The 52,296-nt window shown below is 36.6% G+C and overlaps 1 protein-coding gene across 1 annotated transcript; it reads right to left on the bottom strand.

Moving 5' to 3' along the window:
* Positions 1–7,193: 7,193 nt before the first annotated feature.
* On the bottom strand, positions 7,194–51,306 carry LOC144454056 (aldehyde dehydrogenase 1A1-like). Its single transcript, XM_021009573.2, has 13 exons — positions 51,141–51,306; positions 43,796–43,900; positions 35,387–35,527; positions 33,258–33,387; positions 30,602–30,663; positions 29,119–29,247; positions 27,477–27,590; positions 24,345–24,447; positions 21,886–22,070; positions 16,771–16,935; positions 14,390–14,547; positions 11,970–12,044; positions 7,194–7,735 (listed from the first exon to the last, which is right to left on the bottom strand). Exons 1-13 carry the CDS (start codon positions 51,186–51,188, stop codon positions 7,663–7,665), a joined length of 1,488 nt encoding a protein of 495 aa, XP_020865232.1. The 5' UTR covers positions 51,189–51,306; the 3' UTR covers positions 7,194–7,662.
* Between the last annotated feature and the right edge of the window lie 990 nt (positions 51,307–52,296).

Genomic DNA, 52,296 nt, shown 5'->3' with positions numbered 1-52,296 from the left:
GGCAAGGGGATAGGGTGAGGAAGAGGATAAGGGAGGGACTCTTATGGGGTGGAAGAAGGAATGATCCCATCTTTAAATGTGACACACCATGATGATGAAGAAGAGCCTCTGAATTTTGTTATCTAGTTCAGTATATAAGCTTAGGCAGAGCTTGAAAATTTGAAAGCCCACAGAACTAGAAAAGCTTTAAAACCAGACCACTCATAAAATCTGTACTTACTGTCCAAGAATCAGCCCAATTTTGGGTATGCTTATTACCTTGTTGGTGCAGAATTTCCTTTCCAGCCACAGAAATTCTCAAAGACCTTCAAATTATCTGTGTTGTGGTTATGATCTGAGTCATACACATCAAGAAGTACTGAAGAATAATAAAAATAGGGTCTGTTTGTCTGGAGGGATGTAAACATTGCAGGTTTTTCAAGATCACATGCAATCTTAACAAAGTGAAAGAAGTGTATGGTTAATATAAATATGATGCTGCCTGAATTATTTAAATAGTAAAATAAACAACACAAGGAATTTGAATGTATTTCTGAGACATTTAGGCATAGAAAACTTTGCTTCTGGCACTTACTTAAGCTGGGATACATTTATCTGGATTATCCGGAGTCAGGGTCAATGATTTCAATGTTGGTTTTTTTTTTTCATATTTGGGCACAGCCTATTGGCTAATTTGCAATTAAATGATATAGTGGTTTCATGTAATGTGAAGCAAGAAATCTGAATCAGTAGAAAGTTTCTTAATGATGGCAGTACTCCAGGTTTTCACTTAGAAGACTGATAGAGAACACATTGCAACTTGGCAAACTTAGCTCTTTAATTAATGATACTACATGAAGAACAGTGAGTCTGCTGGTTCCTTCTGCTCTGCAGATCCCCCTGGGGTCTGCTCTGGTGCTTTGACAACCACAATATTTACATAGCAAAGGGCAGGTTCAATTTTCCAAATAAATATAATCAAAGGGAAATCTCACTATAAAGCAATAGGTGAATATCAATTTCTTCATTAATACTGAATCATGTTCTCCAATAAACCCATAACCTAATGCCTCATGGTGGTGTGAGCTGACTCTGAACAGTGGAATGGAATTTCTAGATGGCTCTATCCAGCTAAAATGCTTTTAGTTTGGGGAGAGATAATGTTATATGTCATATGAAGACCAATATAGTTAAGTTTGGAGAAGCTAATCAGAGGGGTGGCCACTGACTGAAGATATTTTTCCTAAGCAAACAACTTAGGAAGTATTTCTACACAGAAAGATTATGATTGAGATCAAAGAAGAAAAAATCCATACTATTGAAACTATGGATTTGTGAAATATTAAGATGATGAACTGAATTTTATTCCCTAAGTTTCCGTCAATGGAGCTATCTGAATCCAGTGGCAAGATATAGATAAGTATGACTGGAGATGGCCCTGATGCAGTGGGAAACCTTGCCATTTTTAAGCTAAGAGCTTTCCAAGTTCTCGCTTTGACCAAGGCAATGCCCATTCAGTGATTAAGGCAAGTTAAGAATTGAGCCAAGGAATGGACCCTTATACCTAGTCTTCCTCCCCCCCCAAAAAAAATCAGTCTGGGAGAGGAAGATCCTCAGGGTTTCTGGCCAAAACAGAAATAATTACTATTTACTCTGAGCTATAAGTTTTTGGGGTTTTGTTTTTGGTTGGGTGATGGGGGTTAAATGACTTGCCCAGGGTCACACAGCTAGTAAGTGTTATGCCTCTGAGGCAGGATTTGAAATCAGGTACTCCTAAATCTAGGGCAGGTACTCTATCCACTGCCACCTAGCTGTCCCCTACTCTGAGCAATTAGGGCCCAAATAATAGCCACTAAGTGGTGCTTGGGCTAGGACCTATTCTTGGCCAATCAATGAGAGCCAGAGTGAATTGGGTTTAAGGCTGGTCTTTAAGAAAGAAATCTAGCCAGTAAACCCCCAACATACCTTGCTAGGTTTCAGCCATCAAAATTTACATTCCTTTGGACATTTACATTTCTTTGGTCCTACCCTGAACAAGTAGGAGATTGCAGAGATGAAAGACAGATAACTAAATTTGTGATTAAAATATAATTTCTTTACTGAAAACTTCTAAATTATGATTTGAATGTTTTGATGAGTATCTCTAACTGCTAAATCTCACTTATATAGCAAGAGTAGTCAGTTTTACTTTTCGATCAGCAGAATAATACCCAAATGGTTTCAGTTTGTCAGTCTCCAATGTGAAGTTGTTGGTTTTTGTTTTTTGTTGTTGTTTTGGGGTTTTTTTGGTAGAATTAATTTTAATTTTATTGTAAATTCTTTAAAAGTTATGATGAGGATGGCAGCTAAATCCCCAAAAGGAAAAAACCCTGGACTTTCCCACATGGCTAAATCTCTGGTGTTTGCCTGAGGCTATAATCCCATCAACTGGCCTTTCTTTGTGGCTATACTCAATCTCGAAATTCTGTTACCCTTAACCTATCCTAGCCCTCCCTATGACCTTCAGCCATTTCCCACACTTAATCCTAGCTAGGCTCCATTGTCCAGGTCCCAGGAGTCCTGTTCACCCTAGCTTACTGGCCACTCTCATTCAGATCTTTCTTAGACCCCTCCTCCAGTCACCCCAAACTACTTGGCCACTCCTAGATCCCTCCCACAGTCTTTCTGTATATAAGGTCCATCTCGTCTCCATTAAGGTGCTCAGATTCCTAAAATCTAGCCACTACCCAGATTCTTAGAATCTAGCCAATACTTGCAGACTCCTAGATTCCTCAAGGGTCTGGCAACATGGTGGATCTTTAATAAACCTTGTTTTTGGCAGAAGGAAGGCTTGGGTCAAATTCTTTTGGACAGGACCCAAATGTCATGATCTTGGGGTTCCAGCACTCTTACCTCTAGACTTCATCAGTTACTCTTAAAACTTGGACTTAAAGGGAATGACAAATGTATTGCAGAATGAATGTTAATTTTTCTGACTAAAAAGTACAATAGTAAAATTTTAGACCACCTTCAGTTTCCTCTCCCAAAAGAATAAAAATAAAGTTAGAATTTATTTACCCTTACATAGTTTACGCCTTTTAAACAACCAAGTAAATCCTTTCTTCTATTTGAGGAATGTGCAGACCTTCCAGTCTTCTTGAATGATAACAATATATTACATTCATGGAACACTTTCCTGGGATAAAATAGTTTGAAAATACAAGTTCATTTACAACTGGCATTCTTTTTTGACTACAAGATACTCAGAGCTAAGATAGATAAACTTGTGTTATACTCTCTCTCAAGCACAGAGGTAGTGGGTTGTGAACATTTTATTTTTTGTGAGAGTCACTGAGACCAATATTATTTGAATGAACATCATGAGTTGGAATTCTGAATACAGACTCCACTAACTGACTGCCAGATTAAAGAGACTTTCCCCTTTTAGATTCCTGATTATCATTATGTTTTGATTAGCATTATGCACAGGAAGCCTTTGAGATTCAGGAGAACTATCATTATTATTATTATTATTATTATTATTATCATCATCATTCCTTATACTATTATTATACCTTTTGTAATCCTGTGAATAGGATGGAGTAAGTAGTTGGTAGGAGTCATGAGTTAAGCTAAAGGAATACTTAAATTAAAAGATGCTTATTTTAGGGAAGAAAGGCTTAGAGTTTATATGCTATGTTTATTCAAGGATTAAGAAGGTTGCATTGTGGAAGAAGCATCTGATTTGATTTGGGAGAGTTAGGAGCTGTGGGTAGAAGTTGCAGATAGACAAGTTTTATCTCAATTTAGTGATTTCTTAATGATTAGAGCTATCCTAGAGTCAATGTAAGAATGAGTTACCTTGCAAGGAAGTGAGCTTCCCATTTGATGGAGATTTTCCAAGGGAAAGGTAAATAAAAACAAGCTGGTGATATAATAGTCTGAATTCCAAATCAGGTATGGATTATAACTAGATAATATGGTGCATAAAGCCTGGATGTGGAGTCATGAAGACCTGAAACTATTGTGCCCGTGTTTGCTGATCTGTGTAATGAAGATAATCATCCACCTACCTCCCAAGTTTTTGTGAGGCTAAAATTAGAATCTATAATTATTAATTATCCAACTATTTATTTTAATAATAATTTTATTAATTACATAATAATATAATGATAATGAAACTGCCATATGTGGTTTTGTTTAGAACTTTTGTAGAAGTTTAGCTATTCTGAGCAACAACACAACTTATTGGAGCCTTAGTTTCCTCATCTACAAATTGCAGATATCAAAATTTGCATTACTTACCTAATTTTTTTTGGTTGTTGTTGTCAAAGTCTTGAGGCCCCCAACTATGCTATATTTTATATTCGTATTCTTACTTCTTAACATGATGCCTTATATAAAGGCAGTGCCTGACAAATGTTGAATTTGTAGAATGAAATTATATAATTTATATGAAATGGTTTTGCCACCATAAAATATTTCATAAAGATTAGACATTATTATTATAATTAGGTTTTTATTTTCATTAGGTTTTTATTATTTTTTATCCCCTTCAATATATCTTTCTCCTTTCCTTCCCAGATGGGTGTTCCTTATAACAAAGAATAAATAAAGGGAGGGAAAAAAGGAGTTCAGAAAATCTAATCTCGGTAAAGAAGGGAATGAGGTCCATTTTCATACTGTATCTCTCTGGAGACAAATTTGCTCAGTATAATGAAACATTGTTTAGCTTTCATTATTGTTTTTGTAATGGTTTCATTTTTATTGGTGTAGTCACTGTGCATATTGTTTTCCTGGTTTTGCTGATGTTACTTTGCAAAAGTTCATGTAAGTCTATGCTTCCCTATTCATCAAATACATAGTGATATTTCATTATATTCATGTGCCAAATTTTTTAAGCCATTTCCCAATCAGTAGGCCTCTATTTTATTTCTAGTTTTTTGTTATTAAAAGAAATGTTGCTATTTTGATGTCCATGGGATCTTTCTTTCTATCTTTGTCTTCCATGTATGCAATAGGTTATGTGGGTCAAAGGATGAGGACATTGTAGTCACTTAGCATAAATACAAATTATTTTCCAGGGCTTTGCTGTGCCTGTCATTATATAATGCTTCTAAGACTATTCTCATTTCATTTTTTTTGGTCATCTTTACCAGTTTTCTAAGAGTAGCATGAAATCTCAAGATGGTTTTATTTTTCATTTCTTATCATTAGTAATTTGTAGCATTCTTTCACATAGTTATTGTAAATTACTAGTGTTAATATTAACCTAAATGAAAAGGATAAAATTAGGAGAGGCAGTGTGACTCAGCAGAATAAATTCAAATTTGGAGAGAGAGCACCTGAATTAAAATCCCATTTATATTTTTTATTGTCTGTGGGTAACCCTTGGATAAATCACTTAAACTCCTTGAGACTGTTTCATCATAGGCATAAGGAGATGGTGAGGCTATAGGACCTTGAAGGTCCCTTCAAAAACTAAATCTTTTATCCTAACATCTTATTTATTAGTAATATTGGCAGTGGGAAGAAGAAATATGGGTAGATTTGGACTATCATAAGAGATTCTTTCAGAATTTTTCTCTAAAGTTGGAAATTAAAATATCTGGAAACTACTAAATTCTAACTATTAGAACTGATTATAATTATAGTTGCAGATTTTGGCATCATTTGGCCAAAAGTATGTCTACAGGTTTAGTACAAGCAAATGGCAAACAGAAATTTTCTATATAATAATTTAATGTTTTACTCATACAATTAGGCCTTTATTTTTAAACGTTTAAAATGTTTTGTTTTTTGTCAGTCCTCTTGTTCTGTTATATTTTCTTAGGGGCAAAATTCTAGTTGAGTCTTATGACATTATCTTGTCTGGCTAGCAAGTCACCTAGTTTATACATCATTCAAGACATTTGCCATATGAATGGGACATGGTCTGGTCTGTGTGTGGTAACAGGAGTGAGGCAAACCTGAAATTTAAAAATCTGCACTTGAAGTTTTTCTTTTCAGTCTGTAAATTGTTAATATTATTTTTACTAAGTTTTGTTTGTTTGTTGAGGCTTATTCTCTTGACTTTCCACTTCCTCAGAGTCATTCAAAATGATTAGCTTAAAATTTTTGGTAAACAAACTTATTTCCAAAGTACTAATGAGTTCACATAAACCTCAGAAGTTTTTGCACAGGGAGCTTCATCTTCTCCCCCACCCCCACCCTTCTGCTTCCCTCCTCTTAGGACTAGACAACTATTAGTCTTCATTCTCGGTTTGTTCTGATGAAGCATTCATCCCAGGCACACAGGCTCTAAGTCAGGGGATCTGGGTTGTAACAATAGCTCTGACACTCACCACCTCTTTGACCCTGGGAAAATCACTTTGCCTCATTCTGAGTTATAGAATGAGGGGACTGGAGTAAATCATCTCTGATATTCTTTCACAGTTTTAAATATGTGATCCTATGAATTCAGCCTCTCTCAATATCCTTAGAGGACAAGACCTTGAGTTCCTCAAGGATAGAAACTTCATATGGGAAATTATAACAGTAGGAAAATGTAAGTGTTTGTGGGAAACCAAGGATGGGCAAGGGTGCTGATGTTAAGTAATAGAAACATTTATTATTATTGCTTAGACTAGAGTAGCTATGGGGAGACCCGCACCATCTTGATCTACAAGTCAACTTTGAAGACCTATCAGGGTTGGTATCTAAAGCAGCTGCCCACCACCTTCCCTCTTCCTCACAATTTGTAGGGGTGGTATAATGGGAATGAGTGCTAGGTTTGGAGCAAGAGGACATGAGTTCAAGTTGCAGCTTTGCTATTTGTCACACTTGTGACCTTAATAACTATTTAATTTATCTGCCCTGTTTCCTCAACTGTAAATGGATGAAGTAGATAACCTCTGAAATTCCTTTCAACTCTCTATCTATGATAATCCGGGTTCCCATAGAGAATGTAAATTTGATAACTCGAACTGTCAGCACCTCCCTTGACATTCTTCTATGTTTACCCTGCTCACCAATTCCCCTCCACAGTCTTCAATATGGCAATCATTAAGACTTAAGTGAAATTAAAAAAAAAAGAAACAACAAACTTCCTTCGTGAGGAAAAGTTTAGGTACCTGTGCCTTAGACTTGAAAATAAAATATATGACTAATTCAACATCAAATTATGTCCTACAATACATGAAATTGAAACTTCCACAATGGAGACCTGCTCTTAAAATATCCACATGTACACAGTGTTATGTAAGATTGTTTTAATTAAACTGATATTGAAGTTACAGTTAAGCAGAGTGGTTATTGCTTTATTGGACACATTGTTTTCCAAGGCAAAGAAATCTTAACAGCTTTGGTGATCAGAGTATGACTAATTGGTAAGTTAATGTGTACAGTAAATTTCAATTAACCATTAATAGAAAGAAAAAGTAAAAATACCAAACGTTTCTTTCAATGTTTTTTATGGCTTAAACTGCAAGAATCATTTACCAAGAAAAACTCATGACTGATCTTCAGTTAATTCCAACCCCCAAATTTCAGGTAGACTAGATTGACCATGTTTACATGAGAGCAAGAAGGCATATAGTATGTCCTAGATATAATTTTTTAATGCTGTTAATGTCAGGAGAAAGTAGCATATGTAATATCTTTCATGATTTAGGGTTAGAGATGCTCAGCCATCGAAGATATGGAACACCACCTCCTGTGGCATTCTTAGGAGTTCTTCTCAGAAATCTTGATTGTGACAGTCTTGACTTCAGTGTATTCATGGAGACCATATTCTCCCCTAGAGAGAAAAACAATCCAAAATTGCATTTGAGATCTCAGTATGAATTTGGACCTGTTCATTAGGGTAGGTGTAAGACAACATAGGGGAGTGGCTGAAGGGCAGTCCTGCTTCTGACTTGTGCTAGCTATGTGACCATGAGTAAGTCACTTAATCTCCAAGTGCTTCAAATCTCAAAGAATATAAATTCATGACGAATTGCTGATCTTTATCACTAGAAGGTATTTCTACATTGGGACTTACCCATATTCACAAAATCCCATCTATGGACCCTCCACAAATCCTTAGGATTAATGCCTTCAGAAGCATTCTATCTTCTCAGAAACATCAAGAAAAGAAGCAATAACTATTAGAGGCACCTTCTACACTAATAATTACTCTCCTGTAAAATCAAATAAAAAATTATGGCCTTTTGGATGCCCAGTTACATTGTTTTAGAAATTGGAAGTTTTAACACTGATGTTCATATTATAGTTAAGTAATACAGGCATAACTTCATCAGATACAGGGCTGAAATTCTAGGAAACATTTCCAAAATCAAGTGTAGGGGAATATCTAGCTACATAAGTAACTGGCAGGGGATGGAGGCTAAGGAGAGGAGTGAGATAGCAACATAGTGCAGAGGACAATTGGAGGGGACAGGGAGACAACATATAAATAGGACAGTTCAATTATATACAGTTTCAATGGGAAAATCAGTGGCCTGCCTCCCTGTTTGTCCTCGAAGAGTGCTATCTCCTAAAGCCCATATCCCATCTCCAAACTCCTGAAGAGGTGCAGGATGGCAGCCAGTGAGGAAGGCAGTATGGGGACATTTATAACATGGAGAGAGTAAATATGCCTTTCTTTCCTGATCAGCACCTGATGCAAAGTCCTGGCCACCCTTTCCTAGGTATATCTCTAGGTGAGTGGGATTCCAAAACACAAGTGAATATTGTTTAGGGAGCTTAAGCTTCATAGTACTCAAAAAGCATTTTATAGTTACTATTAAATTATCATGAGATCAAAGGTGACCATTCAATAGACAAATTTAACATTGAGAACTTCTAATACTCCTTCAAATAAACACCACAAACAGCAAAACTAGAAGAAATCAATACTTCTAAAAAAGCAAATATCATAAACATACTATAGAGGAATTAAAAGCTCAAGTATTTATTGCCAGACAACAATATTCCACATTATGTTTATCTTGTTGGCTGGCATGAAATGAAAAGACCTTTGCTTCTAAAATGTGGGTGTGTCTACACACATGCACACAAACATGTTTTGAAATCAAAGTTTAAAATCACCTTATTACATGTTCTGCAATAAGCTAAACAGCAGAAAACAAACAAAAATCTTTTTCTTTAGAAGATAATTCAGCCTCCCTCCCCAGCTACCTCTACCTCCCTCCAAAACACAATTAAACACACTTTATGTAGACACATCCTTAACTCCCCAGAAAATCATTAGAGTTGGTCTGAACCTTAATGGCTCACTACTGATACCGAAAGACTTTGTACCCATCCTAAGAACTTACTTGCCACGTTTAGATTAGTGAAAGAATAGGGATACTCCTATTGTGTACTTTGCAATCCCAACTTTGGTCTTTATAACTTTTCACTGGTTGTCCCATTTGCCTGGAATACAATCACTCCTTACTTATGCTTCCTAGCCCCTTTCTTCCCTTTAGATGCAACTCATATACCTTTTACATGGAACCCATCCTGATTCATCAAACAGCTTCTTAGATGTTCTCAACACACTTAATGCAAAGCCTGTTACTCTAAGTTTTTTTTCCCTTTTCTTAACAATGGAAGCTCATCTGGCTACAGCTCTGCTTGTATTTAGAGTCTTTTCATGCTATTCTTATGTCTTTTTTGATGAGACCTAAGATCAGGGGTGGGGAACCTGCAGCCTCGAGGCCACAGGTGGCCCTCTAGGTCCTCAAGTGCAGCCCTTTGACTGAATCCAAACTTCACAGAACAAATCCCCTTAATAAAAGCATTTGTTCTGTAAAATTTGGACTCAGTCAAAAGGCTGTATCCAAGGGCCTAGGAGGCCACATGTGGCCTTGAGGTCGTAGGTTCCCCACCCTAGGCCTGTATAATAATGTGAGTTGAAAGAGAGTGTTGTTTTTTTTAATAAAACTATGTGTGAATATTTGGGGTCTTAAATCTCAACTGAACAACTGTCATTTTTCAAATTTGAAAGTCATGAATATAACTTCTAGTATTTTCCAAAAAATAATGTGTCAGTTAAACATCACAAACTTGGCTCCTGTGGGAATTCAGCCAACAGTGGTATATGTAGTTTGAGCCAAAAATCTCAAAAGAGACTTCTTTCTTTCTCTCTGAGTTCTTATGGGCAACCTTATTGAAAGTTACTTTTTAGTTTATAAAGAGATGCCTATTATGGGTTGGAATGCTTTGTACTTTTTATCTGTGTTATTTGATTTCATTGTGCCTTGTCATTCTGAATTAGCTAAACAGTGCAACTGTGAATATTTCTGAAATGATTAGTCTATCATGTCCTAGTCTTTAGTTCCCTGGCCTTATTTACCATTTAATTTTCAGTGTTTCCAGACTTCTCATGTGTGATGAACTTAGAATCACATCATTTCAGAACTAGACTTACCTAGTCCAATACCTTCATTTGTTAAGATATAGAAACTAAAATTTACAGTATAAAAGCTATACCACTCTGTTATTTTATGACTACTCAATTAATTCAAAGGTCCAATTTGAAGAGTATACAGCAATGGCTTGGCAGTAACCCCTCAAAAGAAGAGTCAATACTTGAGGTAGATAATGTAAGAGAGAAAGTGGGAGAAGGAAAAATAGGGAAACAGAAGTAATTTTTACAAATGCATGTATTCTGAATGTCAGGAAAACTCTTCTTCTGATGGAGTATAGGTATTTATTTTAAGACAAGTCAAGTTGCATTGTTATAGTGAATGATCAAATCCTTCAGTGGATAATAGATAATAGAGTAGGTACAATATTTAAATTGCAATGGGGACCTGCAGCTTCTAAACCTTACTAAGTCTTCTCTGTGCTTTGCTGAAAGGGTACATCAAATGACAATTCACTGAGAATGGTTTGGGATTATTTTCATTTTTGATGCATGTGGCTAAGGTTATTAATGCCTGGTAAGATAGGAAGCCAATTTTCAGATTGCATTTTTAGCAATGTGTGAGCCGACATAATGAATTACAATAATAGCTAAGGTACAGTTTTACCTTTTTCTTTTTTTAATCTAAGTTCTACAAAGGCAGGGAGTGTTTTTCTTTTTGTCTATACATTTCCAACACCTAGCAACTAGTAATTGCTTCACAAATGCTTCTTGAATTTATTTGAATTAGAAAAGTATGCATTAACTGGGGATTTGACATGCACAAGTGAGTCCAATAAAACTGGCTTTCATTAAGTCATTTTGATTGAAAATTAAATATTTATTTAAGTCCAGAATAGTTATGTGACTTATATAAGGTCACATTGATTAGCAATAGACCTTGAAGTAGGGCCTACTTCCACTGCTCAATTTATTTTCCTTTACATCTCTATGTCTCTCTACTTTAATGTGCATATAGACTTTCTCTAAATTTTGGAAGTTTGTGCTATTCCTCATGAGGCATTAAAGACCAGTGAACAGAGTGCCAGCACTGGAATCAGGAAGTCCCGAGTTCAAATTCTGCCTTTAACATAGCCTCTCAATTACAAAGGAATAGCTAATCTGCTGCACAGAGTAATGTTTTGACTCCTGGAGTTCCATCCATTGCTAATGGTCTAACCCTTCCCACATCTCCAAATATTACTCTTTATTTTACTCCCTTTTAAACACACACACACACACACACATCCTTTCATCTCAACAAGTCTGTAATCTCCACAAAAGATGTGACATGTTTCATCATAATTTAGTCAGTGTTGTTATTGAGTTAACTTTTGTTATATATATATATATATATATATATATATACATATATATATATATGTATATATATATATATATATATATATATGTAAATGTATTTGCCTACTCTTTTTCATACTAATCTGTAGAATTTAAGATTCAATGAGCTATTTAGGCTAACAGGTTCCTAAGAAAGAGTAAGGCAGGCACATGATAAAATAGAGACTCTGAACTCATTCCCTAGCACACAGGTAACATCAACTAATATCATGAAAACAAGTCTTACATAACACATGTTGTAGATACGCCACATAAAATGCCAAAAGGCTTTACTTACAATTCTCGCCCATTTCCAGACATCTTGAATCCACCAAAAGGGGCTTGAGGAGAAATCACACCATAGCAATTCACCCTGCAAAGACAAGGGTTTTTTTACACTAACATTTTGATTCAGTTAGCAAGTGCTTAGTGCCTACTATGTATGAATAGGTTAATTTGATTTTTTTTGGAAGGGAAAAGAGGAAAGGAAAGGAAAGTGAATAAGAATTTATTAAGGGCTGACTGTGTCAGGCACTGTGTGCTAAGTGCTTTACAAATATTATCTCCTCTGATTTTTGGATCAGACCTATAATTTCACTGGGACACAGAACTCCCAGTGAAAAAAAAGTTTCTCTACCAAAGCAGACTTGCATCTGCTCTGCAACTTACAATCCTAAATGCCTCAGGATGCTAAGTGATTAAATGACTTATTCAGAGGTATGGACAATATGCGTTAGAGGCAGGCCTTGCACCAAGGTCTTCAAGATTCTGAGGTCATCTCTTTATCTACTAGGACAAACTGCCTCTCTACAAGGTTCATAGTAGATAATTAATGCAAAATTTTCTAGGTTTATATGAACTAAAAAGGTGAAAGCATTTAACTCTTTAGCTATTAACTCTAAAGTAATTTATATACGTACTTTACTAATTCAATGGCATTGTCATCTCATCAGTATGGGTACTCCTTCTACTGGAGGAGAACATATCCCATCCACTCATTTCACAGCCTATGTGACTCACAAGAAGCCAAGAGAACTTAGATCTTTATTACATTTTAAAGGATAGCATCACAAGAAAGTCTTCACTGCTTATAAGCTATGCCATGAATGATGTTATTAATATAGCAAGTAAATGTGGTAGTCATCCATAATTAATATCCCATACCTCTCACATGAGTATGTGGACACCTACTTATTCTCTGGACTATCTCATTCACTTTAACTTGCTCTTTTACTGAAGGGTCTAGGTTCTTACCAAAATGTGATTATATTAAAATTTTCTCAAGATCCTAGGGTTAACCATATTTAAGGAGATATATACTTTCTATATTCACCATGTTAGCTCTTGAGTCCCCACTGATGAGTTATCATTTAAACAAACCAGCCACCCTTACTGATGACACTTTTGAGTTTTAAATAAAACCATTTACTTAACAATAAGGCAAAAAAATAACAACAACATCATAGGGATTAATATATTAAAGCACATGCATGAAAAATAAAACATTACAATCTACAAATAATAATAATAACTAGCATTTATATAATACTATATGCCAGGTACTGTGCTAAGCACTTTACCATTATTATATCATTTGATCAATTTATTCAAAATGATCTGGGGGGGGTAAGTAAACTGAGGTAAAGAGAGTTTAAGTCATCTACCCAGGGTCACACAGCTAGTAAGTGTATGAGGCCATATTTGAACCTAGGTCTTTCAGACTTCATGCTCAGTACTCTATCCACTGAGCTACCTAGGTCAATACCCCACCAAAGTACTCAGTATCCATGGGGTAGAAAGGGCACATACTTAAAAAAACAAACTGTCAAGAGCATGTATGAGTCAGGAAAATCTATGTTTTTTAGGTAACTCATAATTCTGGGCCTGTAGTGTTCTTTCTGTGTCTCAGGAACCACCCAGAAAAGTTTCTAGAACATAACTTATATTTTTAATTCCAGAGTTTAGCAAGGGACACAGCATAAAGTAAATGCTATTACCTTGCCTTGCCTTACAATCTTTAGTTAGGGCCCTAACTACCATAGCATGAAAGAGTTGGCTGGAAAAGGCCAAAATAGCTAGCTATTCAAGGAAACATACATAATAAGACTATGCATGGTACCCTAAGTTTTTAGTACTATCAACTTATCTGATCAGGGACTCAGGAGGTAGGTACAGTTGATAATTCATGTCACATTGCTTCATCTGGAAGGCATACAACATGGCCTGTTATCATGGACGCTATCATTTTAAGTTTGTCATCACATTTGGCACAAGGAGGAAAAAAAAAGTTCAATTCTATATCTGTGCACAATGTTTAAGAGTCAAGTTAGTGCAGTCCAGAAACAAATGTTCAGTTGTAAGAAATGTAAAGGTGTTCAAAATTAAAAACATGCAGATGAGTTTTTCCTTAAGGATCTCCTTCTAAATACAGGAAACACACATCAACCTTTGCCAGAGTAATTATCCAAGAGATATTTGATAAGAGAATCATGGATGTTAGCACTTTAAAGGATCCTAGATTTCATCTAGTACAATTCCTTATTTTATAGATGAAGCAATTACAGCTCAGAAAACAAGCAGACAAGTCTACATCCCAGTAGCCTACCTAGTTTGAAAGGGGAAAAAATACTGTTTTCTCAATGTCCAAGTTTTTCTCTTAATGTGATTTGAGATATGATAGAATCTACCAAGAGGTGACATCAATAAAGTTTGACTTACCAGACTGTTCCAGATTGAAGAACAGAAGAAACTGTCAAGGCTTTATCAAGATCTTTGGTAAAAACTGCTCCTGATAAGCCATAGTGGGTATTGTTGGCCCTCTTGATCACTTCATCGATAGTTTTAAACTTCATGATTTGTTGAACTGGTCCAAAAATCTGCTCCATAGAAAGGAGAGAGAGAAAGAAGTGGAGGGAATGAAAGAGAGGGGGGAAAGCACATTAATAAGAATCAAATCAAGGTGAGTTTTTTTGTTGTTGTATGAACAGTTTGTTTTTTATTTGTTCATTTCATTTGGGGTATGAATTGAAGCTTGACAACTCTTTTATGAACGGATGTTTTCCTAAAATGACAGATGAAATCATTTCGGAGTAAATTGGACCCCATACTTATGTGTTAGAATTATATCTATGGCAAGTAATTCTTATCAGACAGACTATAAACACTTCAAGATCAGAGACTGGTTTTAGATTTGTGTTTGTTTTCCTAGTGACTAGCACAGTACCTTGCACATAGCAGGTATTTGATAAATACTTGTTGAATGAATGTCTTAACGGAAAACAGGTCAGGAGGCAGTATAGTAGAGAGAATGCCAGAATCAGAGGACATGGGCTCTCATGTTGGCTCTGCTACTTACTACCTGTTTGATATTGGTCAAATCACTTTGCCTTTTTTCAGTCTCAGTTTACTTATCTGTAAAATGAGGGGGTTAGAACAGATGACCTCCAATGCCCCTACAAAGCTTTAGATCTATGACTATACTTAAAATTTACTGCATTTGTATCAGAAGCCAGATTTCAGGTGATGACTTTTTAAACTTCCCATTCCTTCTTTTAATTTTTGATGAAAACTACAGAAATATCCCAAAAGTCTTGGGGTGATTTTAAGCTGCTATCAAAGCTTAAAACTGTACCAAGATTTTGGGGACACCCTATAGCAAAGAACAAGCCTCAGAAGATAACACTGGCCTTCTGGAAGAAGGTATTCATCAGGGTGTGAAGTGATTTAACTATAAATATTCCATCAGACTGAGCACATTTTATGATCTGGTCTCTAGCCTGTAATAGTACTTGTAGCCAGGAGTCACTTGATTAGGTTGTTTTTTTTTTTCAGTGAGGCAATTGGGGTTAAGTGACTTGCCCAGGGTCACACAGTTAGTAATAGTTACATTTCTGAGGCTGGATTTGAACTCAGGTTCTCCTGACTCCATTGCTGGAGCTCTATCTACTGTACCACCTAGCTGCCCCACTTGATTAGTTTTGAACTTAGGATGGAGGAAAGGATTTGGATAAAACCAAGGAGTGATTCGATTGCTCAGAAGTCAGCTCCACTCCTTCACCTCCTATGGTCTATGAGTGAATGCATGATCCAATCAGAAGGAATCATATCTTTTACTTATGAGCAGAGTGACCCTGGGCAAATCACATCATCTCTCTGGGCTTCCATTTTCTTCATCCTAAAATTAGGGAGTGTGACTAGATGATTTTTAAGGTAATTTCTAGCTCTAAATCCTGAGTACTATGATCCTACCCTAACCTGGGTATTCCTTCATCCTCTACTTGTGGTTTTAGAGTTGGGGAAGGGAGCTCAAAAACCATGTACTTAAAAAGTTTTTAAAAAATACAAATGTCAGTGGCAGCAAGGTGGTGCGGTGGATAGAGCACCAGCCCTGGAGTTAGGAGGACCTGAGTTCAAGTCTGGCTTCAGACACATAACTCTAACACCGACTCTGGGCAAGTCACTTAACCCCAATTGTCTCACCAAAAAAAAAAAAAGAGTGTCACTGACCCTTTCTGTTGGTAATATGTTAGCATTATTAATAAAATGATTAATTACACAGAAATTATGTCTCTCAGCTTTTTGAATGTCACTGTACTCTACATCTCTGTTAAATAATATATGTAAGGTGCTCTAATCCTTGGAGTGCTATATAAATGTTAGTGATTATCATCACTGTTGTTATTTGATGGGATAAGGGCTAAGAAAGAAAGGGAAGCCAAAACTTGAGTTGAATAGAAGTGAAGACTTCTTCACAGTCACAGTGATGACTACGAAGTCATTAACAGATGCTATGAAGTCTTCATCTCTCCAGATATTGTTACAGATTTGTTCTAGATGGCTTCATTATCTGTAAGATAATGGGTATAATTTGAAACTGCATATGATATTCAGTAATTACTGCCAGATGGTTGGGGAGTGCTCCATGTTTCTTAGCCTAGATGGCAACAGCTGCAATTCTATCAACAAATAAGACAAGTCAAAAAGAGGGGGAGATAAGGTTCTATTGGGAAAGTTATTCAACCAATTGTGTCTTGAAAATGGACATTTTGTGTACAAAAAAGAAAGTAACTGAAGGTACAGATTGGAACCAAGTCCTTTACCTCTTCTTTGGCGATGCGCATGTCATCAGTAACATTGGAGAAAACTGTGGGCTGGATGAAGTAACCTTTGTCTCCCCAAGGGCCTCCTCCACATTCCAATTTGGCTCCTTCCTTCTTGCCACTCTCAATGAGGTCAAGTATTTTATTGTACTGCTCTTTATCAATCTACGTGAAAATATGAGGGGTGGGGGAGGAAGGGATTAACAGAAAAGAAAGAAAAGAATCAACTTAAAGTGATGATAATTTTTTGAATTTGTGATTAAAACAATAACAAACAAGCAAACAAACCCAGAAAATGGTTAAATGTTACAAATGCCACATCTAAATAGCTTCCCTGGCCTGGAAGTAGTTGGATTTTTTTTAAACTCTGTATTTGTAAACCTTAAAATATTATATCAATATAAATTAAGATTATTTTTATTACTAAAAATGTTTGTGTTGAAGAATCTTATGGCTGGTTAATTTAAATGAATCTTTGACACACGGCTAAAATAAAGAGAAAAAGAAACACCTTCTTAAACCGTAATGTCTGGTCTTCAATTACTTTAGAATGTGTTTATATAAATAAAACAAATTCTAAAACATCTTGTGCTAAGAGCTTTGGAGATATCAAATATATTATTGTCCAATTGCAATTCAACCAAAATCCATTTTAATTTGCCTTAAAAAATTAAGAAAAAGCCTCCAATTAATCTTGATTTACTTTTACTTGGTTTAAAAAATAAAAGAGTCATCTAGAACTGGGCCTACAATTTAGAAGGATATTTGTTCCCAATGAGTTCACAACTCTCCCCTGAAATCAATAAAGCTTATGACAAAACTCATCCAGAGAAGTTTAAAATGGGAACTTAGACTGGGAGCCTAGTGTTTCCAGGACAATTACTCGGTAATAGCCAACACAATACAAACACAATTTTTGTCTATTAGCATTCTCTCACGGTAACTATCTCTTGACATTATTTTATGCCATTGAGATTATCCTAAGTAAAAATAATTTAGTAAATATTCAGTTTCTTTGTTAAGTATTTCAACATTTATTATTATGCAAAGAAAAAAAGAAAATTATCAAAGCAAAAGAGTTGTTTTTAAAAGTTCCCAATTATTCATATGCATGTTTTGGGAATAAGGCTGACAAAATAAAAGAAAGTATGGTATAGAAGAAACAGTACTGGATTTGGAGTCAGAAGACTCAGGTCAAATTCTAGCTCTACTACTTATTTGGCTATGTGAGTGTAAGGTATTCATTCCCTCAACCTTTATGAGTCTCAGTTTCCTCCTCCTTAAAATGGGATGACAACATGTGCACTGCCTGCCCTATCTCATAGGGCTGTTATAAGTGAATTGTTTTTAAGTTCTAAAATATTACATAAATGAGATACTGTTAGTTTTCAAGAGGGTCACCTTACCCAATCAATTAATCGAACCAACAACAGGCACTTATTGTATGTCACTAAGAGGAAGTGTGGCATAATAGATAATTTACTTTAAAGTCAAGAAGACCTGCTGATGGCTGAGTAAATCACTTAAAATATCAATGCTCCAGGTAACTCTCTAAGTTACAGAGAAAGCAATGACCTGCATTGATAAGAGGGAGTTTCCTCACCAGGGAATACTCTAGTGCAGCAAACTCAAATAGAAAGTGATCCCTGCAGGGCACATGCTGATTTAGGAAACCACAAATTATTGCACTGTGTTTTTTTTTTTTTATTTTGTTGTATTTTTATTTATTTATTTATTTATTTTGTTTATCTGGTTCTGCCCATACTTGGGAGTTTTGCAGGTTGCTTATGGCCTGCTGGCCAGGAGTTTGACACCTCTGCTTTACCCCAGTGAAATCCCAGGTTCAGTCCCTATGCCCTCTCTACTATGTTCTAAGCTTACGGTTAAAAATTAAAAATGAGAACAGTCCCTGTTCTATTTTCTTCATTGCAACTTAACAAGAAACAGATATTTATTTTTTTCATGAATCTTGCTTACTATATAAATAGGTTTTCAGTATTTAGCTCATGTCACTCTATTAGGGTACAAGTGAGTCAAGGATTACATGGTGACTTCCCAAAGCAGAACACTCATGGATCAGCTCCCATATCTCCTTTTGTACTCCCCTCCTCTGCTTTCAGTCTGATCTGCATTCATGGGGCTGGCTGGGAATGAGAATTCACTTACCTATGGGTCTGGAAACAGTTTTCCCCACTTTCTTTTGACAACCACACTATAATTATGTAAAAATGAACACTTTAAGTTCCACTGTCTTTAAGTTTCACATTTCCAACTTATAACTGTATAATCAATGAGCAGGACAATATGATCATAGATCCAGAGCTCGAGAGAACCTGAGATTTCACCTAGGCCTTGGAGTTAGCCACTAACTGTGTGACCCTGGGCAGGTCACTTAAACTTCATGGGCCTCAGCTTCCTCATCTGAGGCTGTACCCATGAATTTTAAGATCTTTTCCAATTCTGAATCTACGATTTTATGACAAATGAATAAAATTCTAGTCCTATGTGCTGATTTTGTAAATGAGGAATTGAGGCCCAGAGTTTAAATGACAGACCCAAGGTCATGCAGGTACCAAAGGGCAGAGACAGGAATCAAATCTAACACCTTTTCTAAACTGCCATCACCTTCTCTTCTTCCATTCTCTAGACTGGTTCTCCTTCCCAATTTCTTGCACTGGTATCATTATTCTTTTAAGCTTCCAGGCTGGAAAAAAATGTGACATCTTTGACTCTTCCCTCTTTTTTTCCCCCTACATATTCCATCTCATTCTGTGTTCTAAAATGTCTTTTCCTCTCCATTCTCCATAGTATGCAATGGCCTCTCTATGATCCCTCTGACTTTAGGCTCTCTCATCTCTAATCCATCCTGCATATAAGAAGCTGGTAAACCTAATCTTCATAAAATACCACTTTTGTCATTTTTAAAGCCTACTTTATCAAACTGAAACTCTTCGTCCTGACTTACAAATCCATTCCTAATCAGATCTTGACTTATCTACATGACTTTATTTCTCATCACTTTCCCTATATACACCCCCTCCTCCTCTTAGCCTAGTCTCTTTACTTACCCTTAAGTACAACAATCCATTTGCCACCTCTTTGTTAATATCTGTAATATTCCTCTTGCCTGAAATGGTCTCTCATGCTTCTGTGTCTATCTGAATGTAAAGGCTTAGTTCAAATAGCCTTAGAATATTTGAATAGAACTCTCACAGCCCAGGGTAACTAGGTGATGAAGTAGATAGAGTACTGGTCCTGAAGTCAGGAAGACTGACTACAAATTCATGAGTTCAAATTTGGCCTCAGACCCTAGCTGTATGACTCTAGGTAAGTTGCTTAATACCATTTGCCTCAGTTCCCCATCTGTAAAGATGAGCTAGGGAAGGAAATGGCAATGCCATCTGACTTTCCTATGGCCTTTATTCATCTTGAAGTATAAAAAGTGATTCTCCCATGTTTTGTGGGGGCATCTAACTTCATTTATGTCAGATACATGCTGCAAAACACCTCTAATGCATAGAAATCATTATTAAAAATCTCAATTTCACCAACTCTCAATGACTTAAATTTATTGTTCAATAAGCTCATAGTGAATTATCTGTGAAACATTTTAATTTGTCATTTCTTGTGGTCAAATTATAAAAAAGGCTATTAAACATTTATCTTTTGTCTACACATCACACAAAAAGAGACTTAAGGCCCAACCAATGGAGAAATGAAACAACAGGCCAAATATTCCAAACAAATTAAGAGGGTGGTCATCAGTTCTTTGCCTCAATAACAACAAAAGGTGTTTAAATTGTGTAGAAAGACTGGGGTATTTCTTTTTCTTTCTTTCTTTTTTTTTGTCTCAGTTTACTTCTTGGTTAAATGCATAACACAATCTTTTCATTTCATGATTTTTTAGGGATCGAGGTCTAAAAGCGTACTTCTCTTTAAGGGGTCAAGTCACTAGTTTATTAACAGGCACATTTTATTTCATAGAGGCCTATGTCTTCTTTCTTTTGGATGCAGTGTCAGAGAAGAGAAGGAAGTATATGGGAGAGATATTAGGTAGGTAAAATTAACAGGATTTAACAATAAATTGAATATGGGAGACGAGAGAGAGTAGCTGAGGATGTTGCCTAGGTTGTGACTGTGGGTGACTGGGAGGATTGTGCTACCCTAGAGAGTAACAGGAAAATTTGGAAAAGGAAGGATTGGTGAGGCATGGAAGATAATGAATTCAGCTTTGGACGTGGTGAGGAACAGCCAGTTTAAGATGTCTAATTGGCAGCTGGAGATGTGAGTCTGGCGGGAGGTTAGAACTGAAGAAGTAGAACTGAGAATCAACAGCATAGAGAAAATAAATAAATCCAAAGGGGCTGCTGAGATCTCCATGTGAAATAGTTTAGAGGAAAAGTTGTGCACGTGCATGCTGGCAATTCACACTCTGAGAGAATGGGAGAAATAATAATAATAATAATAACAACAGCATAGTATTTATACAGCACATTAAGGTTTGCCTAGTACTATTTGTATGTTTTCTCATTTGAACCCCTAAGAGGTAGGTGCTATTATTATTCCCATTTTACAGATGAGGAAACAGATTGAGAGCCTTATCCATGGTGACATAGTATCTGAGGGGAGATTTCAATTCAGGTCTTCCCAACTCCAGTCCACAGCTCTTAGTCACTTTGTCATCTATCTACAGGATATTTTGAGGAAGAACAGAGGATTTTGTACAGCTTCATTTTGTAAGAGAAATGAATGCAGGAGGCAAAAATTATGTGAAAGGTAAGAAGTAAGGGTGATTCACCCAGCAGGCTCAGTGTTTTGTTTTGTTTTGTTTTTTAACAAAAATGTTCTCATAGTCTTAATTCTAAATTTGTTCCCTTGTTTAGTTTCAGTCATTAGGCTTAAACAACAGGGGAAGAGGAAGTTTTGTTTCCTGCCCCAAGTTGGGAAATCCTGACTGTGCATATCTTTCCAATCTGTTCCAGTCTTGCCTAGGAAAACAAGCAAGGCCAGCATCATCCTCATTTCATTCTGGATCCAGAGAAAGGGAATAGAGACGAACACCTTTCTCTCTATTGAGTTTTGTTTTCTATTTTGTGCATTCCTTTATTTACCAACCTGAGGGCCTTGCTGCACTTCTGGGTTCAGAGGATTCCCCAGAGTGTATTTCTTGGCACGCTCTATGCTCCTCTTAACAAATTCATTGTAAATAGGCTCTTCCACAAAAAGCCTTGATGCAGCGGTGCAGCACTGGCCCTGGTGGAAGAATAATCCGAAGTGGGCGAATTCCACAGCATTATCCACTGTAAAGGAAACATCACACAGGTTAGTCAAAAAGGACACCTTTCCAAAGGATGATTTTTTTTTCCAAGAGAAAAGGAAGTGTCTTTTAAACAGTAGATAATCTATGTCTCCCTTTGGATCTCATTGTCACTGAATATTTGTTTTGGAGAGTGCATTAAAACTAGATGGTGGAGGGAAACCTGAATTGACTGTACAAGTCTCCAGCACTCAATAGCATCAAAATATCACTTTGAAAAGATCCGAGTAATTGCTCTCTGGCAACAGCAAAAGGAACAACTGGAGTAGAATCTAAAGTTCCCCTTTTCACTTGCAATCTTTTGATCTTGATCCCCAGAAAGAAACTTTCACAATGCTTCAAAAAGTAGGTCCACACTATGCCCAAGGCCTATAAAACTGTGCATATCCATTGACCTAGCAATACCACTACTAGAGCTATATCAAAAAAATAAAAAGAAAAGGGGTGGGGGGAGAGGAAAGGACATATTGGTACAAGGATATTTATATTAGCTCTTTTTGTGGTGGCAAAGAATCGGAAATTGAGGGGATGTCCATCAACTGGGGAATGGCTGAGCAAGTTGTGGTATATGATTGCAATGGAAAATAATTGTGCTATAAGAAATGACAAGCAGGATGATTTTAGAAAAACCTGGAAAGACTTACATGAACTGATGCAGAGTGAAGTGAGAAAAACCAGGAGAACATTGTACACAGTAACAGCAATATTATAGGATGAACAACTGTGAACAACTCAGTTATTCTCAGAAATATAATGATCTCTCTAAGACAATCCCAAAGGACTCATGATGAAAAATGCTGACTCCTGAGAAAGAACTGGCAGTCTGAACAAAGACCAAAGCACACTATTTATGTTCGTTCATTCGTTCTCTTTCTTTCTTTCTTTCCTCTGCTTAAAGTTTTCTTTCACAAAATCACTAATATGAAAAAGTGTTTTATATGATTGCACACATAAAACCTCTCTCAAATTGCTTACTGTCTCAGGGAGGAGAGGATGTTAGAGAATTTGGAACTCAAAGTGAAAAAAAAATAGAATGTTAAAGTTGTTTTTACATGTAATTGGAGAAAAATAAAATATTATTTTAAAAAGTGGGTCCACATTCTTAAAAAAAACAAACCCACCTTCTCATGAATTGTTGAGACAGTTGCATGCACATTAAAAAGTTGTATTTCTCTTAATTCTATACTAGAAGACAACATAGTCTTTTTTTAATATACTAATTTCCTGGAAGCTTAGCTTTGGAGATATGCATATTTTTTTAACCTTTGCATACTGCCAAGATTCACTTATTTCCTGGCTCAAAGGATGATGCTTTCTATTTAGTGTTCAGTTTGGGAGACTTCCCATGTTCCTCTCTAATAACTGAAAGGACACTAAATGTCATAGTGGAAAGGGTACTAAGCCTAAACTCAGGAAAACCTTAGTTCAAATTTAGCCTCTGACATTTACTAGCTGCGTGACCCTGGGCATGCCACTTAAATTCAGTTTCTTCAGGCATAAAATGGAGATAATAGTATCACCTACCTCCCACGGTTGTTATGACAACCAGATGAGATAATATTTGTAAGTCATTTTTCAGATCTTAAAGTGTCAAATAAATTCTGGTTGACATTATTATTGTTGTTATTGTCATCGTCGTCATCATCATCATCTTTTTAATAGCTTAAGTACTCAGTTTTCTTTAACTTGATGGAACTTTCTCATCGTCTTAAAGTTCCTCTGAATTAATTTTTGGGAAAAAGACTTTAAAAAGTGAGCATCTCTCAGGGTGGTACAGAGAATGCAATAGGGAAATGTCATCTAAAAAGTTATACAGGTAAAATAACAGGAAGCAGATGATACAGTTCCATGACTGAAAGAGCCGTGTGTCCGTTTATATACATGAAATTAAGCCTGCCTGCTGGTTTTACACGGTCTGTCACAGACAAGTGAAGCATAACTCTGCTTTTTGGTTTGGTTCAGTTGATTATGTTCCATAAATAAAGAATGTGGGATTTTTGTTTCTTTTATTCTTATAGAGACTCAAGTAGAATGTAAGCCCCTTGAAAGGAGAAAATGTTTTGGTTTTTGTTTGTATCCCCACCAAAGTGCTTTGCATACAGAAGGGGCTAAGGAGTGGAAACATGTATTGAGTTTAAAAAAAAAAGACTCATCCTAGTGAACTAGCTAGAAATAATTTAGCTCATTGCAGGATATTGGTCAAACATTGCTCTGAGACATGGTAAAAGTGAGAGAAAAAAGCATTAATCATACTAACAGTCAGCATCAGCAAATACAATGCAAGGACTCTTTCCTCCCAGCTCCAGTGAAACTCTCTTCAGGTTGCTCTTCCCAGCAGCCTGTTTAATTAGCAGGCCAACCTGAAAGAGAACAGAAAGAGGAAGTTATAACTTTATATGTTATAATATAACATCAAGGATTCTCCGATAAGGAGAATTAGTTGGTTCCCATCCATAGCTCTTGGATTTCTAAGTCCTGGATATCTCATGATGTTTCCTCATTTAAATTGTTTGTTCTTTTGTATTGACTCAGATGGGAAAGTGGACTAAATGATTTCCAACTTTTCCAACTGGAAAATTGTAAGATTCTATCATCTCCTTTATCCCCTGGGTTCACTATCACAATCTCCTTTTCACTAACACATAGTAGGATGCAAAATGGAAGGAAGCATTTGGAGGTGCCTTTTACTTGCAACCAAGTATCTCTGTATTTTATCTTGTTATATACCAATCATAAACAAACAGTTTATATTATAATGGTTAATATTTAGCAAGTTGTTTTCCAAACTCAACTTTAAACATAGAAAGCTCATACATGCCAATTGATGCTGTAAAAGTGTATTTTAATAACACTTTTCTATTTTAATTCAGCTAGCAGGAAAGTCCTAGTTTTTATTTTGTATAGTAATTGTCTAGCAATGTTGGAAAGCCAAAGTGTATGAAATATGTATGTTGCCCAAATTATGTCATACAGCTGAATGAGTAGCCTATCAAATAAGTCCACATGTACAACTTCAGCAATCACTGTAGATGGGCAGTAAATAAGGCCTAGAATTGCACTGAAGGAGATAAGGCTGGATTGCTTTTGAAAAAATGCATAGTGCTTTTAGCAATCCCAAATTTTTTCCTCCTGGAAAGGTCCCTCTCTTCAACATCAACATTCTCAAAAAGAATTATAATTTGAAACAGTCAAAAAAAAAAACAACAGAAAGACATGAGGCATATATAAGTGGGCTACAGAACATGACTAACAGTGATTCTCCTGGAGACATGAAAAATGAAATTGAGGTCATGTACGATCAGAAAAGGAAGTAGGTAGTAAGAATAAGAGACAGTAGCTGGAAAGTCCATTTGGTGTACGAGTACATAGGAGACACTAAAATAATAAATGGAAGTTCTCCAGTGCTTTTGTTAAAATGGTAAAAATGGTAAAATGGACAGGAATTAAACAGAATGAGATAGCATAGGGGTGTTGTGATTTGTACAAATTAAGGAACCACCCATAACAATTAGATAATGGATACATCAAGGCTTGTAACTTGACTGCTGCCATAAACTACAACGAAATACCTGAATCTGTTTTGTTTGCTTTTATTAGTTACATTAAAGCTAGTTTAATGTTTTAATTCAACTGGGTTCAAGCAAATCTAGAAATAGACTTCTCCTGGTGTGGAGCCAATCTGAAATGTCCCATCCCAACTCTCCTATCCTGTACATACATTTCTTACTTGAGAAGACAATGAATCTTCATTCCTCTAAATTACATCTTTCCTTCTTTCTCCTTCTATTCTTAATGGGTCGCAATGGACCCATTTTTGTAAACAGTGGTTGCTAAGCAGCAGCACCCTCTCATATTTCATAACATTTTAGTATGTGTAATTTAAACTAGAATTTACGGTACATTTCTGATCCTCAAAGATAGTAAATTGACTAGGCAATAGTTGTTGGAAGTGTGAATGAAAGAGTGAGTACAATTTTGTTTAATGTATACGATTCAGAAAACCTTCTCACTATTGGCCTCCATTCTAAATATTCAAATGTGTAACTGGGCCAAATATTAGATGTCCCCAAATGCTGCTGCATTAAGCTGGTCTTTGCCTACATTTCTATTATCTGAGGTAACAATATACTTAACTCTTCCAAGCCTCAGTTTTTCCCCTCCATAAAATGGGGGAAAATGCCTATAGCAGCTACCCCACAGGATTTTTGTGAGGATGAATTGAGATAATTTCAGTAAAGCATGGCTTTAACTTTACATATTATGCAAATATCATGTATTATTATTTTAGTGTCTAGTGGGTCTAACCTGAATAAATAGCATACAGCTTTGAAATTTAAAAAAAAAGCCTCTTACAAAACAACATAGGTAGAATGATGTTTTAAAGAAGCATAAGGGGAGATCTGAATTGCTATTATAATTAAAACTATTAAAATGGGCATGTTGCTGTATTGGATATAGATGGGTATTGCATATACTTGTGCTACCCAACTCACAGACTATTATAATAAGGGCCTTTAAAGTTTATCTAGTCCAGCCCTTTTATTATACAGAGGAGGAAACTGAGACACTCAGAGGTTGTGATTTGCTGAATATGTACGGTTACTTCATGACATAACCTAGACCTGACTCTAAAATTTCTGACTCCAGGGTCCATGCTATTCTTCACAGGGCTGTTGTAAGAAAAGTACTTTGTAATCTCTAAAGCACCATAGACATGTAAGACCTTATTAACCCTAGCATACCAGTCAGCACTGATCTGATGAAATAATACCCCAAATAGAAAGTAATCATTTTAAAACTGCCAAGGTTTGATTTGTATGTCCATCACAGTATCCATTGTTACATTACAGACCTATGCTTAAACACCCAGTTCACGACCGTGACCATGTCTTGCTTGCAAATACAGTCAGCTCTTATATATGTGTGACTCATTCACAACAACATATGGACCCCATCTTGGCCTTCCCCACCCTATCAGTTGCTGGGATAGAATTCAAGCTTATTTTGATCTATAACATATACAATAAAGGACAGTCTGGTCAGGGTTAGGAGGGGAAATAATGGTGCCTCCATCCATTAATCAATTAAGTAACATTTATTAAATGTCCACTTTCTGTCAATTTTTGTGCTAGATACTATACAAAAGCAAAGGAGAGAGAACCCTTCCTCTCAGGGGGCTTACATTCTCTCAGACTTACAATGCCTTGCAGATAGATGGTACTTAACTAATGCCTGTTGAATAAAACTGAAGACTGCTCTCTCTCTAAACTCCCTTTTTCCAAACCATATTTGTAAGTATCAGAAAAGAATGCAACTTAAACAGAACTTGACCCCAAAATGGCTACATACACTAGCCACTGGGAATGCCTTAGTATCTAATCTGACTTACCTCTGTGGACCCTGTGAAGGCCACTTTATCCACATCCATGTGAGAAGAAATGGCAGCTCCAGCTGTGGGCCCATAACCAGGCACAATATTCACTACTCCTGGTGGAAATCCTGCCTGAAAGAGTGACAGTCACAAATTAATTCTAGAGAAGAAAGATCTAAAACTACTATGAATAGAAAAATACCTTGCTTATAATCACCTCATTATCATCATTATCATCTTAATTTATAAAATACCTTAAATTTTGTAAAACACTTTACATATTATCTCATTAGATTCTCACAACAACTTTGCAAGCTATTAGCCATTATCATTCCTATTTTAGAGAGAAGGAAAGAGAGGCTGAGAAAGGCTAAATGACTTGACCAGGATCACACAACTAATACGTGTCTGAGTCAGAATTTGAACTCAGGCCTTCCTGGATCCAAGTCTAACACTCTCTCTTCCATGACACTTTGCTTCCTATCTTTAGTTCTTCCTCATGAAGAAAAAATGTCTTTATCATTCTTTTCTCCCATCCCCACCCCATATATTTTATTATTCATTATATTTGAAGGCTGCATTATTCAGAAGCAGCTTCCATTCCTAATTGTGGTAGTGTTCAGATTCCATGACACCTTCAAATGTTCATGAATTTCTAATTTCACAAGAGGAGATACATGTAAAAGTGCTTTGAAAATCATAAAGTGTTCCACATACGGTATGGAATTAGCATTATTATGCATAGATCTGGTTTGGAGAGTTCATATTTTTGCCCATTGGCTCATGTTCCCAAGTACCTTCATATTCCTTTTAAACTAGTGAAATATTCATCTGTGAGGGATATATCAAATGGATGGAAGAACAGAACCATGATACTTCACCCTAACAGTAGTGTTCCAAGTCTATTAGCTACCTCAGAAGTTGAATATACTTTCACCATGAACCCTCAAACTCAGGAAAGGAAATGTGAATTTGGTAACAGAAACAAGAGTTTCATAATCTAATTATAGAAAATAACTCTACCAAGTAGGAAAGCCTCATCCATTAGCTTTATTTTCATTATCTATTGCACTCTAGAGGAGTGAAATATCTTTATAAAGAAAATCAGACTAATCAAGGGATGATATGTTTTTTGGGGGATTAGTGCTTCTTAAAATAAAGGAAGAGAGGAGCAGGTAAAATTATTGTTTCCCCAATCCTGATTTCATTCATTCATTCATTCATTCATCCTGACAAAAATCCTTGGTGAGTTCTGAAGATAAAATGTTTTGTTTCTTCACGTTCTTCACTTTTCTTTACCAAAAAGGGATAGAGTAGAGATGGTAGTAACCATGCAGGGGAGTGACTGATCAACGGTATGTACATATTCCTTCCATCTATCTATCCATCTATCTATCATCTGTTGCTACCCTTGGTTCTTCTATTGCTTGATCATGATGTGACATTTATCTTGATTATCTGAAATCAGTGTCAATTATTTTAATGTTTCCTCACATTTGGGCAGAGCCCAATGGCCAATTTGCATATAGGTGAACTATTTGTTTCATGTAGTACAAATCAAGGACTGTGGATGATAGAAGAATGATTGTTAATGAGTTTAGTACTCTAGTTTTTCACATAGCAGATTGTTAGACAGCACACTGTGACTTAGCAAACTTACCTCTTTAATCAATGATGCTATATGAAGAGCAGTTAGTGGGGTCTGTTCTGCTGGTTTGAGGACCACGGTGTTTCCACAGCAAAGGGCAGGTCCAATTTTCCACATAAGCATAAGCAAAGGAAAATTCCACTACAAATCAAGAGATGAACATCAATTTTTCCTCATTAATGATGAATCACATTTCTATTAAACCCATAACTGATCCCTTGTGCTGGCATGGGGTGATTCTGAGCAGTGGAATGGAAGTTCTGGAAGGTCCTATCCAGCTAAAATGCTTTTCATTATAGGGCAGGTGATAATTTATATCTGAAGACCAACATAGTTATGTTTGGTGAGGATAATCAGAGGAGTAGCCATCAACTAAAGTTTTTTTTCTCCCAAGCAAACAATTTAGGAAGAATATCTACATAGACTGTTGAAATCATGACTCTATAAAATATTAAAACAATGAATGTAATTTTAGCCATAGTCACTATGTTTCCCACACATTCAACATTTCCCAAACATAATAATAATAATTATAATAGTATAAATTTAATTTATGACCTTATAGATTTTAAATGGATACAGATTCAGTGGGAACTCATATATATTTTTAAAGAACTTTCAGAAAAACCAATCACTTTGTGAGGGGTAGATCTGGAAGGGTAAGTTTGGTCCTTTAATTGAATGACTTCTCTGACCCAAAGAGCAGCATGTTCATGGAGAAGGAACCCAATTCTCAATGTGACACATAAATGATTAAGCATTGAAATATTTCTTGTCCTCTGGACTACTAATTATTGTTTTCAAATTTATTATATTGGATATCAAATATTTGAAATCACCCAGCAGATCAATTAGTTTGAGATACAAGGCTCAGTAAAGTTTATGTGGTGTTATATACACTTACATTTATTTATCAATTCATGTATTCATCTAATTATTTTCTCATCTATCTATTTATCTGTCTGAATGGCATACTGGGAAGTGTGAATGTTTAATCATCCAGATGACATTCCTTTGGCTTTAAAGGAAATCTCAGCAAGGATGGACTTTTACTTAAAGGAATCAAAAGAAAAATATGTTTCCATTTGTTTTTAAATCATTACATAAATCATTTGGAACATGAGATAACAAATCAAGTGAGAAATTACCTGAATCATGAGATTATGTACGCAATACTTTGCAAATCTTAAAGTGCTATATAAATGTTATACCTAGGTGGTGAAGGAGATAGAGTGCCGGATATGGAGTCAGGAAAACCTGAGTTCAAATGTGGCATCCCATACTTTTTATTTGTATGACTTTAGGCAAGTCACTTAACTTCAATATATCTCAGTTTCTTCATCTTTGAAATGGGAAAAAAGGTATAACATGGTTTACTGCATATGCCTATCATAGCTTATGTATTTAGTACAGTTCTAAACACTTCTTTGTGCAGTAAAGGTAAACTGGTTCACCCTTTAAGGACAGAGTTTTCAAATATGTGGAGGCAACTTACAGGAATGATTTGGCCACAAACACCGACAGGTTCATGTCTTGTATAAGAGAAAAACTTTCCATCTAAAACCAAAAAAACCAAAAAAACAAAAAAAAAACCAAGCAAAAAAAAAGAAAACAAAACATAGTGTATCAGACAAATATTGTTCTGAAATAGCCAGGAGAAACAAACAAGCCAATTATTTTCTATGTAGAAAAAGGGGATTTTATAATACTATATGGGATTTGATGTCACTTGAATCACGCACCCAAGTCCTGCCAGAACAACTACACAGGTGTTTGACAGGATCCAAAAAGTGGCGTAATCCAGTCTCTCAACCATTCTGAAATACATTTGCAAAGATCTCCAGAAAATGAATGGGAAAGTTATAGGGAATGGCATGTATGTAGAGGGGATGAGTATGCAGGGAGCATGATAAATGTAATTCTGGAGTTCAAGATTCCTAAAATATTTGTGCTAAACTCCCCTTGCTAGTGGTACAACCTCCACGAGTGGCCTGTTCTAAATGATTTAAATAATAAAAACTGAGGCCCACAAACATTCTCCCATCTTCTTTTTCTCTTCTTCGTCGGCTCCAAAGACATCTGGTTTAAATCTGAGTTTGACTTCATTCCACTTGCTTAATATTCAATTTTGTTCTTCTTGCTATTTTTTTTTTAAATTTCCTGTTTGTATTTCCCAAGAACCTAGCAGAATGATGATCGTATACATAATAGGTGCTTAACAAATATTTGCTGCATCTTAATACCTATTCATTTCAATCCATTTGTACATTTCATTCCTTCCCCCACTTTGTCAAAATAGAAACTAGATCCCCCAAATGAGCCCCATGTTTATATAGCACTATTTCTTTACTCTTCTGTCATTCCCATTCTGTGTTTCACTGCTATTGACCTGCCCAATCCCCATCTCATATCTGTGGTTCACCTTGACTGGGCTTCTTTATTAGTTTTTAGGTAGTTTCAGTGTTGCTAGGGTTATTTTAAATCCTTGGGGAAACTTAAAGATAATTTCCATTGAATCTTCAACTATCAGGCTCATTAAACTGGAAAGTGAAGTCAGTCCTGTATGCTGGAAGTAGAGCATGTCTTGAGGACAACTTTCCTCCATTTGCTCTTTAGAAGAAGATTTTAGATTAGCACTCAGCTGATCTCCCAACCTTTATGCTCAAACTCTGCCTCTCCTTCACTTTTCAACTAGTATTTCTGCTGGATTCTAGCCTACATCAATTCTGCTGACAATTCTTGTTTTCCAGATTTCTAACTATTTGTCATTTCATGATTTTTTTCCTGCATGGCCCATTAAAACAAATAAACAACAAACAAAAACAAACAAAAGATGCATTCTTTCACTTCTCCACAAACTGAGACTCAAGGCCTTGGATTAATTATTATCTTTCTCTGAGTTAACAACTTTCAGGGAGAGGTTAAATCAACAATACTAAGTAAGGCTACAGTTGTGTCCACGTGTTATTATCAGAGCAAGGAAAGAATGTCAGCTAACTACTTGATTACCTAACCGTAATGTATCATTACAGATTACAAACAAAAAAGGCCCCAAACCTTAGGCATAACATATCAGTTGTGAAAAGTCTAACCCATGCATGGGTGTATGTATGTATGTTAAATTTTACTCTTTTCATTAATTGTATTAATGTACTTACAATATCATTCATGCACTTGCAATATATTTCATATTTTATTTTATAATTATTTTATAATAACTTATAATTATTAATATATTCCTAAGCCTGCCAATGACATAATTCTGCTGACTTTTTCAAAAGCATTTAATAAATCTTAACAAATCCTAGCAGTTGAAATTGTCATTATTAATCAGCCAATCACTCCACAAATAGTTATTAAGTATCATTTTGTGCCAGGCATTGCGCTAGGAACTTAGAATATACATAACAAAGAACAAAATAATCCCTACTTGTGATGAGTTTACATTCTGGCAGGAGAAATAAGTACATATAAAAAGGTATGCAGTATAAATCTAATAAATAGGAAAGATGTATAATATAAAAATGTAATATCATATAGTGGTGTCATATGGAATAGTAAACATATACAAAATAGTTAAACACAAAGTAACTTAGAGGAGAGGGCTCAAGAAATTGAGGAGATCAAGAAAGGCTACATATAGAAGCTTGAACTGAATTTTTTTTTGTTATATGAGGCAATTGCCCAGAGTCATACAGCTAGTGAGTGTTGTGTCTGAGGATGGATTTGAACTCAGGTCCTCCTAACTCCAGGGCCTGTGCTCTATCCACGGCACCACCTAGCTGCCTCTTTGAACTGCATTTTAAAAGAAGAAAAGGATTCTGTGAGGCAGAGGTAGGAGGGAATGAATTACAGGAATAGGAGACAGCCATTACAGACATGGAGAGGGATATGGAGTGTCATGTGGGAGTAACAGAGAAGACCAATTTATTTACAATACATAATGTGGGAAGGGGATGTCCAATGCAATTGGAAAGATAGGTTGGGCCTAGGACTTTAAATGCCAAGTATCTTTATCAGAGACTGAAGTAAAGGAGGAGGGATTAGGAAAAAGGACAGAATGGGAGATTATGTCAAACATAATTCTAGCATTGTATTAATATACATATATATATATATATATATTTAAAGTGCTTCTCAAATTTACTTACCAATTGGGATTGTACGACCCTGAATCTTATCAGCCCAGCTTGCATAGTAGCGTAAAACATTCACAGAGGAACCTAAATCCATTGTGTAGGCAGTGGCAAAGATTTTTCCAGCATTCATTGATTCCATTGTCTGAAGGTTAAAAAAAAAACAATATATTTGTCTAGATTTTTTTTTAGGCAATTGGGGTTAAGTGACTTGCCCAGGGTCACACAGCTAGTAAGTGTCAAGAGTTTGGACTGAGGTCACATTTGAACTGAGGTCCTCCTGACTTCAGGGCCAGTGCTCTATCCACTGCGCCACCTAGCTGCTCCTAGATTTTTTTTTTTAAAGCATTACACTAATACTATTTTAGGCCACAATCTACAGTAATGAAGAGCGAGTACAGAGTAGCAGAGTGCTAGGCTTGGAGTCAAAAAGAACTGAGCTTAACTCTTTCCTCTAATGCCTACTAGCAGGGTGACCCTGATTATGTTTCTTAACCTCTATGTACCCGTGGCAATGCCCTAGGTCCTATCTCCAAAATAAGTTGCCTTCTGTAGGATAGTGGGAATTATTAGTTCAGGAGCTCTTCCCACTGAGGAAATCACATATCTTTGCAGTGATTACTCTAAGAAAACATATTTTTAGGGGCTTATCTCATGTCCTGAGAGATATAATACTACTCAAGTACTCATCAGATGATCTTTTAGTCTTCACAGATTGAAAGGAGAATACATAGAACAGAGCAGTAAATGGACAAAGTGGGGGTTGGGGTGGGACCACATTGTGGGGGCCCTGAATACCAGGCGAAGGATAACTGGTGAGTAATAGGAACTACTGAGAAATTTTAAACAGAAGAATGACATGACCAGGTCTCTCAATAAGATAGATTGGGTGTGTGTGTGTGTGTGTGTGTGTGTGTGCAAGCACACACGCATATTCTTTCCCCTACCCCACAACCCCTAGTAGATTGTAACCTCAATGAAGGAAGGGACAATGTCTTGATTACAATATTGTATCTCTTCCCCATCTAAGCACAGTGCTTTGAACATAATAGACACTTGATAATCAGGGAAAGGCTACTTTGCTTTCTGAAGATCTACAATTTTCAAAATTTTGGTGTCTTGACTATTTTATGTAAAATGCTGGGCACAGTTCTTTGTGACAACTCATTCAGGAAGTTGTTAATACTGATAATATTTACATAGTACTTAACATTTTACAAGCTACTTTCATATGGATTATTTCAATTGATCAAGTATCAGGCAGCTGGTGGTGAAGCAAATAGAGCTTTGGGTTTGAAACTGAGCAAACATGGGATCAGATCTGGCCTTAGACATTAATTATCTGGGCAAGTCACTTAACTTCTATCGGCCTCAGTTTCCTCAACTGTAAAATGGGAATAAGAATACCATCTACCTCACAGGTTTGTTTAAAAAAAAAGTACTTCTTACAGTACCTGGTACATAGTTGATGCTTTATAAATGCTTGTTCTCTTCCTTTCAGTCTTGTACATCATTTGATCCTGACAACACTGTTTGGTAGACAAGGGAGGTAGCATTTCTGATATTTATTGTTTTGGTAGACTAAGTCTCATTTTATTATTGTATTTGAAGGCAAGCTATATGGAAAACAGAATTACCTTATTCCTCTGCTTGGTCCTAGCTAAATTAGGAATAAATGGCAGAAGTTGCAATGAGACGATTTTAGACTTAATTGTAAGGAAAATTTTCCTTAGAAGATTAAAACTATCTAAGAATAGAATAGGCCACACTGGGAGTAAAGGTTGGAGGTCTTCAAGCAAAAGCTAGATGACATTTTTGGGTAAGGTGTAGAATAGCTGAACTAGATATTCTCTAGACCTCTTCCTATTCTGTGATTGTGTTTTATTGTCCTTTAAAGGTGCCATATAAACATTGAGTTATTATTAATACTGATACTACTACCTATAAAAGGACCTTTCAGTAAGATTTCCTTCAACACTTACAGGAGATAGGAGAAATACGTTCTCAAAACGCGTTCTTTAGAATCTAGAAAGGTTGTTTTTGTTTTTAGGACATGAAATCATCATTGCAAACAAAACCAGCTCAGAGTAAAGAGAACAATTGAGGTCTCTACCAATCCCTTCCTTCATCTGGCTCATACTTACTGCCAAGAGCTGACGATCCCTTTCCACTAAATCAGCCAGTTTGTTCAGGAGCCGTCCTCTCTCTGAAGCATCCATTGTCCGCCATGGGGACCCGAGCTGAAAAGCCTGCCTTGCTGCTTTCACTGCCTTGTTCACATCCTCCTGAAAAGTCAAAGTTTAGAAGAAGAATACTCAAGGCACTTCCCAATATAATTTGGCAATGGAACAACATATAGAAGTGGAATTCATACGATGGCTAAGTATCAAACAACCACTCTGAGGAGAGAGCATTAGAGGAAATTTCATAGAAAAAAAAGTGAACATTATGTCTATTTTCACTGATTTTCGTATTTTTGAGATGTTGATTTACATAATTTCAAATCATAGGATCATGGATTTTGAGCTGGAAAGGACCTTTTAACAATCCTGATCTCATGTGAAAAATTTGCCACTCTTCTAAAGTTGATATGCTGAAAATCCAGAATGACCTTAAAGATTATCCATCCCAACTCACCTACTGTACCAAGTAGGAATATGGAAGCCCTGAGAATTGATGCCAATTTCATACAGTGGGATATCTGGGGTTTGAATCCAAATCTTTTGATTCCAAATGCAGAGCTCATTTCATGACTATGTTCATCCCTTACTCAAAATCTGTTGCTCTTTTGATACATATATAATTTCATATTTAATAATTTAAAGGAAAAAATGTATTAGCACTGACTTTTTTTCCCCACAGAATTGCTTTTTATATAATATGGAGGGTTTTTTAGAATGCTGGGACATGGCATATTTTGCGCCCCACAAATTTTGGTATGTTGTCTCATTGTTATCATCATCTTTAAAGAAATTATTGAATGGTTTTATGATTTATTCTTTGACCCAATCATTCTTTAGGATTAGATTATTTATTTTCTAGTTATTTTTTAATCTAGTCTTCCAAGGTCCTTTACTGAATGAAATTTTTATTTCACTATAGTCTGAAAAGAGTCTATTTAATATTACTGCTTTCTGCATGTTTTGATGTTTTTATAAAATGGCAATGTACAACTAAGAAAAAGAGTCCTCTCTATTCTCAGTCAATTTTCTCAAGAAATCCATTATAGCTACCTTTTCTAATTCTATTCATCTCTTTACCTCATTATAATTTTTTAAAAATCACTTTATGGTTAGGTTTATCTAATTCTGAGAGAAGAAGTTGAGATCCTTCCACTAGCACAATTTTACTATTTCCTTTCCTAACTCATTTAGCTTTTCGTTTAGGAATTTATATTCAGTGCCATTTGGTGCATATATATATATATATATATATATATATATATATATATATATACACACACACACATATATACATATATACATACATATATACATATATACATATATATACATATATATACATATATACATATACATATATACATACATATATACATATATATACATATATACATATATATACATATATATACATATATATACATATATACATATATACATATATATACATATATACATATATATACATATATATACATATATACATATATATACATATATATATACATATATATATGTATATATATGTATATATATGTATATATATGTATGTATATATATATATATATATATATATATATATATATATATATATATATATATATATATTTAGTTTTGATGTTATTTCAATGCTACTTTTTAGTAAAATTTAGTTTCCCTGATCATCTGTTGAGGGCCAGCTCTAAGGAGTCCAGTCTGGGTTTAAGATCCAGGACAGAGTTTGACTCTTGCCCAAGCTTAACCCACAGGGCTCAATCATTTAGGAAGCAGGGCTCTCCAAATCTCCCCCTGCAAGGGAGGCTCCTGAGACATTCCTTCTCACTCTTTGAACCTTAGATTTACACATTCACTCCTCTATGCAGGTGGTGCCAAGGTTGCCTGGGAAAACCTTGCAAAATACAACCCAATCTAGGAAACCTGATAACGAGGAAATGTATGTTGTCACATCCTCAGCAGATGTTTTGGGGAGTATCTCACCGGGAGGACTCTTTGAAATTAGGCTAGATTTTCTCTATATATCCTGTACCCTCAGATGAATAAACTGAGTCAGTCTTTACTGCTCTGCCTGGCCCCCGTCTCACATTTATTTCCTGCCTTCCCGTTCGGTGCACTATCTGATTGCTGGCAACAATCATCTCTCTTAATTATGACTATTTTTGCTTTTGCTTTGAGATTATGGTTCCTACCTCCTACCTTTTTTACATCAGCTGACACATGGTAGATTCTCCTCTAGCCCCTTATTTTAAGACTGTGGGTGCCTTTCTGTTTTAAGTGTGTTTCTTGTAATCAATATATTTTTGGATTTTGGTTTCTAATCCATTCTGTTATCTACTTCTGTTTTATGTTGAGATCATCTCATTCACATTCACCATTATCGTTGCTAACTTTGTATTTCCTTCCAACCTATTTTCTCTTGTTTATCCGTCTCTCCCTCTCTCTGTCCTTCATTGAAAGTTTTTGTTTCTGACCACTGTCCCCTTTGATCTACCCTCCCTTTTATCACCTCCCCTTTTTTATTATCCTTTTACCTTCCTACTTCTCTTTGGATAAGATAAATTCTGTATTCAACTAAGTGTATATAAATGTTCTTCCCTCTTTAAAGCAATTCCAATGAGAGCGAAATTCAAGCATTACCCACCACCTCTCCATTTTTCTCCTCTAGCTCTTTCTTGAATTTCCCTTTTATGTGAGGTAATTTTCCTCAATGGTCCTCTCTCTTTCCCGTTCTCTCAGGGCATTCCTCTTTTTCACTTATCCCCCCCCTTTTTTTTTTGTTTGAGATCATCCAAACATAATCAACTCACAGCCATCAATAAAGTTTTGTACCTCTTTACTATCTAGCCAATTCTTTTTTTTTTTAGGGAGTTCTTTTCCTCAGAGAGGTTTTATATCTCTTTTACCATTTCGTCAATTCTGGTTTTTAAGCTGTTATTTTCTTCAGTACTTTTTATTCTACCTGTTAATTCTCTTTTATAATTTTCTTACATCATTCTCATTCCTCTTTCCAATTTTCCTCTACCAAACTTATTTAATTAAAAAAGTTGCTCTTTATTTCTTCCAAAAGTTCTTTTTGGGCTAGTTTCCAAAATATATTTTTCTTTGAAGCTATGCTTATACCTGTTTACACATTGTTGTCATCTTCTAAATTTGTATCTTTATCTTACCAGTCTTAACCATGGTAGCTTTTCATAGATCCTTTTTTTTTTTTTGCTTTGCTCATTTTTCTAGCCTATTTCTCGCCCCCCCTCCAGGCTATTTCTTGACTTTGAATTTTATGTTAAGATTGGGCTCCGCTCACTAGAGGGTGGGAAGGAGACTGTCCCAAACTTCAGAGGTTTTCTTCTATTTTCACAACTGGTACTAGGATTTTGTAAGTTTTTGTTGCTTCCAAGGAGCTGTGATCTTGGAGGAGGGGTCATTTTTCTTCTGTTCTGTGTGATGGTCCATATGCAGGAAGGGCCCCTATTTCCTCATAGCAGCAAACACTAGTACTTTTCTTTGTCCTGCAATTACAACCAGCAACTCGGTATGGATAGTAGAGTTAGTAAACAGTGCCTGATCCTGCTCCCAGTTCTAGAAAAGGGGTCCACTGTAATCTCTGATCAATTGTCCAATTCTGTTATTGTCTTTGGGCTGAGAAGTCCTGAAGCTGCTGCTATTGCTGTTGCAATAGCATCCTAGGTATACTACTCAGGGACATCTCTGACTTTTCCACTATGCCCCCACATCAGTGTTTAGAAATAATAATTTCTCCTCTGGACTGAAATGGCTACATCTGATAAGTTTGTAGCAGGTTCTCTGAAGGAGAGTTGAGTTAGTTTGAACCAGTAAAAATAAGGAAATAAACATTAAGCACCTACTATGTGCACGGCATTCTGTGAAGTACTTTACAAATATTATTTTATTCCATCCTTACTATAATGCTGGCAGAAAGTTCCCCAAGGAGAACATTTTAATAAGCAGACAGGCATGTCAAGATGTGCCCTACAAAAGAGCTGCCATCAGAGCAACTCTTATGCCATCCATTTGCTAGCATTTCTATCTTTATAAGTGGATTAAATTCTACTTCAAATTCAACATATATTAAGCACCTCCTAATTGTAAGGCACACAGGATACAAAGATTAAAAATAACAGGGTTCCTGTTCCCAAGGAATTTGCAGTAGTTTAATTGGAGGAGAGAGTGAATGGGGATATCAGATATACCAAAAATTACAAAATAAATAATAAATTATATTATCTACATATATGCATAGAGAACATATAATAGTATAGATATATCATATAATATTTTAGAGATTCAATAAAGGAAAATAAAAAAGTGATTATATGTATTTGGGGGGGGGCTAGGCAATGGGGTTAAATGACTTGCCCAAGGTCCCACAGCTAGTAAGTGTTAAGTGTCTGAGGCCGCATTTGAACTCAGCTCTTCCTGACTCCAGGGCTGGTGCTCTATCCACTGAGCCACTTAGCTGCCCCTGATGATATGTATTTTTATCAGAAGAGATCTTAGTAATAATTTTAAATGTCTTTGAAGGAGTATTTCCTCATATTTTATCCAATTACTGTACGTCTGAGTTTCTGTGGTGATATGAACATTTTTACAGCTGTTTGCTCTATATCTTAAATGATTTTTTTTTTTTGTGAGGCAGTCGGGATTAAGTGACTCGCCCAAAGTCACACAGCTAGTAAGTGTCAAGTGTCAGAGACCAGATTTGAACTCAGGTCCTCCTGCTTCTAAGGCTGGAGCTTTCTCCACTGTGCCACCTAGCTATCCCTCATCTTAAATGATTTTAAAAATCCCTTATTGTCTAACATCCTTGCCCAAGGACAGCTTGAGGCAGTTCTCTGAAGGACAGTCCCACGTTGCTACCTAGGAGGCCAGTGTCACTAGATTGCAGTCCATAGTAGAGTGTAAAGTGTTAGAAGACTGGAAGTCAGTTAGCAGGCTGGGATCAGGTTACGGAGGATTTTAAAAACCAAAGAGAGGATTTTCTATTTGTTCTTGGAGGAGATAGGGAGCCAATGGAGTTTATTCAGTGGGGAGGAGTTGGTGTAATAGACTGAAAAATGACTCCGCAACAAACAACAGATAGTTGGATCAGGGTGAAACGGTCAGATTTTAAGCACCAATGCCACATGACATTTATAGAGTGATTTTTAAAAAAAAAACTTTCCCTAGCTTTAAAATGGAGAGACACATACAATATAGAGGTTAAGGGACTTACACTAACTCAGAGGCGGGGAACCTGAGGCCTTGGAGCCATACGTGGCCTTCCACGTGTGCAGCCTTTTGACTGAGTCCAAGTTTTACATAACAAATCCTTTTATTAAGGGGATTTTCTCTGTGAAGTTTGGATTCAGTCAAAGGGCTGCACTTGAGGACCTAGAGGACCACATGTGGCCTTGAGGCCACAGATTCCCCATCCCTGCCCTAACTAATTTCAGTCTAGTTTCCTTTCTACATCACCACAGTAGTTTGCTTCTTATTAATCTTGATTTGTAATATTTTCTTAAATCAGCCATATTGCATGTTGTTTTCAGTGTTATTTTTGTTTCCATTTAGAATGGAGAGATAAGGCATTGGGGAAGCTACAAAAATGCCAACATTGAAGAGACAGATAAATGTCAAGCCACTACTATATCATTAAAAATGAATTCTCATTAAATTGAATTAAGTATTTATAAAAAGTAGGTTATGGAGCGACATTTACTCACTTCTTTTATACCTGATACCGGCATTTTTTTTAAATGAGAATTCATTTTAAATCTTGGTGATTATGTGTTAAGTTAAGTGGAATCATACGGTGTTATTATAAGCTGCCTTCAGAATCAGTCAATATAACATGAAGGAAGCACTGAACTGAAAAGATGAAGTTTCCACCCACATCTGGGTTCATGCTTTATAATTTCTGTTTGGTCCTCTCCACCTTCCCCCCAGCTATTTTAGAAACAAAATAAAACAAAATTTGAGAGGCAAGTATATAGGCTTTTGTGAACTCTTGTGTGCAAGTTCACTTTTAGAAGCTGAAATCAATTATAAGCATACTAATGACAGAAAGTAACCCGGACTTCTAGTCTCTGTGGCAAATTCAGTGGTGGTGGTGATAGTAGTGAAGGAGCTCACCAGGAGTTTGGGAAGGCCTCAGAGTCCCACCTTACCCTGCATGCAAGCATAGCACTGCTGACTCAGGAACTCTCTCATGAAAAGCAACTTGGTAGCACACTGGATAAAGCATGGGACTTAAGAGTCACTTAGACCTGAGGACAAATTTTACCCAAGTCACTCAACTCCCTGTGTGACCCTGGGCAAGTCTCTTAACCTTTGCATGCTTTAGTTTCCTCATCTGTAAAATAATAATAATAATAATAATAATAATAATAATAATAATAATAATAATAATACGGTCTATCTCCCAGGGTTGTTCTGAGGATAAAATGAGGTAATACTTGTAAAGTGTTGTGCAAACCTAGTAAAAATGCTACTTGTTTTGTGGTTGTTACTGTTATTTTTATTATTATTCCTCATTATTATCAGTCCTCAGACCTGGCCCTGGTTCAAACCAACTCCAGTTTGGTGTAATCATGCCAAAATAAAAGAATCTTCTATCCCTTTGAGAGTCCAGCTCATACCTTATGCCATTTGCCATGACCCCTGAGGCCTCTATGCCAGGGGTAAGGAATGTATGGCCTTGAGGTCACATATGGCCCTCTAGGTCCTCAAGTATGGCCCTCAAAGTTTGGATTCAGTCAAAGGGCCCCATTGAAGGAAGAAGGGCAACTATAAAATCAAATTACATGATAAAGGGCCAGAGGAGCATTGAGAAGGATGGGAATGGGCCTAGGCTTTCTGTGGGAATAAAACACCCAACATTCCCTCTTACATAATAATCATGAGTCACAGGAATTTGTAGAGCAGTCTGTAACATGTTCAAGCCTATGCTTTAGCAAGATGTCTTGGCATCCAAAGATTTATGTTTTTTTAAAAATCAAATTTGATAGCATGGTATGGCAGAAAGAACACCAGACGAAAGTTAGAAAAAATGAGCTCTGTTCTATCTCTGTTACTGACCAGCAGCCAGACCTCGGGACACCGAGCCTTGCTTTTCTTATCTGTAGTATGAGATAACGGGAACTGCAAAATCTCTAAGTTCCTTTGCAGTTCTACAATTATATATGTTTCTTAAATTATTTTTTAAAAGACAAAAAAAAATCTTTTAGTGGGATATAAAAAAGTATAAAAATTTCTACTCATCTATTTAAAAAGCCATTTTAAAAATCAGGTCAGTTGATTATTTTATTTCAATAATGGATAAAATACATGTATACATGTATTTATGTAGATATATATATATGTATATATGTACATATATGTAAGCATAAACATATATAAATGAATACCATTGATCTAAAGCCATGAATCAAGCCTCTCTATACTTGGATAAATTCTGTCTGCCAACTTACAGCTGCACTAATATATTTTCTAAAGAACTAGTCACTACATCCTTAATCATACAAGGCCAGAGCTAGAAAGGCCCTTAAATATTTCTATTTATTCTAAGCCCCTTGTTTTACATATGAGTATACTTAGCCCCTGAGAAATGAAGTGACTTTCCTAGAGCATTAAGTCATAGAAATGAAAGCCTTTTGACTCCAAATTTAGTACTCTTTCCATTATATTATGTAACCTCCAAGAGTAAAGATAAATTTTACTTTGGGGAGTAGCACCTAACATTTAAAATCTTCTTATGCTTTATTTATTTTCATCGTGACTGATAATCCATTAAAAAATTAAGGCAGAGAAAAAGTGTGAGATACTGCTAGAAATAATCATTTAAAACAAAGTATCATCAACAAATACTTATTGAGAAATTATCTTGGGGCAGCTAGGTGGTGCGGTGAGTAGAGGACTGCCCTGGAGTCAGGAGGGCCTGAGTTCAAATCCAGACTCAGACCAAACACTTGACGCTTACTAGCTGTGTGACCCTGAGCAAGTCGCTTAACCCCAATTGCCTAAAAAAATAAAATAAAAGAGAAATTATCTATAAGGAACAGGCTAGAATATTTATAGATACCTTCTGACTTTCCTCTAGGAGGTATCAGTGATGTAGGGAAATGGACCTGGAGTATGAATACTTGCATTTTAAGCCAAACACTGGTACATACTACTTGTGTGCCCATGGGCAAAGTCATTCATTATGGGCCTCAGTTTTTTCATCTGTAAAACCAAGGGTTTTGGAACCTTAATCTCAACCTAAGACATTTACTTATTTTTTTTTTAATGAAATGACTTGAATATACAGTGGTTTGTAAACTTGTACTAAAGAGAGAAAGCAAACTTTCCTAATAACTCTCATGTGAGAAAACTTACCTTATCTCCTTCTTCCACATCACAAATTTTTTCTTCAGTAGCAGGGTTAATGACTGGGAATTTCTTGCCACTCACTGAAGCATGCCATTCATTGTTTATGAATATCTATTGGAAAATGCAAAATGAAATCAAGGTTATATACTTAGTGCATTAGCTTTGGAAAGTTTCCCATAGTGATTAAGCGTGTAACACTCAAAACGTCTTATTCACGTCTCAATGGTATCACTTTCCTATCCTTCTAACTCAAAGATGCTACAATTCTACAATTCTCACTTCCCCCTTTACTTTGGGCGCATAAAAATGCTAACCAGAGTGTATTCTTTGAAAATGTCATTAAGGAATGTAAGCAAGCCTTACAATAGTGAAAATGAAGTTCCTAAAAATAATGACTTCACTCAGTTCTCACAAATTGTTGCAATAGTAGGTTTTAGAAGACTAGGGTCAAGTGGATAATCGCATATTCTTTCATCTATCAAACTGGATTTGAGACTATATACCAAGGCATCTCAGTGACACCAGCAACTTTCCAATGGCTGATCAAGTAAGTTGTTGGAGACACGAAGTACCTGGAAATGTAGATGTGCCTTGGTAGAAATCTTTGATTTCTACCACTGACGGAACAGGAGGATAGACTGATTAAAGTGTTGCATCATTTGGAGCTGTCAAGAAACCAGGGCCAGCTATCCTATCCTCACCAGTGTAGAGGACCACAGGTGAGTAGGACTCTGACCCTGATGGCTGTACAAGCCCTCTCAGGTGAGGAGCTTGCTCCTTGGCCTGGATTGGTTCCCCACTCCCCAGAAAGAAGGGTGGCTAGGCAAGCTCAACCACAAACAATGTGGCTAGCTCAAGCACAGCTAGCTCTGGCACAAACATGTCTCAAGTATTGCTAGCTTATGTATCAAGTGTTGGGACATTCCCGGAACAAGAAGTACGTGGTGTTTTCACGGGAACAGCACGGGAGAAGGACACAGCCAGGATAATGTTGCAAAGACACGTGCTTGTTAATATTTTGGTTGGTATTCACACGAGAAAAATTCTCGGTGTTGCCTATTGGTAAAGATATGTAAACTTTGTCACTGTGTCCGCTGGTACATTGGGGTATGTTCCCATGAGTCAAAGATATAAAACTGCCTGCTGTGCTCTAATAAAGTGGACTCCGTTTTCCATCACGCTTGGAGTCCCGTCTCTTTCGTATTTGCCTCGCAGACTTTGCTGCTAGTCAGCGGAGCTGCTCCGACTCACGAGTCACAACCAGTATTCTGTCTCTTGTCTATCACCTCCCCAGTCTGCCCTCCCTTCTGACAATCCCTCCATTCCCTTTACTTAATCTCCTCCCCTCCTACTTCCCTGTCAGGTAATAGAGATTTCTGCTTTCAACTGACTGTACACATTATTCCCTCTTTGAACCAATACTGATGAGAGTAAGGCTCAAGTGATGCCCATCACCCACCCCCCTATCTTTCTGTCCACTGTAATAGGTCTTTCCTACCCCTTCATGTGAAATAATTTACCCCATTCTACCTCTCCCTTCCTTCTGCACCCAGTGTACTACTCTCTCATCCCTTAGTTATTTTTTATATCATTCCTTCCAATTCACTTTATACCAATACCTTCTGTCTGTGTATGTTCCTTCTAGAATTACAAGGGCAACTAGGTGGCGCAGTAGATAGAGCGCCAGCCCTAGATTCAGGAGGACCTGAGTTTAAATCCGACCTGGGCGAGTCACTTAACCCCATTGTGTAGCCAAAAAACAGAAAAAGGAAAAAAAAAGAATTACAAGTATTATCTTCTCAAGTAGGGATACAAACAGTTCAGCTCCATTGAATCCCTCGTGTTTTCTTTTCCCTTTTTACCATCTCTTCGGTCTTGATATTGGAGATCAGATATTTGGTTCAATTCTGGTCTTCTCCTTATGAAAGCTTGAAATCCTTCCATTTCATTGAATGACCATTTTTTTCCTTTCCTTTAAATTTGAGTTCTGTTTCCAGGGTGGAAGAGGCACTGTTTCAGGCTTCTTGTGCCAGGGACTGCCGGCCCCAGCTGTTTACCTGGTGTTGCACCAATGTTACCCTGAGGCCCATGAGGGACCCTCATGTCTGATGCGTGCTGAGGGGATGTGGTGGTGGGGTGGCTGGTGTTGCTAGACCCATAGGGGTCTGCCAGCTTGCCTAGTGCTGAACGAAGGTCCTAGTGCTGGTGTCTGGCATGTGCTGAGGCTGATGGGGTGTTTCTGCATTTCCCTGGGGATACCCTGAAGCACATGGAAGTCTTGCCTGTTTGCCCACAGTGTTGGTGTCTACTTCTTTGTCCAGGTCTATGCTGAAGTACATGGTGGTTCTCAGAGCTGGAGTCAGCCCATTCCCCTGGCTATGCTAAGGAATGTGGGGAGTCCTGGTGTTGACATTTGCTGGCTTCACCACACTGGTGCTCAGGATGTCCCACTGGATTGTTGAGGTGGGGCTTGCTGCTGGCTTATTGGGATGCTTAGCTTTCCTGTTGATTTTCCAAGTTTTTTGGGCTCAAAGACTGTTTTACTCCATCTTTTTGGTGGTTCTGCTGCTCCAGGATTTCTTTTGCGGGTCATTTTATGGTTCTTTGCAACTTTTCTTTTTCTTTTTTGGCCAGGCAGCGGGGTTAAGTGACTTGCCCAGGGTCACACAGCTAGTAAGCTTTGTGTCTAAGGCCAGATTTGAACTCAGCTCCTCCTGAATTCAGGGCCGGTGGTCTATCCACTGTGCCACCTAGCTGCCCCTATTTTTTGGTTCTTTGGAGGCAAACATAGGAGAGCAAGGAGATTTGCTGCTTACTCCACCATCTTGCCTCCCAGAAGTCTTAATCTATGATTTTAATGGAGTAGGGGTCCGTTTCCCTGGTTGTGTCCTGATGGAGGTGTTCCTGTATCAGTCTGTCACGTTATCTATATGTTATCTATTCACTTGTTTTTTTTGTTGTTGTTTTTTTTATTTCTGTTTTGTACATTTCCCATGACTGTTTTGAAATCCATGGCCTCTCTCCCCTGATGTTGTGTGTGTTTTTTGCCTTGGGCTCCGCATCTGCAGTTTGGTTCCCTTGCTTTTCTTTTATAGTCTGCTCTAGAGAAGATATTTCTGGGCCACATGGAAGCCATACTGGTGTAAATTTTGTACCAGAAACCTCTTCTCTATGTAGACTTAAAGGTGGGGAAATGGACTCTGATAGAAGGAAGCCTTCCATCTCTTAGTCTTTTTCTGGTGCTATAGGACACAATGCCAATGTTCAAAAGAGACAGCATCAGGTTGACTAATTTGGAACCTATATATATATCAGTAAAATCTATTTCAGGGGAAGGCAGGCAGTCTTACAGGTTTTCTCAGTCAGCTGTTAAAGGCACTGAGGCTTTGCATTCACTGTACCAAGAAGGGAACATTAAGTTTGAGTGGACTTTCAGATTAGATTGTTTAGGCTAATACATAGCTAGGGTGGAGACTTAAGCACCTTTATCAGAGCATGAACTTTCCCTTGCTAAGTGTTATAAAGGAAAAAAAAACCTAACAAAAAGCTAAGAACATTATGTTTATATAATGTTTTACTGCTTATGAAAGCCTTTTCATGCACACTGCCTTACTTGATTCTCAGGATAATCCCATGAAGTTATGGGAATATTATAACCCCCTTTTTACAGCTAAAAAAACCTGAGGCTCTTAGCGTTTGCATAGTAGCACATGACCCAGTAACAGGACCCTGGAGGTCTTCTACAAATGTAAAAACTGAGGCCAAGAAAGAGTAAATAACTTGCCCAAGTTCACACAGCTATAAAGGGGTACTGTCAGGTTTCCAAGCAAATAATTTGACTCTAAATCTGGATGTCTTTAAAGTATAGCAGCCTGCCTCTGGGACCCAAACTCGGAACAGTTGATTGTAACAGTAATGCTCTTTCTGCTAACGCCTAGAGGCAGGACCAGGTGTATAGGCTGGAGAGGCGAGCAGTCAGATAAGAGCAATGCCCGGAAAACATTCTAGACACAGAGTCAGGAAGGGCCAACTTGGATCCCAATATCTACCATTTTTAGCCATGCAGTGGAAGCAATTCTCTTACCCTCTATGAGCCTCAGTTTCCTTATTTGTAAAATAGTCTATTATAATAATACCTACAGTACCTATCATGAAAAATTGTTATGGGGATCAAAAAGAGATGGTAATGTGGTTTACAAACCAGATAAATTTCTATAACTGCCCACTGTTATGGGGAAGAAGAGAAACTTTTAATATACTTTTTATAAATTCACCTGCTGTTTTTTTTTAATTACAGCAAATCTCACTTTCAATTGAATGAGGCTATTTATTTTATGTTCAGTTTGGTTGCATTTATTATGGGTGTGAAAAATGAGACTCAGACCTTCCCCCTCCCCTCTTCTTCAAAGTTCAGTTTCTTCTTCAGAAGGACATTACTGCTAATGAGATTGCATGGAATCTCCTTATCCTAGTCAAACTCCAACCCAGGCTGGAATTGATTTAATCAATGGTATGGAAGCTCCTTTGTGTTCTGCTCAGGCTTCAGTGGAGACAGTCTTCCCAGATAGCCTAAGGCTGGGAGTGATCTGGTATGGTTGGTGGGTGGTCTGATAGAAGAAGTATTATCTAAGTAATGGAACTGAAAAAAAAAACAGGGTGACTCTCTCAGGAGTTAGTTGGGAGGTGGAATCAGCTAGCAGCAGCTTTATACTGGTAAGATCTAAACCAAGCTGCCAAAAGATAGCAAGAGAACTGTCTCGCACCTCTCCCCCCTCAATCTATCTGACACCAGGGCAAGTGTGTTTAAAACTGCCAAAATAAGGGTTATTCTCTTTTAAGACACTTTCATCAGGCCTTTTATAACATAGCCTTAAATGCAATAGCTTTGAGATTTCAGAAATTTGTTTAAAATATGTATTAACATTATAAAATCTGCTTGTGAATGGATGAGAGAAATAACAGCTCTCTTGTAAATTATTGTGTTAATGCCCTCCAGAGGGGTGAAGAGAAGTAGGACAAAAAGGAGGGTGAGTGTGAATTTTAATTTGGAAAATGGTATTAGGCAGTCAAGCTTTGTAATCTGTTAAGGAGGTTTAAAACAGCGAGAACGAGGAACATGAAGCCACTGCCTGTCTAACAATAATGGTATGTGAAATCAATAGGCAAAGTTAGAGATGGTTAGGAGAAATTATGTCCACCCACCTTTTAGATAAATCTGTAGGAAGGCCTTATTAAAATCTAACACTACATAAATATTGGCTATGGTTAAGATATTGCTTATTGTAATTTGCAATTACTATATAAAATCACCCTGAGCAAACTAAAATTCAGAGGGGTTAAATGTCTCACCTAAAGTTTTATAGTTTGTCAGAAAAGCCTGAATCAGAGGCTTAGTATAGTGGAAAGCATATTTTGAGTCAAAGTACATTGTCAAAGTATAGAGGTTCATATCTTGCTTCTGTCACTTTTTGTCTGAGTAATCTTAGATAAATCTCTTACCCATCTCTAAGGACTCTTTTCTTCACTTCTAAAATGAAGGGATTGGATCAGATAACTTCTAAAATTCCTTCCAGCTTTAAAACACACACATACATGCATATATACATATATGTATATATGCATGTGTATATATGTATACATGTATATGTATATATGTACATGTATGTGTGTGTATATATATATATATATACATATATTCAGATGACCTATGATATTAGGACTATTCATTTTGCCACTATCATTCATTACCTCTCTTGGAGGGCAAGTCTACAACAAAAAATTCAAAGAAGGAAACAACAATGACACTCAGGGAAAACAGAATGGAAAAAAGGGAGAAAACAAGGAATACAAAATGAGAAAGAAAAAAAACAATCACTAAAGATAAAAGAATGAAAACAAGGCAGAGGAAAAAGTGAACAGCAAAAATTAAGGGAACAAAAACACTTTCATTTCTGTTTTGTAAGATAGTCAAATCTGAGGAACAGATTTCAAGAATGAGCTTTTGGAAAAACTAAGTATTAACATTGGAAATCCTTTATGTTTTCTTTTTTCTTTTCTTTCTTTTCTTTTTTTTAAACTCAGCAGGAAAAAGGAGAGGTAAAAAAAAAAGAAAAATAAATTCTCTTTGGGAGCCACATCTACCCATCCTATGCCTTATAAAACAATAACAACAACAAAAATTAACAAAACACTTGGTAAATATATCCCAAATGCTTTAAAGTCTTAATTTTTTCCTAAGTTTTATTCTGTGGAATTTATAGGGCATTTAGTATGTTTTCATTGGGCAAGCCATCTTTCTTTCTTTCCTTCCTTCCTTTATTTTTCTTTCTTTCCCTTCCCCTCTGTCCACATAAGGTAGCACACCATTACCTGGAAGACTTTTGACTGAGTCCAAGTTTTACAAGCTATTTGTTCTGTAAAGTTTGGATTCAGTCAAAGGGCCGAACTTGAGGACCTAGAGGATCAAAGGTGGCCTTGAGGCCACAGGTTCTGCACTCCTGCAATTCTCCAAGCCTGCAAAGTCTCATTTGCCAGTTTCTCTGTTATTAAAAACAGTATGTTCACAAGGCAAAATGAGCATCTTTTATAAATATAATGAACATTCTCATCTTCGACTTTCCAGTTCAGCTAAAGTAAAAATTTTAAATTATATAACAAACTACCACAAGTTTAGAAAGTTGAGGTGGGAAGTTAAAAAAAATATTTCTCCATAGGTCCTGAAATTTGATTTGCAAGCTTTTACATAATTTTACATAATGGAATAAGCATACATCACAGTTAAGAGAATAAAGCTGGAGCCGTATCTTATTTTCACTTTAGCAACAATTTCCTAAGAAGAAATAATGGAGGCTTGCTTTGGCACTATGTTACTCATGATGTTGTCTATTTAGCTATTGGCCGTCTGTTGTAATACCAATAAGTTTGTCTAGTGAGATAAACAAATGTGCTCATAATGCACATGGCTTTATGCTGGGTTTCCTCCAGCTTTTCCCCCTCAAATTTGCTCACTGAAATAGTTATCCTTAAATATTCCCTGCTTTCCTACATCCTTACACACAAGCTAACAGCAGTTAACTATGCCCTTTAAATGACTTGCATGAGCTTCTATAAGAAGGCTTACTAACAGAACAGTTTGAGCATCAGAATCCAAGCAAAGTCATGTTAGGTTATTTCCCCCTTTTAATATATTGTATTTAGTAAGATTCTTTACCCAAATCCCCATTATGCATAGATCCTATTTATTTATATAAGATACTTTAAATAAGACTACTTTAACCTTCCCACTAATAAATAAGTTTATTTTTTTTTCCACTTCCCTAAGGTAACAGACATGCAGTTTGAATCTACTAACCTTAGTATATTGAATTTTCAAGTTGGTGAGAGGGGCAGGTACATTCATCTCTGCTGGATTCGCCGAGGTTTGTTTCTTACACGATATTTCTGGGCTGGTCCTAGAGACACAGGGTAAGTTAAGAAGCTGACAGGCTCTGCAATTTTGTCCTGACTGAACCCTTGGTTTTATTTGGTCCTTTTCCTCTGAACTGACCGAGGATCATTTGCATACTGGAATGTGATTGGATGAACCAAAGCAGAGTCAAAAGAAAATGACACTAATTCTTTTACAACACATAGATAAGAAGGCCTTGACTTTAAATTTATATCCTTAAGAAACCATTTTACCAAACCTATAGCAGGTCTGTGAAACAGTTGATGATTTGTAGAAAATTCGCAATTTTGCAAAATTGAAACCTGTGACAAAAATAAGCAGCTGCTTTGACTGCTGAGGCTATCATTCTCCCTCTCCTTCCTCTTCCCTTTTCTTTTTATGCTACTGTGGAACACATTTCTCTGACATGTCAGCAAATAGGAACAAGGCAGAAATCTTTGCCTGCTCTCATTTCCAGAAGACAGGATAGGGAACACATCTGTGGCTTTTTTTTTCCAATTAAAAGATCGCTTAATAGTGTGCTATTAATGTTATCTTATCTGAATCTCATACTAGCTCTGAGGTATATGCTACTGCTATCACTAGTTTTAAGATGAGGAAATTGAGGCTTGGAGATTTGTCCAGCGTCATAGATTCAAGCAACATTCAAACCCAGGGCTTCCTGATTGCTAGTGCAGCAATCTGTCCATTATGGGGCACTCGTTGCCTCTGCTCAGCTAGTTCTTTTACTTGAGGTTCAGAAATAGGTCAGCTTATCACTCTTTACTACTTAGTCATCATGGCTAAGCATTTTTGAGAAGCAAATTTGCTTTGACTTTGAATGACAGTAGTGTAAAGTTTAAACTTTGATAGCTCAAATTACACTAAGACTTTTGGGATACCGCACATATGGCCATAGCCAGTGGAAGGGTGCAGGTCTTGAAATCAGGAAGGGTAGGTTTGAATCCTGCCATTTATTAACATTATTAACATTAACAACTGTTGGACAGTTCACTTTTCCTTGCCTGTTTTCTTAGCTGGAATAGTTTCCTTCATCTGGAATATATGTATGGTAATGCTT

The sequence above is a fragment of the Phascolarctos cinereus genome, unplaced genomic scaffold (genome assembly GCF_003287225.1).
Source record: "Phascolarctos cinereus isolate Bilbo 61053 unplaced genomic scaffold, phaCin_HiC Scaffold_4;HRSCAF=312, whole genome shotgun sequence".
Classification (NCBI taxonomy): Eukaryota; Metazoa; Chordata; class Mammalia; order Diprotodontia; family Phascolarctidae; genus Phascolarctos; species Phascolarctos cinereus.
The sequence above is the reverse complement of the archived record's forward strand: the minus strand, read 5'-3'. Positions and strand labels throughout refer to the sequence as shown.

Bases quoted from the DNA above. Each gene is read 5' to 3' on its own strand.
- LOC144454056 (XM_021009573.2), bottom strand. From the start codon at position 51,188: ATGAATGTACCTGCCCCTCTCACCAACTTGAAAATTCAATATACTAAG. The intron at 30,664-33,257 runs GTAAGTAAATTT...TTTTGGTTTTAG, and splicing joins GGGTCGTACAATCCCAATTG to ATGGAAAGTTTTTCTCTTAT. The intron at 12,045-14,389 runs GTAAGTCAAACT...TTGTCTTTGCAG, and splicing joins CTTCAATCTGGAACAGTCTG to GGTGAATTGCTATGGTGTGA.